The 72,089-nt window shown below is 37.8% G+C and overlaps 1 protein-coding gene across 7 annotated transcripts; it reads right to left on the bottom strand.

Annotated features, from left to right (window-relative positions):
- Positions 1–943: 943 nt before the first annotated feature.
- Positions 944–44,476, bottom strand: LOC132908637 (probable Na(+)/H(+) antiporter nhx-9). Of its 7 annotated transcripts, XM_060962807.1 has the most exons (19): positions 43,886–44,473; positions 43,612–43,707; positions 42,135–43,522; positions 38,809–39,072; positions 35,119–35,315; positions 31,674–31,930; positions 28,847–29,064; positions 26,001–26,203; positions 17,866–17,955; positions 16,131–16,201; positions 15,071–15,286; positions 13,857–13,992; positions 11,639–11,800; positions 11,458–11,527; positions 11,267–11,371; positions 10,885–10,986; positions 10,202–10,363; positions 7,633–7,809; positions 944–6,155 (listed from the first exon to the last, which is right to left on the bottom strand). In XM_060962807.1, the coding sequence occupies exons 3-19, from the start codon at positions 42,589–42,591 to the stop codon at positions 5,914–5,916; spliced, it is 3,129 nt and encodes a 1,042-aa protein (XP_060818790.1). In that variant the 5' UTR covers positions 42,592–43,522; positions 43,612–43,707; positions 43,886–44,473; the 3' UTR covers positions 944–5,913. The 7 variants fall into 7 exon arrangements, with proteins under 7 accessions (XP_060818790.1, XP_060818791.1, XP_060818792.1 ...); XM_060962808.1 differs by having other exon boundaries at positions 42,135–43,695; positions 44,109–44,473; XM_060962809.1 differs by having other exon boundaries at positions 11,639–11,779; positions 42,135–44,473.
- Between the last annotated feature and the right edge of the window lie 27,613 nt (positions 44,477–72,089).

Raw genomic sequence — 72,089 nt, forward strand, 5'->3', positions numbered from 1 at the left:
ATTTTCAGAATCCCAGCAGAAAATCAATATCTTTCTATTTCATCGTAGCGCTGTCACGTGTCATTCAAACGTCGCGCTGACCGGAAATGCCACGTCCTCGACTTCGAAGATGTCCTCGCTTTCGTTTGCCTGAGTCGTACATCTACTTTTGATCCAACTAGCAATTTTTCTGGTTTTCCGATCTTCGTTCGTTTCAAAGGCGGAAGATCGACTCATGCTCGGAACTGAACGTAGGTATGCAAACTAAAAATACAACACCGCCAGGCATTCACGCGACAGAGGACAGAATCGTCCAGTTTATGTCGACGTTTTCGCGAAGTTCGGATCTTTCTGATCTAACAGTTCGACCTCGAAGCGATCGTTGAAGCATCAGTTTCATTAACGAGTCGCTAATCGTTTTATTGCTTCGGTTTTAATTAGCGAGAAGTTGGTGACGAGTTAGTTGGAGGCTTCGTTGTTTGTCCTTGATGGTTTATTTTAGTTTCGTTTATTATTACGCTTTTTAATTTCTATCTATTCTTTCCTCTTTTCATTTCAATTTCAAACGAGTGGAAAATTGTGAATTTATCCTAAAATACTTTGTCCATAATGTTTCAAAAATTTCGCATTGGTTTTTATGATAATTTTTGGCAAGCTTTTAGTTCAGAAGCTATAAATAGATCTTAGAAAGAAGACAAGCAATTCGTCGAATAACAAACTGTCAAAGTATGAAAAATTTTGCACAGTTGCGAGACTAGTGACCATTCTGCTTATACGTTGAAATGTATTTTATTCTAAATTTTTCGCTGATGTTCAAAAACGTATCAGCTTAGTTTTATGTTTTAATTAGAAAGGAAGAACGTAGGATAAATGTAAGGCAAGGAATGGCAACAGAGATATGGAAGATGTCCAAGAAGTGAAGGAAATGTTCAAGTGCCAAGATAATTGCAAGACAAGCACGTTGTTTTTTTTTTACGAAATAAACATTTATTTTAACAAATCAACAGCGTAAAGACTAGCGTCTAGAGACTAGTCCGACATTTGTCTGACCTAGGTAACTAGAGGCCGCCAGGAATATATCGCGCGAAGGGAAATTTCGAACTCTGCCGCGATTTTTACGAAAATTGAGAATCGTTCTTTATCTCCACCAAAGAAACCCCTCGCTTTTGAAGCAAATATTATTCAAGCGAGATGTGCGTGAAAAATGTCCTTCCTAAACAACGAGTCTGAAGAAAACTCTACTGCCATAATTGACAAGAACTCTGTGACATCGCGTTAATCGCAGTCTTGGTCGAAGATACAATTCGTCGGATGCTTTTGTTTCCAAGTAGAAATATTTCTCGTTCGATCGTGCAACGATGGAACGTTATCGTAATAAGGAAGCAGCTTATAGAGACATTTTTACGCGAACGATCGAAGCGTTTGTAGATTGAAAAGGAAAAGTTACGAGGAATGAAATTTTATTCAGATCAATCGTGCTGTTAAATATTACCAAAAGTACTTCGACGTGACTTTTAATACTTTTAAAATTCTTTTTAAATTCATTTGCCAGAAAAGCTTACTTCCGAGATAATTAGATAGAAAAGTTGTGGAATGAGAAATATTTCGAAACTTGGCAGCTCCCCGCTATAGTTTCGCGCTTCGTCTTGTCACAATGTTTGTTTCATACGTTTCGCGTCGCGATAAACCAACGTAACAAATTAGTCATCGCGACTAACTTGCTACCTTATCTTGTTAAGAAAAATTTCTTGTTTTTTTTTTTTGGCTTCTTCCCTCGATCTAAAACTCCTATCGTGGAAAGTATCTTTCTCTTTCATACGTAAATACGTATATCTCTATGATTAATTGTAGAGAAAACGTACGTACACGTGCGTTCATAGAAGTCGTAGAACTTTATAAGAACAACTTTTGAAACACAGTTAAGACACAGGATTAACGATGATTATGTCCACGTTGCGATTATTTTCTACTGTCTTCCAACGTATTTTGCTTTGTGAACATTTCTAAAGTTGTTCTTAAAGTCGACTATTAAGGTAATTTGACGTTTTAATTTCATTTCATAATTAACTTCGTTCGATTCAACCATTAATTGAATTTAATCTAATTTATTATCCGTTAAAATAATTAACTACCTATCGTATTTAACATCTTATATTAAATATTAAAGTAACTCGGTATACATATTTAAACCACTATTACATTTCCACGAAAGTTCTCTTCAGTTTCTTCCATCTTTCTCGACAATCGTATTTTCGACCAATTCAAACGCCATCGTTGATAACATTAAATCTCTAAACGATCGAAAGCTAACAAATCGATTTCGTTCAATTCCGTAAGCATCTAATCGATCGCGAGTGCCTGTGTAGAATTATTAATTAACCAATGAATATCTTCAATTCTCATAAAAACCGGAATTCTAGAGTTTCCCTTGGCAGCTCCCCGCCATAGTTTCACACTTCGTCTTGTCACGATGTTTTTGTTTCCTTCGTTTCGCGTCGCGATAAACCATCGTAACAAATTAGTCATCGCGATTAACTTGCTACCTTATCTTGCTAACAAAAATTTCTTGGTTTTTTCCTTTTTTTTTTGGCTTTTCCCTCGATCTTCTTACGATCTTTCCCATCTTTTGTATCTTTTCTTTCTTTGTCTCGTTATGTACATACGGTGGTTTTATTAAATGCGTTAAGTACAGACCTACGACACTTCCGCGGCTGTTTTTCTACACGAGACTGTTAGTTATTTATTTACTTAGTTAGTTATTTTTTATTTTCTGTTTTCTGCTTCTTTTAAGGCCATACTTAAGGAGAGGAGGAGCGTTTCGTTTAAACAACTTTCATGTGTGTGTGTGTGTGTGTGTGTGTTTGCGTTTGACAGCGTGAAAAAGATTTCGACGATTGTAGTATGATGAGTTCTATTAGAGATGCTCGATATTCTTATTTTCCAGCATCTTTTCGACAGTTTGCTTTGTTGTTTTCTTGTTATAGTTTCGATCGTAGAGATTCTTCGTCTGTATGATTCAAGAGATCGCTGTGTTTGAACTAGTTTGATGCAGTGATCCTGGTGAATTTGTCTGAAACGGATAAAGATAGGCAAAAAGTTTTCTCTAAAATTTACGCGTACTTTTAGTATAACATCGTGTCGAATATACATGTGGAGGCTTAACGTTTTGGATGCCGAGTGTGGTATCTTTTTTTCGTAGTTGAAAATTCGCAAGAATCGCTGCAAAAAATCTAGCGTGAGAGTAAAATGAGTAATCTAAAGGGGGACATCGTTGTTTTTGAAAATGCGGAAGTCTCGTTCGGAAGAAAAACGAGAAATTCGATAGAGCGAATATAAATAAATAAATGGCGATTTTTTCTATTTGAAGATCGATTTGGATTTCATCTGTCGGTCGTGTATTATTTTATTCTATTTTCTATTTTACAAAGAGAAGAGTATTTCATAAAACGAGACAAACGAATAGATATACCCGAAATGGAGATAATTTGGAACTTGTCGATCAATGGTATTTTCAACTCTCACTGTGTAACAATAAAAATATTAATGTTAAATAAATTGAATAATAAATACATTATTCTTTGGAACGAAGATAAATTTAGATCTATCGATCAATCGCATTCTTAATTTTTGTTATACGAACCAATAGCGTTAGAAAAAGCGAATAGCAAATAATGGTATGAATAATAGATAAATCTTAAAAAATACTCTCTTATAAAATATCGAAACAAAAGAACAGCCTGAGATATCTCATTCTCTTCTGCGCGACATTTCCATATTTTCGAAATACAACAGGAGTAATTAATCGTCCCCATTTTTACTTTACATCAGTATATACGCCACATGGCGTGTCTAAATCTAGACTCGCGTCTATAAACTCGAAAGCGAATCGCACGACAATTTCAGCGTTGCGTATCGAGTATAATACCAAACTTGTACATATTATACATATATATTTATATATATATATATACTTCATTTTCGAAAGACTATTTAGCGTTAGTGTTACCAAAGAAACCGAAAAAAAAAAGAAAAAAAAAAGAAAGAGATCATCACGTTCACATGTCATGATTTAATCGTCATTTAAACGCAACACGTATCAAGGTCCCTCGAGTTTTTCCCACAAAAACAAGTCATCCTTTCTATACCTTCAATCTCATTCTCCTTGTTTTTCCTCTTCTTCCTTTCTACAATATACCGGAAGGTTCAGAGTTGCTGCTAGGATATTTTTAGGAATCTTAAGGCCACGATACCAAGTTAATGAGCGATCGTTAAAACGAGTCGTCGCTACAAGGGATACACGCTATTATGGCGTCTAAGAGAAAGAAATCGCGTGCTTTTTCTGGTTCACAATCTTTCTCAGCACGCAGAAAGCGGCACATCGACGAAGAATCGTCGATGGTTCAAAAATCTTTTGTTCCTGTCGATCGAAAGCATCTGCCTTCCAATGGACGAATCGTTCTTCTCAGGAAGCATTTGAAAAATCAACTACCAAAAAACGTTCCTCCAAGTCTATTCGTTAATACTTTTCATCCATCAGTCGTGCTACGGAGGAAACGAGGCGTATCATCGGTTTAAAAAAATAGCTCTTTCTCTCTCTCTATCTTTCTTTCTTACTTTCGCTCTTTCTCTCGCTCTTGCACTCTTTATTTCACTTGTATCACTCTCATGGTCGAATATTCAAAATGGATTCACACGATCACCGAGTATCAAAAGAGAACGCAACCTCGACTGAATCATTCTCGTCGAAAAATGGTAACATCGCTATATCGAAAATCACGCTACTACAACGTCAACTGTATTATATATCATTGTGTCAACGATTCTTTTGAAACCAACCGAGAAAATACTTGTTTGTCTCCTCTGAGATCGAAGAATTCTACCTAAGTAACGTATTAGGTCGCCTAATAAGTTCGTTCGCATGTTTTTAACTTCGGTCCAGTCTCATCCTTTTTTAGATATCGATGGATAGTTAATTCCGGAATATTCAAAACGTCAGACACCTGGCCTGCCTTGTACTAGAATTTCATTCTCAGTTACGATTCTCAAATATGCAGGAATCGTTCTTTACAAGTGCTTTTTCTGGGTTGGCCTTGATCATATTGAAGGTTGGTCATTGGTCATCTTGGTCGCTTATCGTTCTGTATTCGTAAAACAACGTCGTAGAGACGACGAACTTATTGGACGATCTAATTTGGGGTGTCCCGAGAGATAGTCCCATACATTTATTACTTTTATAAGTTACGGTCGTGAATTTATGTCAAGTAATCCTATTATTCTCCAAATTATCAAACGTCTTGAAAATTCCCTCACTGTGGCTGACAGACCAAAGAGAGAGAAACGCAATTCCAATGATTCAATAAATTATTGTTAAAAAATATCTACCTTATTCCATTAAGAAATTATACAAATACAAAAAGGGAAAGCTTCTCTTATTATACCTTGCACAGAGAACCAACCAATCTTTTATTTCCCTCGGAAATTAAAAAAGAAAAGGACAAACAAGAGACTAATTTTTGGGACACCCCGTACAACTCCAAAGCATTCGTTTCTGCGTGCGAATGAAAGCATCGGTAGTCAAAACGAGGGGTACTTTCCGTCGTGTAATCTGGTCCTGTGGAAGAGAACAAGAGCTGTCAAAACAGCTCGTCGTCTCCAGTGTGAGTTCTATTAAAGTGTCCATCCCCGAAGGGAGCGAGATCGGCGATCGTCAAAGGGGGAACAAATACTATTTTCGTTTTCGGTTGAAAGATTGATCGTATCTCCCTAGAATGGGGCGAAAGATATTAGAAGTACGTCCTCTGTTCAGACCGGAGCGCTAGGTCGTCGTAAGAAAGACGAGAACAACGAACGCCGAGGTGGCCGCCGCCATGGCCGACGACGACGACGCTCGTCGACCGCGAACGATGACGTCTGTTCCTCGACGATCTCCAAAGGTCAAGCTTTCTCTTCCTCCTCGTCCATCTCCTCCGACGATTCGGAGGAGGAGGAGGTGATAAGGGCGGTGGAGAGACTGGGAACCTGGGCCGAGTATGCGAACGAGCTCATTCGGATCCGTTGAGGATTCCAACACTCTGGCAGGGAATGGGATCCGTCCTCCGTGCACTTGTCCGATTGCGACATATCTATGGAGCACAGCTCCATCATGGATACTCGCCTAGTGGGTCCCTTCTTGCTGTCTGTAACAGGGAAACTGTTTTGAGGGTTTTAAGTTTTTATGACGAAGAATTGTATGTTTATTACAATTTCACCTTTTACGTGTAAACTCGTACATACGGTGAATTCAGAATAGGATAATCAGACGTTTCGCGGTTAATTTCTCCAAGGATAACGTCCGATAACGTTAGTATAGGATTTTATTTATTAATTATTTGTAACGGATTAACACGTTGACGTCGATACTCAGGGTTTTCTTTGTGAGGCAGCGCCGAATACACGACGCTTCACGGGACAGACACGCGTGGTCCACCGGTGGTACACGCCGGCCTCAACGTGTTAAACATGAAACGATGGTTATTTAACGCGAACTAAATGCAGTAACGCGCTATAACTAAGATAACTAAATAGTTTATTTACAACTCTCGTTCCAACGCTCTCTTTCACACGGACTACACTCTCTCGACAACGCGATTCACATTCTCTGACTTCTCGACTCACACTGACTGTTAATTCCTCTTTCTCCCTTAACATCCCTCTGTTTTTTCTCATAGCCCCATCACGCACGTGTTACGCAACCGTTTATAAACATTGTTTATGGTTCACCCGATATCTCTTAGGCTTTCGTCCACGATACTACATCAGTTATTATCAATTGGCTGCAATGCTATCGCGACATAGCGATATAATTCATATGTAAATTAAGTTGTATTAATTTCACAATCGGAATACGATTCTCCAGGTATAAATTCGCGTACGAATAAGGAAGAGCGAGGAGGAAGAACGGAAGAGACGAAAGGAATAAGGGGAGGAACGAGAAACGGATGGCAATTACGCCAACTATGTTATGTTACAGAAATAAAACACGCGTGTCTGCTAATTTAAAGTACCGTGTGTTTTAAAGATAAAAAAGGTGTATTATCTTAATTTGTCCCCGAAGGTAAGCAGATATAGTATACTGCAAGAAATCTCGGTAATTTTTATCTTGCGTAAGTGGTTTTCGAATATAACTGGAAGAGAGTTGAATCGTAAATTCTATGCGACGTTTATGTCACGTAATAAACTTGCATATTTAGTGGCAATGAAATCACGACTGATAATGTTACATTTCATGGTCCATAACGAGATGTAACTGTTTTATTCTTAATATCTCCCTTTTATATTTCCATCCTTACTCAATGTCGAGTATATTTAATACTTGGCTGAATTTACGACGTCTTTAACGTGGTTTATATATCTCGCTACACTTCATCTTTATTAATTATATCTTCTCGAGAAACTCCAAATCTTTGTCGTTCATTTCATAAACAGAACATTGAATTTTTTCTAAAACTGCATACATAGATCTTATACGTTGCATCGTTTAAGCTTTAAAATTTTCTTTTAAAATCATAGTTAGCATTGAAATCTAAAACTTTACATTATTGTACTGTATTATAATACATTACTATATATATATATATATATATATATATAGTTCGATGGTTTTTACCGTCTTACCTTTCTCGTATTCACTGAAGGTCTTCGTGGGCGAATCCTCCGTCTGTTCTGTCCCTGTCAACGTGTACTCGTCACGCTCGTCCACAGTTTCCTGGCAATCGATACCATCCGGGGTGCACACACTCTCACCACGGAATAGACCAATTACTGACTGGACCTTTGGCTGCTCGATTCCACCTTTAATTAGAAGCAAGTGTTACTAACGAGGTTAATGAAGATTCATCGAGTGTTTCGGTTCGACCACCTCTAATATCTCTCTCTCTCTCTCTCTCTCTCTCTCTCTCTCTTGGAATATCTGTGTTAAGAGAAAGTGCACAGAGTCGATCGTTTTTCTAGATTATGCACGTAATAAAGACCACAGGCGAGAAAGCTACGATAAGTCCATTTTGATTTTTCAAGTTTTATCTACTTGCACGCTTTATTCGAAAATCTAATAAGAAGATGTAGCTTTAATAAAACGAAGAATGTTACTCGTATCGTAGTGCTCGTATTATCGTCTTTATTCTGCTTCTCTACTTTCGTTCATTGGACGAGGACACGAACATAATTTAAAAATCATTACATCGTATCTATTATACGAAACGAGGAAAATTGCATTTGTTTGAATAAAGTTTGAATATATGGCTCAGGATATTAGCCCATTTCTCATCGAATACACGTTAAGCGAATAAAAATCTATGGACCACCGCATTTAATGAATTACAGCCGTTATTAACCATTTGTGCTCGTTGCTGCAAGGCAACTTGATAACCGAACATCAACACCATCCGGTTAAATAAAGATTAATAACGCTAGGACATTTAAAAATGGTTTGCATTCGATTGAAAAAAACAGTTATCGTAAATTTTGAGAACCCAATGTTCCGACGTGCACTACTACCAATCACAAGTATCCGCACCATTATTTCCTTCGCGAGATACAATTTCACCTTTTATATCACAAAATCACCAAATTTTCAATGTAACAAATAGGTGTCAAAAATTTGCATTTGCATTTTTGATTTTATTCCCTGTACCAAACGTATAAACTGAATGAAAAGAACGTTCTGTTATTCGCAATTTTTAGCTACAGCGTGTGTATCATAATTCGACAAATATATTTACAAGCTCCAACAATTCTTAAATTTTCACATCGACACAGCAAGCCGATAGCAACGAACATCGATGTTTCAGCTGGCCAAAGTAACCGAAACACCCTGTACATCGTAGAAAAATGTGAAACACAGAGAAGTGCTCGTGGAAGAACTTGGCAACACAAAAGTGTTCTGAATTAATAGTTCGAGGCTGAGAGTATGCACGAAAGATTCGATAAGGTCGATCATGTGTGATGCACGATCAATCGTGTATTATGGTGACAAGGTGCTTTGTGTATGTAAATGTGTAGTGTACGTGTGAGTGTATTTAAAGAGTTCGAAAGGGGATTGGGTAACCCAAAGATCGAAAGAAAAAACGCATTCGCTTTGTAGATCGAGAGAAAAGAAAAGAACGACACAGAAATTTTGAGACGACTTGAAGATAACATTTACATGTTGTTCGGCCGGAAGTCCGAGGCTAGTATCCTCCGAGCTCGTTAAGCTGGCCCGCTCTCGCAAATACGGCTCTCCTGTAAAGCAGCGTTTTTTCAACATTTTACGTACCTTTTTGTCTATTAGCCGAATCGACAGTCAAAAATATTTTCTTTTCATATACGAACCTACAATTAAATATTTTAGATATATAGATAGAAATTTTAAGATATAATTGGATATTGGAAAAATTGTTGATTTGGTCCAAGATTATTATTATTTTTAACTAATATTAGCTATAATAGATTAGCTAATATTTAGCTGGTGTATTAACGCTAGAACCACCACACCAGTCGAATAACTGGTTTGACAACTTTATTTTAAAATTCCTATTTCGTGTTATATTTCTTCTCCGCAATGATGTAATGACTTTTACAGGGATAGCGATAATATAACAAACTTTAATTTTGTTTTATTCATTTAGAACGAAAGTAATTTTGTATCACGGTTACTTATACCAGTACCGAGTACCAGTACCAGTACCAATATCGAATCAACCTTGGATGGAAAAATGGACGTGGGAATACGTGAAACAACGCGTAAAAGTTTCAAAATATATCTCGAATAACTTGATGGAAATACATAGAGTAGATTTTTCTCTCTAACGCGAGAGGGGTTACCCGAGCCCCATAGAAAAGTAGCTGTATGTTAAGGTTTCCAGTAGGTGTCGGAGAGTATAATTTGGGTATTATTTTCAAAGACTGTTAAAAAAAGGATAATTCGATAATTCTTTCGCTACGAGTAACCCTATTTGATTCTCTAAATAGTTAATACATTTAATAAACATTTAATAATCCGATACGAGTAAATTTCGAAGCAATTTTTAAACACCTTTTATTTCGTTCATTTTACGAATCACCTTTCTTTAACACTTTGTTGATTTAATGAAAGACAGAGTGCATGATGTAACGAAACTACGACCGAGTATTATCAGAAATTTGTATCTAATACGCGTGGCGAGATGACGTATTCGTGGTATCGAGTGGATTATTTAATCGATCGTACCTAAGAATGTGGCTGATGGGGAACTGTAAGCCAGGTACTCCTTGTTTGAACACCAAGCGGGGAATTCATTCTGTTTAATCGGGTGCCCGGAATCGTAATCGTCTTCTCGCTTCCATGGCAACATGGTCTCCGTGGCTGTTGGTGTCGTTACTCTGTAGGTTTCTACAATTCGAGAAATAATAGTCTTATCACTACTTTGATATTACTAATACGAATCACGGGAAAAACTTGAAACTTTCAAACAACTCTGTCAGGTATGACGAAGATTTTAAGAGAGAAATGATTACCCTTTTTGTTATCAAAGAATTTGGCAAAAATTTCAAAATAATTTAAGGAAGAGACGAAATTTCGAATAAGGTTTTTACGCTTCAAAGGTTGATATTCTACGAAATTAGAATTTCCTTTGATACTAAAAGATTCGCGAATTCGTAAGATATTTCAAAATAGGAAGGAAATGTTTCGTAGGTTAAAGAAACTTTAGGAGATTTGGCAGAAATTTTGGCAGCCGAACCATCTTAATCTTTTTCGCTATCAGAGTATTCGACAATTTTTCTTACGCTGTCGAAGGGAATTTCGAAGACGATTAAATCGTGCAAAGTACTCGACGCTTGCACAAGAAACGGGATTTCCATCGAAAGATGAACGATCTCCGGTGATACCATCGACAACGAGGAAGAACTCACCGTCGCGTCCTAATTTCATATCGGGATCGTCGATATTTATGGTGTCCATTGAGGTAGTGGTGGTGGCGCCGTGGTGGTTGTCCACGTTCACGTTCAACGAGTCTACGGAAATCGAGCGACGGGAAAATTATAAGTATGAATCGGGACAGGAATTAGCTGCTACACCTTTTCTTCTCCTGTTTTATATTCAAAAGACACGCTTCGGCAAGAAGTCTCGTTGAATTATCTTCCGCGGAACTAATTTCTCAAAAGAATGGGCGCGAGGATGAGAGGATAATTCCAGAACTTTGTCGTTTTCTATCGACGACGCGACGTAGCCGAAAGCTTCGCTGAAATGAACGAAAAAGGTAGAAAACAAGAAGAAGAGAAAGGCTGTTCTTACCGGAAGTACGAGCTGTGAAAGTAATCGCCGAGTCCCAGTCCTCTTTGCTCGAAGGCTTTGAGGTGTCTCCGTTCTCCAATTCGTACAGGACGCCATTGATGTAATCTACGTTCAATGAAAATTCACGTATTCAAACGAGATCCTTTTTTTCCACCGAAAAAAGACGTCGATGTCTCTTTCGCCAATTTTACCTTGTGTGAACAACTTCGTCGAGCCATTTTGCTGGAACTCCGGGAAACTCACGTGATTCTGCTTACCGTCCTACGGTTCGGTTGAGAGAAGGAACGACATTTTAATTGCAAATCGAATAGGACATATAATGGAAACTCGTATAAACTCGAAGAACTCGCGTCAACGCGAGAACATTCTTACTTTGAGTAATTTTTTACTGCGCTTGTGACGATGCTTGTGCTCTCCCATCATCCGACGTATGTTCATGTGCATTTTGTAATTGACTTGGGTCGAGAGGTCGCGATCGTTCACCGCGTGTCGGCTGTAGCTTAGACGTCGATGCTGCAACAGTTTTGTTCCATGCTGTAGAGAAACGTTTTTGCTCATTCGCCTTCGTTTTTTTCGTTTGCGCAGCATTTTTCTAACATATACATATATACGAATACATACATGCGACACAGTTCGACTAATCGTGGTGGCAAAGAAGCACACGCAGATTCGATTGTTCGAGGCGGTTCGAAAGTCTCTTGGAGTATTTCTTATTCCTCTTTCGATCGCCACGCGTGCGAGTAACTTAAACGAGTCTTACGTATTGCAAATGAAACTAAGCGTTATAGGTGGAATTTCAGCTGTCGATGTCGATTTTCATTTCATCAAGAGAGAAGAAGAGTACAAAATAGAAATTAATATATGGAATTTTAACAAGTTGATCTCAAATACTAAGACTACACAAAAGATATAACCTAGCAAACACGGAGATGGCACCCCGCTGGGGGTAGCCACCCACATGCTATATTTTTATTTTTATTTTTTTTTCTCCAATAAATAAGATATAATACTTTACCAAATGTCCTTCAGGACAAATTGTAAAAACCAAAATAAACTAAAAAAAAAGAAAAAAAATATTAAGACTCTGTGTCACGAAAACTATGAATAACTGCGAAATTTTTATTTCTAAATACGAGAAGAACAAAATTAAATTCAGACTATCTAAATTCTGACGTGGCTAACGTTGAAAAATAACAATAGAAATTTCCAATACAATTTATTCTATTCATTTTGTCTTACGCGCGCCTCTCTCGAAAAGCTTCGCAATTGACGAAGAAGACTAAGTCTTCTGGAATCTGAAACTTTCAAAGCTGCGATTTTCTCAAATTGCAGATCTCACCACTCGTACCACTTGTCTTCCAAGTCTTGCATGATACCATTACGTAATATAGTTAAAGGATAAAATCGACAGCTGAAATTCCAAGCAACGATACGATTATCCTTCGAGAAAAAGCCAGTCTCGTCGGCAAGGTTTTCAGGGACATGCATACACCATATGTATATATATGTCGGATTATCTTTAGAAAACGGGGTGTGCGATGAGTTTTGCTGCGAGTTGTCCATAGTTGTCTTGTACCAGATGATGTTTGTTTACGGGAATGTATTACAGAAGTTAACAAGTGATATCGATGATCGAGTGCTCGAGATGCCTACGACGATGAATTTAGGTTCGATAACGAATACACGGTCAACGGGATGACGATCGCGATTAGGAACTCGATGTACGTGTTCACTGGGCTGGTCGAACTTGTCGGATTGCATCTCAGTCCAAGTGGAACTGCCCTTATATACTCCTCTCCGTATTCCTCGGGTCAATCCCTGTTTTTAAGGAGAGTTATTTAATTACTTTACACCTCTGTTAGGTACACGTCTCTCCCGTGACCGTGGCCACGTTCACTGTGTCACGGATCGAGTTCTGCTTGCCATGTGTTGCGCCAAATGCGCTGGTCCTTGCGAGGTTCCTCTTACCAATTACGGAGAAAGCGGGTGTCTATCGAAATAGCAGGCTTTTCCCATGAACAAGGATGCCCATGAGCCACATCTGCTTCTCTTTGTCTTCATAGTTTTATTTATTAACCAATGGGCATCGCGGATCGTTACCCTCGCTTTTCTACCGAAAAGTGTGAACGACGAATCCGCACACCCACACCGAGCTTTCCTCCTTGATGGTACGAGACGAGTCTGCGACAGTTCTTGTAATCTTTTTGTAGAAAAAACTTAACTGTGTTACCAATAAAGGCAGTCATTTTACTGAATTAATTGGTTATCGTTTAAAATTACACAAGTGACCCGTTATGTGACTTCGAGCCCAAGCCCACTGTCATAAATCTCGGACAATGATAATTGACTTGACTCATAAACAGCTATTTCTCAGTTTTATTAAGTACGATTATAATAAAAAGTCTGGACTAAAGTATCGGGGACCTTCCCAAACATTCCGAAAAAAATGCTCCGGCGTCTTCATCTCCGACATATATATATATACACACATATATATATATATATATATATATATATATATATATATATATATATATATATATACATACACATAAAAATTTGAATACTCAGCAAAAAGTGAGTTTCTTACCCTCTTGTATGGCTTGCCAAGTTCTTCGGCCAATAGGTGGTGGATCCTGGCGTCAGTCAAGTCCTTCTTGGAAGGGTTGTACTCCAGTTCTTGGAGATCAATATTCCAGCCCGCTTCAAGCTGGCTGCAACTCGGACTGGAAGGAGAAAGAATGAGACTACATTTTTATGACGGGCTGCCACTTGAAGATCGATACTGTGTTTCGAGGAGGGTCCACCGTTCAATCGAGATACAATGCAGACTTATCTTCGGTTATGCTCCTTGGCCAGGGTGTATACGGGGTGAGTCATGGAGGGAGTCATCGACACCCTACGGCGTTTTCTAACGCTGCAGCATATAACAGGACATTGCACCGGATGGAAAGTTACTTCGTGTCGTGTCCTTTCGATCTCACCGATGTGACGGGACTTTTACAATAATAGAAATTGCTTCTTCTGTTTCTTTTTCGTTAACATACTTTGTCGTCGACGATAAAAGTATGAAAGTGTATAAAGCTTCTAACAAACGGATTAAAACGAAAGGTATAAGAAAATGTACGTAATGCGAGGGAGAAAAGAAACCTTCATCTATGTTTTACAAGATACCCAAAAATACTACATTGTAAAGGTACGAAGCTTGTACGACTAATTGGTCATGATTTAAACGAAACAGTCGACACGCAAGCGATATTTTTATGATTATTCGACATGTACATCTCTATATTTGTTACTTTTCCGTTAATACGATGAGTAGGATTTTTACTGTAATAGAATTACTTGTTTAATTTGTTTCCAGGTTGACGAGTAAGAAAATCCTCGAATCAAATTTTCGCATGCCTTAATTGATAAAAAAAGTTAAAGGTAAAAAGGATTATACGCGAAATAATTTTAACAAACGATTCAGTCAGGATATTTTAACTCCATTGTCAATTTTTTGTGACACCGAATTAACGGAAACAAAGCATTGGACTGGGAGGCGGATCGAGCTGAAAGAAATTTCGTTCGCAACGATTTCTTCCGTTTCACCGGGAAAACTTTCCTCGATAATTAATACATTTTTACCAGGGCGACAAAGGGATGGCGTACACATCTGTTACGATCAAAGAAGCATTCATCGTGCTCCTTATTGTGGAAGTAAACAGGTCAGGTACGAAGGAAGATAACTCAGCGTGCCAACGATCGGAAAGGATGGAACGAGAAGCGAAGAGTCGAGGGAAGAAAAGAATGGAGCCCTACCTTCCATTGAACTGTCCTGTGTTGCTATAGTTGCGGAATATCGCGGACATGCTTTCAGTTCCGCTGATATTGCCAATGGTGGACGCGTTCCTTCTAATGTAATCCAAAGCGTCTTTCATCGCCAGCTTCGAGTACGTTTCCAATATTTTCGGTTCCGCGCCACAGTGATCCCTCACTAGGTACGGACGAATGAATTTATTATCGAACCTCTTGAATCTGTGAAACGAAAGAATGAAACAAGATAATGAACCGAGGAACGAATATTTAAAGACGAAATATCAGATTACGCGATCAAAGAATTAATAGATTTAAAAAATCGTTTTAAAAGTACGTCGTTAACATAGATATGTTGGAGTTTGATTTTTATGATATTTCTCAAAATAGCGTCGTTTCGCTTCTACTTGGAATTTAAAATGGATATGTTACGATAATTAGATTAAATTAATAAAAAGATTAGGAAAATTGTCCATCGTGAAACCATAGCAAATAACTTATGACGGTGAATGTACTCTGGTGATCAGGATCATCTGCATCCCGCATCACCATCTTCAACGACTCGTGAGTCATCCTACTAGGGGAGAGAAAAGTCAATAAACTTAGCTCGTGTTTTTCAACGTACGAGAAGAATCAGAGGCCGAAAGAACGCAAACGCCAGAGAAAATGTTATCTTCGATGTTAACAAACGTTAAACGCTAGTTTGTTGCATGATAAGTGTCACTTTTCAACAACATCTTACATTACGGTCGTTTTATGATGAAAAAATATTCCACGATTATTTTCATTCGTAACTTGTATGTTTGTAAAAGGTCTATCATTTCGTTCAACGACTTTACGATATTTTTTAAACAGTTTATTACAAAGATGTTCGACTTTACGAGCGTAGATTTGGTTAAATCGTTTCAAAAGACAGAAAAAGAACGCTATATTTTACTCCGAAATTGAAATCAATTCAGGCGGTGGTTACTTTGAATTACGGCAATAAAAAGCGTAATTTCGTGTTATTCTTTAGCCTGCAACGATATTCGTTATACAACGTAATATATTCAGAAATTATGCATACTTGTCTCGAACATGGTAATTGCCGTGTTTGCCCAAAATGTCCTCGACCCCAGCCATCATGTGGTCCATTATCTGTAAAACGGAGATGCCATTTTCCTTTACTCCGCCGGATTTATCACGCGCTTGTTATTTCCCTTATCCAGCAAGATATTTCAACACCGGTTTACGAAAACATCCCCACATTTGCCCACATTTTCTATGAACGTATTACGCGTGTTATACGAAACATTCTGAAACTTCATCAACGCTGTAACAACATCCAACTATCGTTGTTATATTGGCAAAATTTTAAACGACTCTGAAAATGTATACATTTAGTTACAACACAATTAGTACGACGCGTGCGTTTTCCAGAGATAAGAAGAATTATTAAACAAGTAATTATCTACGATATTTCCTAGTTTCCGTATTCAGTTAAAGTAAAAAAGAATGACCTTGGAAGGGACCAAATCATTAATCACGATATTCGCCGTTCTGGACCAAAGAACTTTCTCCTCGTACATCTTCCTGTATCTACAAAAGTAACGGAGATATTATAGCGGACAAGATTTGTTTTTTTATTTGGAAGAATTTTACAATCAATTCTCATTGAGAATTATAAGTCAATTATTCTGGCGTGGTACTATGACATGATTAACAAGTGTTTATAGTATGTTTGATTCTACTTGAATCTAGTGCTTAGGTCAAAGGCGTAATGTCTTTTTGGCCTACGGATCCGATCCGTCGTGTCAAGTAATTGAGTAACTAACGAGTTTGGTGGTTGTTAACTCTTATGTTGTATCTGTTACTGAATTTGGATATTTCTTCTTTAACCGTGGGTATCTCGAGGTCGCGACGTATCGTTTCGTCGGTGACGTATCAAAGAGCGTCTATTAAGGATCTTGGAGTTTTCGATTGGAATCGTTGAAGAATCAAGAAGAGAGATAGTTGGATCCCATAGGTCCAAACAGGTTTTAATACGACCTTATATAGCATTATTTTACTCTGCGCGCTCAAGTTGGAACGTCTGTCAATGAGCAAGTAGAGTTTTTAAAATTTTGATTCAAGTCGTTTGGATTTATCTACGATGTGTCGTTTCCATGTCATTCTTTCGTCCTGTGTCACGTCCAGATATCTGACTGAATCTTTGTTTGGAATATTATTTATAGTCACCTGTGGACAGGATTGTTTTCGCGGCGGTAGCGGACAAGATAAACGAAACATCCCGTATGCTATCGGTCTAGCTTCAAATTTTGCCAATACGTATGATCATTACAGAGCCAATGAAGTTTCAAAATACTTCGCATTAACGCGCATAGTATACGCATAAAAATTTATTACGAATGCTACGCATGGCAAAGGTAAAACGAAGCGTAGGAAATTGCTCCTTTCGTCCAGCAGCGTTCGTTTACGAAAATATAGCTACCAGTGAAAATCAGTGCAATCTTCTCGTACACATCGGCCAACGTACGATTATTGATTTTCCCGTGTATCGTGGCTCGCTGCTCTTTTTTTAATATTTGCACGAACGATAAGGGCGTATAACCACGCGTCCTCTATAATTTATACAACGCGCCGCTGTTCTCCGCTCTTCGTTCGCTACTCTTTTTCCCCGACGCAACCTACTCACTCGCTACTTTTTTATTAAGCGATCGATCGCAAAGCGTGGCACTTCGCTCGTTATGGCTGATCGCCGGTCTCAGACGTTTCTTTTTTTCCAGGCAAATACAAATAGTAGAAGACAATGAACAACTTACCCGTTCGTGGATCCTCTCGTTCATGGTAGGTTTCTTCTTTTCTGCCCGTTTCACGTTCAGGATTTTTACGAGCGGCTTGATCGTGATTCCCTGGAAATAGAGTTTCCGACAGTGAATCTTTTTTTAATAGAACCATTGCAAATGAATGCGTTCGACGGACGAAGGGTGATATTAAATTGTCGGTTGGCAAATACAGATTAGATTAGATCGAGCTAGGATTCAGACTGATGCTGTTTGTTAGCGAGACATCAAGTCGACGATTAGGCGATTGGTATATTTTATGTAGAATTATAAAATGATAAAGAGATAGTTTGAAGGCAAAATCCCTTTTTCGCAAATATTCATTACTCTAACGTGATGGAGTTCGATAGTTTGAAGATAGAGTGGACTGAAAAATGATATTTTAAGCATCGAATATAAAATATTTAGGTGGCTGGATACTTTTGTAACTGATTGTAAATGTATACGAGTATTAGGTAGACGATCTATACGTAGAAACAGAAAAAGGACGCCAGAAAGAAGATTTAAATTTAGGGGTATTGCAGAAGAACATTAGATTTAAATGTGGGACTTTAAACGAGGAAATTTAAATGTAGAAAGAGAACAGGAATGTTAAATTGAAGATTCAAATGTAGAAATAGAAGAAGAACGACGAGTTTTGCAATTGTACTTATTTTTGTGATATCCTTTTGTGGTTGCAATTTCAAATTTAAATTGCCAAATATTTTATCGCGCGATTATACGTATTACTTTAGACACGTTTTCAGAGAATTTGAATACACCGCCAGATGTGATATTACACCGATGGCTGATTAACCCTTTGCACTGCTATGTCGAGTCTGACTCGACATGAGTTTTTATCTCGGGAGCTCCTTTGTCGAGTCCCACTCGACATTCTTTCAGTTTCACCTTTTTGTGGAACGTGCGAAAGAAAAGCAGTATTGCGTCCTGGAAATTATTTCAAGATATATCATACACTTAAAAATTACAAAATACAACGATAGTGAGAATAAAACTGGTATTCGAGCGAATTTCTTTCTTCCTTTATTTATTTAAATTGTCTTATTTTTTAGTTCAAGTAAATTTCAAATAAAACACCTAAAAGCGTTGGGAGCTGCTGCTAACGAAATTGAAATAAAATTCCCAGTGCAAAGGGTTAAAGGGTCGTCGTTTAACTGGCAGGGTGGGGCCGAAATAAACCTCGCAATTTTTTTTAGTATTATAGTATTTTAGTATATATCTAACGTATTATAGTTATCTGCTCACGATATGTCATTTATATTTAAAGGAAGCTAAAGTTAGAAATTATGATTTATTATATAACAAGTTTTCATATCCACGAATCTATTCACATAATTAGTAAGGAAACGAATAGTTTCAAGTCTAACTCTAAATTAATCGTTCAATCCGTCTATTTAATATTTAGATTCCGATATTTGCATATTATCAATATTTATACATCGAGCATGGTAATATTTATGCCCCACAGTCAAGAGTTGATATTACTTTCGATTGATTTACAGTGGCGAAGGAAAGAAAGTTTACCGTGTAAACGTCACTGAATTACAAAATGGAATAATGTTTAAAAAAGTAATGAATAAATATAATATATTTAAGCCGTTCCATGTAAAAATAATCACCTAAATATTATCATTATGTTACGATGATACAATCAAGATATCAAAGGAAAACACGCTGCAAAGATTATTATTACCCAAGGGTCATTTCTTTCAGAAGCTTTCAAAATCCCTGAAGACTTTTCGCACATATTTGAGTGCATCTCTTTTTCTTGCAAATTGTACGTCACGTTAAAGCGCATGCAGAGACGCACAGTGACATGAATTATCGAACAAATATTCTTGAAATAACATATGTACCTTTTACAAACGTTAATAAACTTTCTAATCCTAATCAATCACTATACTAATACTTTCTTGTAGCAAATTCACTATTTTTAACGAGTGAACTTTCGCCATTGTTTATGGAATACTCTTCTATCGATTGTTCCTTGCTGTCCTTAGAATCTTGCGAGTTACATCAAGTTCACGTTTTTTTTTTTATTTTATTTTGGTTATTTTACAATTTGTCCTTATGGAAATTTGGTAAAGTGTTATATCTTATTGGTGAGGAAAAAAAAATAAAATAAAAATAAATATAGCATGTGGGTGGCTACCCCCAGTGGAGTGCCAGCTTCGTTTTTTCTAAGTTATGTCTTTTATGATAGTTCACGTGTATTCGACAAACTTGCAAATTCGATTTTCTCGGAAATAAAGCTTCCTACGACGAAATTTTTCTCTAGATCTTTCACTTAATTCTATACGAGCAACTATCCTTGTATCACAATTTTTCATACACCTTGTATATACAATTTACAGGACGTGGCACGCTTTTTGCACGTGTGCAGCGTGACTTTTTGTTAGCTGCGTTATAAATACGCAATCGACGATGACCTTTCTTTATGTCGATACTCATCGATTGCCTGGCTCTATTATAAATGTGTACTACTAAAGCATAGTGATTGCGCGTATTATATTCGAACGTATTATAGGTCGGTACGAATTGACAGGTGGTTCTTCACTCCAGTGGATCGCAGGAAGGAAGGTTTAAAAATTTTAAAAGGTGAAAGGTGCAGGAAGATTATTAGAGGGAAGATATTGAAGATTAACAAAAGACATGTAATTCAGGGAAATTAATTTCATTCGATATTCCATCGTTAATTTTATTCTTGTCGAAGTGATCGCCACTTCTAAGAAAACTCTACATCTGGTCTTCAATCATAAAAGATATAATCTAGCAAACACGAAGATGGCACCTCGCTGGGGGTAGCCACCCACATGCTATATTTTATTTTTATTTTTTTTTCCCAATAAATAAGATATAATACTTTACCAAATGTCCTTCAGGACAAATTATAAAAAAAAAACAAAATAAAATATTAAAAAAAAAAAAAAATCTGGTCTTCAGTTTACTCAAGCATTGAAGCCATAGACAGCGCGTAGACAAAAGAATGCGTGGAGGACAGACCATAAGTGGTACATGTGCGATGTTGGCTTCGGGGTTCTTTTAGTCTCAGGGTAACGTTGCTAGCGTGCGGATCTGGACCAGCTTACATTGTATTCCACACTTTGTACTTTAATATTCACAATAAATATATACTTACAATACCTTACAATTTATCCACGCGTTTCTTTGTATCCACCTACATCAAATAAGCTTAACAATTCTATACAAAGTTATTGGAAATGTTCGTATGTAGAGTTTTCAAGATCAGGGGACGGCTATGTATTAAAAATTTCTGTGAATGAAGTAGATGACGTATTTAGATAAATGTTTCTATTTATCAGATATTGGACACTAAATGGAATAATTGACGAGGAAAGGAATTGACCATATTCGTATATATGGAAAAGAGGTGACAATTAATCGAGGTGTCCATATTTATCTGCCATAAATACTACTTCTTTATTAAATACGTTATTTATTCTGATTTTTACGTAAATTCCTTTAATGGAAAGAAACACAGTGCATATTAGAAGATAGGAAAAAATTCTGGAAGCTATTTGTATTTGATTAAATTAATTTAAACGAAGAGATAACTTGATACGAATAATTGTAATATAGAGATCGTATCTTTGCGTGTTTCTTGGGACAAAAATATCACGAGACCGGGTGGAAAAGTCCAATGCAATTTATTAACATTTCCTAGATAGTTATTCGTTTTAATTTCGTCAAATTTCTTCGCTGATGAATTAAATTGAGTTTAAAAGAAGCGTGACCAAATAGAATAGCAATGTAATTAAACTGCAACGGTTAAAGCGCCTCGAGCAAAAAACGACTGGATAGAAAAACATGCTCCTTTCATCCTGAAGGCGCGTCCTGTTTGCGACCTCCGCGGAACTACCGCTCTGGGCCTCCATTAAGTCTAGAAACACCATCGACTTTGTCGTGCAGTCGATCGGAAATTCGATATCGACGGCACGTTCCGCGATATCCGGCACGATCCTTTTGCATAGAGCGATAACTTACAAGAGAAATGCCGGAGACATTGTAAAATTTCTAAGGCTACGCTGGAGAAGACATCGTCAAATTTCTTGCACATAAAACGGCGGACAAAAGAACGTCTCGCTTACAGTAGGCGTAGAAAGTATTCGTCTAATGATCAGTTACGTCTAAAATTTTGTCATTAGGTTTATGATGCGATATTTCTGAAAAACGTATGTTACACTATATGGCAAGATAAATAAAAAGATACGGAATGTAATTGTTTCGTTTGAAGCTTCGTACAGACGGAGGAAAGTTTATAAGATAAAAAGTACAGGAAGACACCATAATTTAAATTTTGACAAATTTCCAAGATTCGAGCAATCACCTCCCTTTGGTTTGTACCGTGATTTTCGATGCATCCTATGTATATATGCACGCACACATGCAGTATAAAAGAAAAAAAAAAGGAATTTTATGCACGTGGTATGTTCATACATATACCGATATTACGATCGGAAATATTATAACGCAGTATGTTTGCGTTTACTAGACGGTGTGCGGTGACCGTTGTAAAGTCGCGCGAGTCGAGCAAAACTCGACAGTTCGATAGTAGTTGGCTGTAATGACAAAATGACCGAGACAAGTAGCGAATGTCCGCGTATTTCCCGGTTAACGCGTATCCACGATACTTAGTAGTACAAACTGTGATAACAGGTTCCGGCATATGAATTCCCGTACGTTGCATCGCTGCTAGCCTTTTATGGAACGTTATTAGGTAGTTTCCACGAGCAACGAGCAAATCGAATATAAATGTTTCAGCTACGTTTGTATATTTCCTTTCGTTCTTTCCATATATCTTAACACGCAAAGTAAAATTACATTATACAAGGTCATATTAAAACCTGTTTGGACCTATGGAATCCAACTATGGGGAACAGCAAGTAATTCCAACATAGAAATTCTTCAACGATTCCAATCGAAAATCCTAAGATCCCTAATAGATGCACCTTGGTACGTCACCAATGAAACGATACATCACGACCTCAAGATACCCACAGTCAAAGAAGAATTATCCAAATTCAGCAATAGACACAGCACAGGATTTAACAACCACCAAAACCCTCTAATTACTCAACTACTCGACACGTCGGAACAGATCCGCAGGCTGAAAAGACATTACACCTTAGACCTAAGCACTAGATTCAAGTAGAATCAAACATACTATAAACACTTATTAATCATGTCATAGTACCACGCCAGAATAATTTACTTATAATTCTCAACGAGAATTGATTGTAAAATTCTTCCAAATAAAAAGAAATTTTTTGTTCTTCGTCCGACTCGAGATATTCTTTTGCGTTTGCACGCTTCTTCTTGTTGATCGAGCCGCTTGATTTTTATATTATTCTATAGGATCTTTACTACAATTGGTTTATTTACAATAAATGGATCGAACAGATGTTGGTTAAACAGGAAACGATGGTTGCTTAACGTGAACTAATCAGAGGGAGATATTCTTTTGCGTTTGCACGCTTCATCTTGTTGGTCGAGCCGCTTGATTTTTATATTATTCTACAGGATCTTTACTACAATTAGTTTATTTACAATAAATGGATTGAACAGATGTACCACGCCAGATAAATTTACTTAAAATTCTCTAACGAGAATTGATTGTAAAATAAACGCAAAAAAAAAAAATCGTCGCCTGTCTACCATTTATGGTTTGCCTTCGTCCCAGTCTTTTGTCTATACGCTGTCGATGGCCTTGGTGCTTGAGAAAACTAAAAAGACCAGATGTAGAGTTTTCTTAGAAACGGCGACCACTTCAACAGTACTAATATTAAAAATTAGTACGATTAATGCTCAAAGACGAAGAAATTGCATTTCCTCTTACGTAACTTCATTTCCTGAACATTTTTTTTTTTTTTATCTAAACCGCTTTTTAATTTTACAAACGAGAAGAGACCTTAAAAGCTGTCATCTTAAATACTTAGAGGTAAAAGCCATTTAAGTTTCTTCTTTCTTGGAACCTTTTAACCTGCGTGCTCCAATAATTATTAATACCGGGACCTTTCAGAGTTTCGAAAAATCATTCATTTCCGAGAAACTTTGGTCCACCTATCGATGTACCCGGTATATTAGAATCAGAGAGAATCGAGAAAATTTGTAAGAATGGCTTCGGCCCAGCCGAGCCAATGAATGGTTCTCGAGTCTGAATCAACATTTCTCAAAGTTTACTTCTCACGAACAACGGGCTCTCGGGGTGAAATGTTGATTTAGAGGTAGGGGGTGTTGCTACTATCGCGTCGTTCTCTCCTGAATCGAGCAACCTTTCTTTATTGTTATCTCTTCGTATGGCATAGATAGGGTGGGTCATTCGTGTCAGCCAAGCTACAACATCTTAAAAATCAATCTTGAACTTTGCACGGAATAACAAAGCTCGCGATATTATGAAATACTACTAGCTTTCAATATATTAACGAGAGAACGACAAAATTTGAGTCAGTGAAGAGTCTATTGTATAAGAATGAATAAAATCATAAAGTAATATACACAGGCTACTGGATTATGATAATTACAAGTGAGAATATTAAAATTAATTAAGCAGATTTCTCTTCTTCTGACAGGCAGAAATTATGTCTCGTAGAAAATTATGGCTGTCGAGCTGCCAACGTACGAGATATATTTCACTGTTTATTACGTCATTAACGATTAAGTCTGTTTTCAAATATAAATCGCTTATAAATTCTTCGTAACTGAAATTTTACGAGGCAAACTATTTTTTAGTCAAATTTAACGCGACTCAAATATCCAGCCGAGTCAAATAACTCAACGGAATAACTTCATATTTAAACGTAACATAACGAAAACACATTGGAGCGTAGCGTGCGTTAGATTACGGTGAAGTTTAATTTAAAGTTTTACGGAAATGGAACGAAACCACGCGGGAAAGTAACGTTGAACCTCATTGGTTTAAACAACTGTTGTCTACGAAACAATTCTGCGATGTATTGGGACAATCGAGACGAAAGACGCAAAAAGGAGAGGCAACATGAAGTTATAATGGCAAACGTAAAAGCAAGCATAACCGAGGCCATAGTACTCGATGGAAACTGCACGTAACAATGCTCGCAACGGAGATGAAAAGAACGTAATGCACAAATCTCAACTATTTGCTTAAATGTCTTCTTTTAAGGCAAATATCCATGAAAAGTTCGCCGAGTTATTCCACCACTCTAAACACAAGAAAACGTTCTGACTCGAACTCGAAGACTCGTTTGCTTCCATCCTTTCTATTTAATTTCGCAACTATAATAATATCTAAGGGTTTAGAATGACGTTAACAGCGTCATTTCGTGACGTGTAATATAGTTAATTATAAAGACTACCTCCGAATTAAGAGATTTATGATATTTAATATTACAAAGTGGTTGGGAGATTTTAATATTGTAATCGTTAATGGTTAGAGGGAAACCTGAAGAGTATGGAAATATTAGTATTATCGGTAATACTTGGTCGTATTACTAGTTATTTTAATAACGTTAATATCTGTAGTAATAAAAGCAAATACGATAACGATTGCGATTTATCTTCTTCGTGAATGTTGGATTGATTGTTCCCTCTATTGGGGAAATTTTGTTCGTGACCTGACACGAACAGATATTAAATATTTAATTCCAGATATTTCTATATTATTTGTATCGAATGGTAACTTTGTTTCGAGCTATAGACGAGGGACGAATTTTTACTAAATACACGTTTTAATTAAAAACTGATAGCTGGTATAATAAAAGAGGCTTTTAAACTAATTTCTTTATCGAGAATTACAAAAAAGCATCGATATAAATTTTTATAATTTCACTGATTTATTTTTACTAAAAAAATGATTAATCGATCTTCTGCTAATAAAATTCCTTCTACGAATCCATATTAAGTTACTCTATATTTTATTCTAAAGTAGTTTATAATTTGTAAAAATTAATTATTCCCTTTTATTTTTCTAACAGGCCAGATCAACGATAGTTTCTAATATTATGGCAGTCGAGATACGAATTGTTTCCTGAGACATAAACCGTAATATTTGATTTTCCTCGGTCTATTCGTTATCGTACTGCGAGGTTACTTGATTGATCGTGTTATCGTTGTCTTACCTGTATGAACACCGTGAAGTAGATGACTGCTATTGTAGTGGTGACGAACATTGGCTGCAAGGACACGTGAAGTGGGTCGATCAGCAGGACCAGAGCAAACGCTACAGCACCTCGTAAGCCACCGTAAGACATCACGAACTTCTCCACCTTGTTCAGCTTGTGCAGTCGAAATTGATTAGCCAAGGCTGTCAGTAAGATCACGCCTGAAATTCGATTTCGGTCTGACTCAATGCGTTTGCCCATTTCGTCGCTGATAATCCTCTACAGATCCGACTCAAAAGCTAATCACGTGTCTATTTATACGTTCTATGAGTTCTATGTCTGTTTCCAATAATTATGAACTCGTATCTTTGACGTAACACTGGAAAAGTATGTTTAACCGTAGGAAAAAGAAAATTTCTATTTGCGATAATTATCTTTGGCGTGTAAAGAATTTTGTGTTCATTTCGTTGTACACGTTAATGAAAAAATTTGCATCTAAAAAATTTCTCTTCGTATCTCGCGCATCAAGAAGGAACGCGGTTAATTGCAATTTTTTGACAATGAAAAAAATTTCGGTTCAAAGAAATCATTAATTTCCAATTTGTACGTAACGTCGCAACTACGAGCAATTGCAAGCCCTTTCTGTAAATGGAAAATATATTCACGATAAATAGAAGTTTCCATTTTCCACCCGACAACGAAGGCCTGTGATTAATCGTAATGGAAAGGAGAAAAGGAAATTTCTATTTACAACAATCAGTAGTTGACATTTTTTTAGTCGACGTATACATTGCGATTGAATATATTCCTATTCGAAATAGATGTTAATTTCCATTTCTTATGTGACAAGGAAAATCTGTATTTAATTGCAAGATTTTTGAAAGAACGAGTAGTAGCTTGCATACTTTATCCGGGAATAAAAAGCTGTGGTTAATCGCATCTTTTATTTCGCAAAATAAAAAAGAAAGAGACAAGAGGGAAAAAAGGAAATACCGGGCTGTAGGTGGTGGAAAGCAGAATATTCCCAAGGTATATCTATAGAGACAGCGATGAATTTTTTAAGTGTCGCCGCTGGCTGACGATTTGGCGATAAACCGCCGATGGAACAGGAAGCCGTAAGTCCGTGACAGTAATCCGTGATGTAAACTGCCGGTTGTGGAAGGAGCTAGACGAATCTTGTTAAGTGTCTTTCGATATATTTCGCGTCTTAAGGGATAGATCAGAAAAATTCGTGCTTCTTCAAGATTATTCTCTCCGTTTGTCTAATGGCCAATATCAATTTTCGGGATTAGCTATTTGGATAATCGAGATTGCGGGGAAGGGAAATAAACTACTTAGGGGTTGTAACATACAATTCCATGTTTCCTAATTTTTTAACTTTTTTTATCTTGCAATTACTCTTTTCGCTTCATTTTTTAATCTATTAACCTCCTGCGAGATATTGGTATATTTAACGCTCTTGAATTTTCTGTCTGATCTAATAACCAAAATGTGGATTAATGATGGTTAATTAAATGACGTGGATTATTTCTCTCGAGCTTTTTGAACTATTTCTTAACATTATTCGTCTCCTATATCATCTTCACGTATCTAATTTCCTTTACGATAAGTACGGGAACAAAATTCTTTCCAGAAAGTAATTTTTGACACCATATTTTATAAACATAATAAAATAATACGATCACAAGAGATGTTGTAGTATGATCCTGAACTTTGTGATCTCTTAAGAGGTTGATATAGCAGATGAGCGATCATCCACCTAAAACAGGGCTCTATCCGAAGCACATATTCCACCCTAATCTTCGCTCCTTCTGCCAAATTACACCAAAAGACAAGAAATAATGCTTTCCACCGTACATGCCAAGTTTTCCGGATCGATATTTCGCAAAAAGACAAATAGCAAAACACGAGAAACGCCTTATTCTTGGCACGGCCGCGTAACCATTCTCTAAGTAAGTGACACTCGATAAGCCATGATCGGTTTAGCTTAAGACTCCTTTATCTCTTGATAGCATTAACAACTCTCTTTCTCTTTCTTTCTGTCTGTGTCAAATTCGAATTGTGCAGCTCGATAGCTGAAGTCACGTGACAAGATTACTGTCGCGAGAGTTAGTTACATACACGACTAACGAGGGCTAAAAAAGATTCGACCAGACAATTAATTTTTTACCACGAATAACCTGACGAATATTTTCTCGAAAAATCTCTCGTCCTTCTCGGCAATGAATTGCTTCAACCAACTTTCATGGGCTTTGAAAGTATTAGAACACGTTGACTGCCACGAGAATTCGATATATTTTGCTCTGTGAGCCTCAAAAACATTGAAATATATTATTTTCCGAGAAGTTTCTTTCGTTTTATAAGGAAATAACAGACGTACAATGTCTTTTGTTTCATATTGATTTATTGAATTATGCACGGACATAACAATACCTAATTCAATAAAATAATATAAAACAGAAGTTGTTGTTCATCTATTATCACCTTATGAAACGGACAACCTAATACATCGTGCGTTTAATTGTTGCAAAATATGATATATCGTATTTGCGTAACCTCTCTCTAACAATATTATCCGTAAGTCATTCACATCGTAGAAAATACTTTGGTCCGTGAAATGTATCTTACATTAATCGTTTTAAAAAGTTCAGTAAAAGGTCACCGATGACCAGCGTCGCAGTCAACTTTCTTGCCTGTGTCTTCCGAGTAAGTTTCGTAAAGACCGCCATAAATAATAACAAGGTTCTATCGGTATATTTGGCGAACAGAGATAGATAGAAATGAAAAATATATAAATATAAAGGGTATGTACAACTTAGGCTCTGCCCTTGTGTGGATACAGCATTGACCTTGACATTACTCACCAACGATTCGATAAACCGAGCAGAATACGATGGTCATGACGACGAACCACGTGTTCCAATCGTGATGATTGTTCACCGTAGAGACTCCAAGGAACATAAATATGATGGTTTCCGAGCTGCTCGACAACATCTTCATCGTGTATTTGACGGTTGTGTGCGATTTGTGCGAGATATTCGCCTCCACGTAATTCTTCATTGTGATGCCGCAGAAGGTGATCCTGCGACAAAGAGAGGTCACGGTTAATCGACGAGGGTGGACGACGCGTAGAGGGGTGGCTCGAGAGATGTTAGGATACCCGTGTATCGATCGCCATTCGGCCAGTTTCCCAAACGTCGTCGAAATTAATTTGAACGTATACGATCCGAGGGGTTTACGAAATAGACGGGCTACGGGCCAATGACGTCGATTCGATTTACGATAGGGACGTGACCGCTTCACAACCCCTGCAAATTCGTGCCTACGTCTGTCTACGTACATTTAGATGGCTCGCAGACTGGATCTGCGATTCGTTCGTTAAATTAGGCTAAGGGAATTTCGCAGCTTGATTTTCCAATTTGCAAGTTTAAAGCGTTCTGTTACAGTTGTCATCTTACGTTTCTGATCTATTGGCGAGGATACAGAATTAACGTCATAGAGAAGTTTAGTTTGCTCCATTTCTTCCTTTCTTTAGAGTACAGAGTACGTTGTTTCGTATTGAGTTCGATCGAAATACATTAAGGTCGTTGGATTATTGGTTACAAAAATACAAAGATATAATTCAATCGTGAATAATGATAGGTTCTTCGAACTCGAATACTCGTCGAATATAAATTATTTGGAATGAAACGTCGAAAGTAATTTAGAGGGCGAAGCTTTCGTTCTTTTCGCGGTATGATAAATATACGTACGATCGACGTTGATCATATCCGATCGATTCTCGCTTGATCTAAAATGGTCCGAAGGACTAGTAGCTATTAAGGACTATTAAAATTCTAGTCAAGAATTTGTCATCAAATTTTCCCCAAAGCAAAATCGAAACAAAGAAGAAAAGAATACAAAGTCGTGAAAGCGGTTAAAGTTCTCTTCTCTTCGTCAAACGATTCTCATCGATTTCGCTTCGCTGTCCAAATATTCGCACATCTTAAACGTCTTTAAATAAACGGACCGTCAGTTTGTACTAATCATGTCACGACCACCGGTCGTATATTCAAAAGCAATCTGTTTGTCGATCAAACGCAAAAGGAGGCTCTGTTTAATCCTACGAACAAAACTCACGGTAAGCAGAACAAGAACCGAGAGATTACGGGTTAAGCGTATTTGAATAGTTATTCTTTATATCGCGATCGATCATCGATTTCGCTAGAGAAACGTGTAAATAATAGACTTAACTAGAATCGCGTCGTTGTCGTAAAGTTTTCCACTATTTATTACGACCGTTTCTTAGCCTTTCGTTTTTTAAGATAAAGACTAGCCTTGAGCGAATTATCGAACAAATCGACGATCACGAGAACGTGCCATGCTTTCGTTCGATCCTTTTTCTTTCTCTCGTGACACCTTTCGCACTTTCCACAATAAAACGCTGGGAAAAATGTGCTATTTTCACTTCGTCGTTTAACGAACAGGTTCTGCGAGGTTGCTTGAAAGCGCGTCAAAATCGTTGCGTTTGTATATGACGCGAAATGTGCACGCTTCGTTCGATATACAGGGTGTTTTGTAATTGGCAACACATAAAACCATGTATAGCGTGATCCTACGTGAAAAATAAGCCGAGACTATACAAGAACATTTCCTCGTGCGGGGCACAGCTTTTGAGAAAATTGCGTTTGGAAATTTTGTCGGATACGCATACGCGAACTTGGTCGGCTTCCAACCAAGCAAAGAAGAAGGATAATCGACAGGAGAGTACTTTATTCTTTATTTAGTAAGATAAAACAAGCAAAACGTATGAAACATAAAATTCGTTCTTTTGAATCGCTGTTTTTAAGAAAACAGAGTTTGATCGTATTAGACCCTGCACACGCGTATTAGACAGATTTTCAAAAATTTCCTTTCATACTTTCGATTTATCTTTCTACGTAGAATCATTGTGTGTCAAATCGTACCGGCAGTTTGTAACGAGGCACCTTGTAGAGGTAACGATTCGCGTGAGAACTGGAAGGTTCTTTTTGGAATTTACTGCAGGCCGAGAGCGTGTCGAGGAATGAGCTATGCTCGTGCTAGAAATTTCTAGGTCGCGGTGGCCACGTGCGGCCTATTTCGTTTTATCGATGTAAACAAGGGAAACACAGTGGAGAAATTTGCATATGTTCTTCTGTTTTCATGGTAAACTGACCTTTCAGAAAATTTTATGCTCATTTATTACGATATAAAAGATATAACTTAGAAAAAACGAAGCTGGCACCCCGCTGGGGGTAGCCACCCACATGCTATATTTATTTTTATTTTATTTTTTTTTTTACCAATAAGATATAACACTTTACCAAATGTCCTTCAGGACAAATTGTAAAAAAAAACCAGAATAAAAATAAAAAAAAAATTTATTATGAGTCTGCTAATAATTTCATTTGCATAAAAAGTATAGCAATCTAGACAATAATAATCATCCATAGTTTTCTTAATAGAGAAACATAAACGTTCAAGTGTACACAGAGACAACTAAGAAGCTTCTTCGGTAGATGTTAAAAACAAAGGACAATTCGTTTTCAATTTTGTCGAATCTTCGATCGATATCATCGAACGATGACGATAAAGTACGTACAAGGAATTTACGCGTTGCCTTTGAATATTCTCTCCGTTTGCGTTCTGACAACTGGCTAAAGAGCTTGCAGAAGGATTCGGTTAACTTACGCCAGAATGCTGGACATGTGAAAAATCTCAGCGCTTAGGTAGGCCAGGTAAGCCATGACGAATATGAAGATGGGCTCGATCACGCGAACCTGATGAGTGAACCTCGTAACGAATCCAGTTGCGATACCCCATATCACTCCTATTATCGTGCCGCCGATCGCCACCACGAAGAACGAAGCAAATCCTGACAACACGTCCGTGTAGAGAATTTCCGTTGGTCCTATCTCGTTGTACGCCTCGAACATGTGGTACAGTACCTGCGTGTCATTAAACAACCACAATTTATTCAGCTGTTCGTCCGATTAAGTGACTGCACGAGATGCCATCGAGTAGATAAGAATTCTTCGGGTATACGAAGGGGAGTCTATGAAACGGAGGACACGTGAGGTCGAGTAATGTTTAAATGATGTAAGTACTGTTCCAAGATAAGGTTATAAGTTTGATTGAGCTAAGATTACGTTCGAACTTTTATTTACCGACTTTCTGTAAAGAAATGTCGTTACATCGTGTTTTTCGACTATTTGTTGGGAGATTTTATTAGCGTTTAAAGATGTGTGCAATCTTATTAGCGCCCATGTGTAATTTTGTATTTTAATTAGAGCTACCGATAGTTAACACGAAGCTATTTCTATCAAAACCAGTGAAAATGATTGGTCTTTAAAAAATATATAATAATAGAATGTTTTTATATTTATTGATTTATTACTTTCTCATAGGAGGAATCCCATGTTATGTAGTAGATTTTTGGTATTATTAATCCATCTGGCACCCCTAAACGAGAGTTGACACGTTTATAAAATTGTAGAGCCAGTTAATTTGACTGCTGTGGTATTTTTAGCGTTAGCATCTAGCGATCCGGAATTTTCCTGATAACTCATATCATCATATTCAATGATACGCAATAAAAATTTTGCAAATGTGTGGCAAATTGTGCAAAACGAGGAAACTGGTTAATTGGGGTTCGATAAACAGATCGCAGGACCCTTTTACATTTTGACTGGTATTGGTATAAGTAGCCTTGATACAAAATTATTTTCAGTCTGAATACATAGGAAACAAAATAAAGTTCATTATATTATTCTTTCAGTTATCGTTGCGAAAGTCGTTACATCAGTGTGGACAAAAATATAACGTGAAGTAGAAATTTTAAAATAAAATTATAAAACTAGTCAATTTTGCTGGTGTGGTATTTCTAGCGTTAGCATCTAGCGATCTAGCGATCGATCCGGAATTTTCCTGATGTCTGATATCATCATATCGAATGATACGCAGTACAAATTTTGAAAACGTGTGGCAAGTTGTACAAAACGAGGAAACTGGTTAATCGGGGTTCGATAAACAGATTGCAGGATCCTTTTACACCTTGACAAGTACTAGTCATTTTCACTGGTATTGGTATAAGTAGCCTTGATACAAAATTATTTTCAGTCTGAATACATAGGAAACAAAATAAAGTTCATTATATTATTCTTTTAGTTATCGTTGCGAAAGTCATTACATCAGTGTGGACAAAAATATAACGTGAAGTGGGAATTTTAAAATAACATTATAAAACTAGTCAATTTTGCTGGTGTGGTATTTCTAGCGTTAGCATCTAGCGATCTAGCGATCGATCCGGAATTTTCCTGATGTCTGATATCATCATGTCGAATGATACGCAGTACAAATTTTGAAAACGTGTGGCAAGTTGTACAAAATGGAAAAACTGGTTAATCGAGGTTCGATGAACAGATTGCAGGACCCTTTTACACCTTGACAAGTACCAGTCGTTTTGACACAAAATTATTTTCAGTTTGAATACATAGAAAACAAAATAAAATTCATTATATTATTCTTTCAATTATTGTTGCGAAAGTCATTACATCATTGCGGAAAAAATATAACGTGAAGTAGGAATTTTTAAATAAAATTGTAAAACCAGTGACTGGTGTGGTAGTTCTAGTGTAAGGTGGAAAGGCGAATGAAGGTACAGTACGAGTTATAGTAAGCTTTCATTTGATCGATCCATGCGGTAATAGGATGTTAGTTTGATCAACGAACGATCGATTAATGAAAGTTTATAAGCTAGTATACTTATAGTCTGGGATTAAACAATATATATGTAATATGTCGTGTACGAGTATCTTAACCCTTTGCACTCCCATGTCGAGTGTGACTCGACATGAGTTTTTATCTCGGGAGCTCCTTTGTCGAGTCCCACTCGACATTCTTTCAGTCCCACCTTTTTTGTGAAACGTGCGAAAGAAAAGCAGGATTGCGTCCTAGAAATTGTTTCAAGTTATATCATACACTTGAAAATTACAAAATACAACGATTGTGTGAATAAAACTGGTATTTAAGTGAATTTGTTTCTTTATTTATTTATTTAAATTCTCTTATTTTCTAGTTAAAGTAAATTTCAAATAAAACGTTGGTAAAAGCGTTGGGAGCTGCTGCTAACGAAATTGAAATAAAATTCCAAATGCAAAAGGTTAAAGTGTGTTTTACTTGTAATATTTTATACGTTTATTCTTATCTTTCTAAACTCTGTATGTTTATACCCGTTGCTTGATTACAAATGTTTATGCAATTTCATATTATAACTAGAAAATAATGTTTATATAACATTAGTCGAGAATATAACTAGAAATATTCATCTTAGACAGGAATTCGTTTCTTTTGTTAGATATCACTTCCTTGAATATTTCATATATTTTTACGTGTCGTTGTGTACAATTCCTCACCCCTAAGTTTCTCAAAATTCCGAGTGCAAAGGGTTAAAGTGTGTTTTACTTGTAATATTTTATACGTTTATTCTTATCTTTCTAAACTGTGTATGTTTATACCCCTTGCTTGATTACAGATGTTTATGCAATTTCATATTATAACTAGATAATAATGTTTATGTAACATTAGTCGTGAATATAACTAGAAATATTCATCTTAGACAGGAATTCGTTTCTTTTGTTAGATATCACTTCCTTGAATATTTTATATATTTTTACATGTCGTTGTGTACAATTTCTCACCCCTAAGTTTCTCAAAATTCCGAGTGCAAAGGGTTAAAGTGTGATTTACTCGTAATATTTTATACGTTTATTCTTATCTTTCTAAACTGTGTATGTTTATACCCCTTGCTTGATTACAGATGTTTATGCAATTTCATATTATAACTAGAAAATAATGTTTATATAACATTAGTCCTGAATATAACTAGAAATATTCATCTTAGACAGGAATTCGTTTCTTCTGTTAGATATCACTGCATATATTTTTACGTGTCGCTGTGTACAATTTCTCACCGCTAAGTTTGTCAAAAATGCACGAGCATCCGCATTGTACTCGTCAGAAATGCACATACACGCGCAGCGTAATTAGGATGAAAGAGGTATGCATAAAGATCCGTGGAACTGGCACAACATTAAAGGTAGTTAAGCTCTTTAAGATGAACATAAACGGTACTTACGACGGTGACAGCGTCGTTCAACAAGCTCTCCCCGAATACGACGATGTACAAGAGTTCGTTCACGTGAATTTCTTCGAAGACCGCTAGCACGGCGACAGGGTCGACGGCGCTGATCAACGCGGAGAACAGGTACATTTGCAACAGCGGAGTTTCGAAACCGAAGAGGCCGCTCTTACCTAACACCCACAACGAAGTTCCTATAAACAATTTACAAAAAAAAAAAAAAAAAAAAAAAGAAATATTAAAAATCAACCATTTTAATGAAATTTTAGTTTAATCCAACCTTAATTAAGATTGCAGTTTAAACGCCATTGAAATTCAAGTGATTGAAATTTTCAGCAGTAGTTTATTAAAAGGTCAAAACTCGAGTTTCTGGATTTTCAATAATTGGTAAAACGATTCGTTTTGAAGCTCGTTCAACTGTTTCGCATTATGAAGTATTCTACAAATGTAATTAGTTTTTAATGAAATTCAATCGGAATCAATGGTGAATGTAAACTTCATTTCTTTGTGCTCGCAATGAACGTAGGTGTTTAGGGGGAAATCTACCACATTCCTTTTTATTAATTTAATTACAAATTTAATCGAAAGTTAAAATGTCGTAACCATTCGTTATATTTAATCGTCTGCCCCTATCTTCTGTATATTCGGTTGATCGTCGTTCAGTAACGATTATATATTATGTAATACTGCTCGGTTTAAGCTTCAAATATAGAAAATGCATTTTTGTAAAATTGCAACACATATATCGATATACAAATGGTAAAATATAAAAATGTTACATGTCCACAGATAAATTCATTCAATCAGCATAGTAGCAACCAGGTAACAAAGTTCTTTCGCTTTATAACAAAATATAAAACCAGAATCTCCATCGCTTTATTAAATTTTCACGTAAACTTTTATCCAGTATTTTTTAATACTTCGTGTATAAAATAACATTTCCAACTTTTTATATATCCCACTATTTTCAACACATCGATGTCCTAACTGTTTCAATTATATCTTCATAAAAGGTATAACTTAGAAAAAACGAAGCTGGCACCCCGCTGGGGGTAGCCACCCACATGCTATATTTATTTTTATTTTATTTTTTTTTTCACCAATAAGATATAACACTTTATCAAATGTCCATAAGGACAAATTGTAAAAAACCAAAATAAAATAAAAAAAAAATTATATCTCGTCCTGTACAAATTCTAAGTTCTAAGCGACACGTTTCGAAACCAATCGGTAACTCGGTCGACGAAAGGATCAAACGTAAAAATCGTTGGTATGAAAATTTTTGGCAAGGAAAATTTTGTGCTCGTGCGTTAGCGGCGTTTAATTCATCGATATTAATAACGAACGCGGATCACCGGTTCCACGAATGTCGCATTCTCGCGGAGTCTTTAATTATCGTCGACATGGAGGAAGTTGTGGACGTTTCGTAACGAAGAAACGTCGCACGTTCACCAGCACGTTGCGTCGTAAACAGAATTCGCGTGGGCGCGTTCGACATCCGCGCGTTTCCTCACTCGATACACCTAGGCGTTCGCGTGCACGAGTTTCTATGTTTGTATAGGTGGTTGCGAAGCGCGTGGCTGAACTTTGCGAAAGGGTGAACGCGCGAAACGGACAGCTGGCATGAAAATACGAAATGGGTTAATATTTAAAAAGAATACACGCTACGAATGTTGGTAACTGGCGACCGTGAATGAGAGTGTGAGTTTTCGATATTAATAGATTTTAAAGCATCTTCTAGGATGGGCTTCGATGTTCTTTTAACGAGAGAAGAATTTTCCTCTTAAAATTTTCTCTGGTTGTTATAGACAAGGTGGAACGTCGATTTTTGATTATTATGATATTTATAAACGTAGGGTGAAGTCGGTGCACGGTTGAGAGTATACGTGGAAATTTTCGAAATTAATTCCGCGAAAAACTAAACTGCGAACGAAAGAGCTTTTATTTCGTATATTTTCCACGTGTTTTAATAGGCTTTACTAGGAATTATTAAAAAAATATTTTCAGATTAATTAAAAAATTTATTTACATTTTCATTCACCGTCACGTATAGAATTAATTGACAACTAGAATTTCTAGATTCGTATTAAAAGGTATATCGTATTTTTCTTCGAAAAGCTTTCCGCCCTATCTAAAAATAGTTGGAAAAATAAAATCCCTAGAGTAATATGAAAAACTATGTTTCATTTCAGAAATAAACAGAGTGAGATTTAAACTGATCTCTTTGAGATCCATCAAAAGATGAATTGCGCTAACTTTTAAATGCGTTCAGCTATTTTCGTAGTACGGAATATTTTAAGAAAAATTTACATATACGCGCGATATAAAGTAAAGAATAATATTAATTCGACGAATTCGAAAATGCGTTCAAATCATCGAAGCGACATAAAAGTACTTGTATGTTGCCGTCAGTGAATATCGCTCGAGTTTATCGTTTAATCGACAACGAATCTTTTATTCCACTACGAGGTCTAATTAACTCTGTAAAGTGCCCTTGCGCGATTCTATCGCATCGAACGCTGCCTATGTTTGAGAAAGAAGTATTTCTGGACCAGCATCGATAATCTCACAAGTAGTTTGAACACCTGCTGCACAATTACTCTGGTGCACTCAACACACTCGATAATACGTTTCTTACAAACGTGATTGATAAAAGATAAACAGAGATAGAAACGTAGAAGCCGCTAACATGTTCAACGAAAACACATAACTAGCGTAAAAACAATACAATAACATAGGAGGAAATAAATATTTACGTCCTCAACGCGAATTCTTAAAAAAAAAAAAGAAAAAGAAACTTCTCTACTGTTTTTAAAAAATGCCATCTATCTCAGTTTACATCGAAAAACGTCCGCATCAGCGATCTCTTTAAATCATCGCAGCCCACATAGAAGAGGCTAAACGAAAATAAAAAAATATCGCGGAGATCGTAGATCGATGTAAAGCTACATTAGCGAGAGAGGAAACCTAAAAAAATATATAGAGAAGAGCGTATCTTGTTTGCGTGATCTTGAAGGTGGATCTTAAATTTTAGCCGTTTCACTGTGACTTGTATTGGAATGGAAATATAATGCTAGAATGATAAAATAAAAAAAAACGTATTAGAACGATAGATCCCTTCTGGAAGCGTGTCTTATAAATCAGAGACACAAGACAAATCTTTCCATGGTTTACAAATATTTCTAGCGTCATAATCCGCTAGAAATATTTCATTTCTTCCAAGTATCATAAAATTTACGATCCAACATTTATCGATATTTATCAATTTTATTATTTAATGAAATAATTTATAATAGTACCTATGTAGAGGGACAAATATATTAAGAAAATTGCTGGAACTCTCGTTTCATCCATACTCATAATTTGAGAAGAAAGAAAATTCCCCGATATAAATTGACTAATTGATCCTGTAAACTAATTCGTTGTGGCAAAGAAATTCCTCGCGATAGACTCAAAGTCCAAGGTACAACTAAAAGACATTGCGATATCAAGAGTATCACAAACGAAATGATCGCTATCGCAGGCTAAGAGCAAGCAGTGCAATTGATTACGCGAAACATCGCGCTTGTTAAACGTTTAATACGTCGATATCGGAAAATCGAATGGATCGCTCAGCGAACAACGTTGAAATGAAATTTTACGGCTCTACTTTCCGCTGCCTCGTAATAGTTTTGAATTTTTACTAACCTATCGACAAGGTGTTAAATATAGTCCCAATGACGGCGAACAGGAGTATCGTTCCCAGATGGTCGAAGAACAGTCGGTTCGGCATGAAATAGCCAGCATCCAGGATGATGGGCGGTAGCATGTAGAGGAAGAACGTGTCGGGAGTTAAGGGTGACACGTGGACCAAGCTCGCCTGGAACAGTAAGACACCAACGACGACGCCGACAACGATCAGCAAACAGGACTCCGGAAAGATCTTGCTCAGCTTTGACGTCATGTGGAAGCCTGCACGTACGCGATCATAATTTAACACGGCCTCGCTTTACGTACATTATCACCCGTGATAACTGAACGACGCGAAAATCACAGTAGTGTAAGTCGAGATATCGGCGACTTGAACTTCATCGCGTATTTTAACTTTCGCAAGTATCGCCCCTTTAGCTTCGTAATTAGTCGATAAGTTGTAACTTTATTCTCGACCTTGATGCATTTTTCAGGGCTTGACAAGGTACAATGAATTTTCTAGAACGATAAACAGCGAATACTATTTCATCGAAAGTAGCTGAGATCGCTATGATTCACGGCGTTGCAATTATTCCAACGATATCAATAGTCGGTGGATGTTGTTGGAATAATTTGAATTCACGGCATATAACAAGACACATGAAAATAGTACTCGTTGTTCCAATAGAGAATTATTTACCTTAACAATCTTTTATATCGTAATTTGTATAACGCGAAAGACGCGTGCTTTTCGTGTTCGAACAGTTATGAATAATATTGCACGTAGGTGTATCAGTGGAACGGGCAATGTGGCTGAAGCGTAGAATCGCGAAAAATCGTTTCGTTGGTAGATCGTAGCACGCGAACGTTTTATTATTAACGCTCGTTCGGCGAACGCTGTACTTGGACCGGTTTTTAAACCGCCTGTTGCAGCTTATCACGGAACTAGTCCTCTTGTCTTCGGTTTTGGTATCGACCAGGTCGTTGTGAGATAACGAGAATTTTGTGAATATCCTTTAACGATCGAATTGTACTAAAATTATCGATACGACGGAAATGTTTGTTTCGCGATAATGTAATCTCCTATACTCTTTGACATAGTATCGAATTCTGAAATTGCTCTCCGCTATAAGAGATAGACACGTGACGATATTTTGCAAATTCTGTCGTCGAACAGAAGAAAGGGAGATGCGATATTGGCTGTTATTTTTGTAAGATGTGTTGAATCTATAAAAAGCCTCATTGTATACGGACTACGATAGTTGACGAGCATGTTGCAAACGGGATCGATATTACCGAGAAACAAGTAGAACCCTCGTTATTCGAACCTTTGGTTCGTAGTTGTTACATCGAGTCGTCTGACCACTGTATCATCGACATGGTTATATTATATCGTCCCCCTTCGAAATGGAAACGTTTTACATTAACTCGAACGCGATAGAATGCGGCACAATGCAGCCTTATTTATAGAGTTTAATGCGAGTCTAATATTCAATAATCATTTATATAACAGAGTAGGAGGTAATATTCAGAGATTAATGTTTACTGGGTGGAAATAAACTATGAGACAATCGACTAGTTTCATAATGGTTACAATTATAATTCGAATAATTGAGGCTATTAATTACTAGACTGCAGATGTTTATGCAATTCCGACTTTTTCTAAATATCATTCTAGAAATTAAACGGAGATTTATTTCATCAAAATAATACCGAATATTATCAAATTATTAAAATAACATTAAGATCAATAATAAATAATACTAAATTATTCGAGCAATGAAATTATTATTAAATAACGTTTAAATTATTAGAGTAAGTAAATTAATAATAAATAATGCTAAATATTATAACGAAACATTTTTGGATATTTAATACACGATAAAGAAATTTCTTCAAATATTTACTATAAATTCTAACAATTACGTTACTCGAATTACTTCTCAGACAAGAAAGAAGAAATATTGAAACGGTACTGTAGCAAAAAATATAAACCGAGAACGTAAAATGCATTATGAAGATTATTTTCTCTAGCTTGAATTTTCCAAGCGATTGAAAGCAAAATGCGATTGCAAGCGTTTAACAAATACAAAAACGGACACACACAGAAGCATATAATCAAATAAATCGGATTAAGAATCGGTCGAATGTTTCTACCTCGATAATTTTCAATATTTCCGATAATTCTGTTCGAAATTTACAAGTAAAATATTATCTCTTATCTTCTCAACCAACCAAACGTAACGCGAATTTAACAACGAATCCCAATATTATCGTAAAAAGTAAGAAGGACGATTTCTTAGGCGAACAATAATAAAATGTCAATCGTGGAATTCGAACGATAAACGATGTAAATGTCAAAAAAGTAACTGTCTTTAGTAGAATTTAAACGCTATACCGAATACAATGTTAAAGATTGTAAGTGCTAGAATAATTCATCGAAGAATTCATTAGGTTTTAGAACTATTAAAGTAGAGCGTCGACTTTAAACCAGTATATCTCATTCCTACTGAAAATCTCCACTTTCCGCACTTGGAGTGATTCACCCAAGTATTTGAATACTTATCACAAGAACCTCTTACGTATAATACTGCGTGCATCATGGAAAGCGTATCAAAGTTTCATTAATATTGTAACGACACGATTACTATCGTAGTATTGAAACGAATTGGAAAACTACAAGCTATGATATATTTATCGAAAATTTGCAAAGCAACATCTCCACACTGTATACTAATTTTTTACTTCTACGTTCCATACAATCGTTCTATAAGCGACTACGATTAATGTTTCTACTTTTTATTTCAAATCCGTATGTAATACGATATCGATCTATTTAATTGTACGTTTGATCAAATTATTATCGATATTGGAAGAAACTTTACAGCTAAACGTTCGTGTTTTTATCTCGTGTACAAAACTATAAATTCGAAGATAGCGTGAAATTCGAATACGAGTGTATATGCATATAAGTTCGGATCGATCGTCAAACTTTATCGATATAATCGTGCTTCGTGAGAGCAGAAACGAAACTTTAAAAGCTTGCATAACACGCGTAATATATTCGATAACTCTGCTACGATAATTACGCGTAATATATTCGATAACCCTGCTACGATAATTAAGCCAAAGTACTATGGCGAATCGCTACAAATAATTAAACGTCTCAATTCCTGCGTTACGTCTCAAAATTCCTGCGTCGAATTCGCCGAACGAGGGTCAGAAGCCATCGGTTTACCGAAATTACCACGCGGCAGCGACAAGAGTCGACCGCACAGCGGCTACCAACGAAACTAACAAACAATCAATGCCTGAGCCAAGTTCAAGCTCCACGCATTCCGTACCTATTTTCGCGAGACTCGCGAAGAAGATCCAGATTCCGATGACAAACGGTGTCTCAACTCGATGAAACTCCACAGATATGATCTTATACTTCGGTCTCGTAAACTTAAATTCGTGTTCGTGCCCTTCCATCGACAAATGTTCCATGGAATTCGCCGCTTCGTCTTGTTCGGAGGCCAAACTTCGAAAGGACACGTCGTCGGGCAACGAACCATCGATGGGACCCATGGGACCGAAACTCTTGCCTGGATAAGGCTCCGTGAGATCTCGAGGGAACTCATGATCGTCTACGATCGGTCCATGAATCGCGTAGTCGTTGTTAGGAATTCGTCTGTTCGGTTTTATCGTATCAGGCATGGACTCGTAGAACTTCGCTAAATCCGCGTGACCTCGAGCAGACCAACAAGCAAGGATCAACGCAAACGCGATCATCGTCGAGACGACGGTACGTGGAGCCATGACGATGTTACTCGACGACTACGACGCCGATCTTGGGTACGGGGACCGCGCTGATTTTTCGCGCTCGTCCACCGGTGCTGAGTCACCCTCTGTACCATCAGAGACCTCCGACCTCGAGAAACCTTAGTTTCAATGGCTCCCGCTGTTCGAAGGGAGTGCACCCTCGTGTATCTACCTCACTGCACCCTTCTCGTGTTCTTTCTACCACGAGTTTTCCTCTCACGGTATAATCTTCCGAGTCTTTACGAATTATTTATTCAGCGTCGAACATCTCATTTACTTTTTCGTTTGCGTACTCAACGGCGCAGATTTATTTCGCAATTATTCTACTATTCCGTTTCCTGAACGATGATCGTTTAAGAATCGTTCAAGGCGATTGGATCGTATTGTATTGTATCACACGTGGAAGACGATCGTTTCACACCATCAGCAGTACGTCTGATCTCTACGGTAGTCCTATTTGTCGAAGTTGCAGATTAAACGAGTCAGGCTCGCTTATTGCTTCTATGGCAGGCATTTACTCTCGGATTCTGTTTTCTATCACTCGTTGTACACACGGTTCGCGATAGGAACAACAACTTCTTCAAACTGTTTTCCTAAACACACGTGAGATTCTCAAGATTCTTGCGTACATCCGGATGATTCGTTAGAGATTCTGTTTAGTAGAGGAGAAAAATTCCTATCGATTGGCAAACGAGACACGGCAGGGATCCTTAAACAGCCGTGCTTCCGTTCTCCTCTTCGATACCGCTCCACTGTCGGCCTCGTTCCACGACGTTTCTATATTTGTATCGTCGGTGACCTTTTTCGGTGGCCCCAAACGAGTTCCCAAGCCGATTTCCTAGCCACGGTGTCAACGAACCCTTTGGAGTGCAGCGAAGAACAGAGAGACAGAGAGAGAGGGAGAGAGAGAGAGACGTGGTAGAGCGACCTAGACGTCGGACAAAATCGAGATCCATTTTCGTTGCAGCGGAAAAAAGGAGTGGAGGTCGACGGCGGCATATTTGTTTTGGTACTTACCGCGGGTCCGACGCTGCTTCTGCCTCGCGAGCGTGCTCTCCCCGCCGTTTATTGGCTGGTTATTGACGAAGAAGAGAGAGTGTTCTCGGTACGCAGCTGCAACAGAACCATACCAGGGGGTGATCAGGCACTCGAGCAGCCCTTATCGAGCCTCCACTACTTAACCATGGTGTTTATGTTCCTTGCACAAGCAACGGCCTTGCGATTACGATCGATCGAGCGCACAGATTCGCCTGATCACTTTATTAACAATATAATCAGAAAAATACTTCACTGGAAACAGGCTTCTTTATTCGACTCTGTCCCTCTTGCGATAGAACGTTCCTTCTACCTTCCTTTCGTCGTTCGTCAACGAGACTCGAAATATCCTAATTCGACGAGAAGAATTTCCAAAAGGTAGATACGGTACTGTTCGCGAACAAGTGAGAAAACCACAGGGTGGATATACCGCTGGTTCGGGCGAGTTTCTGGGCGGCAGCTAGCGTAGGAGGGTTCACGCTGGTACTTGTCGATACACGAGCCTCCTGTAACTCAGATAACCATCCGGAGACTCGAACGGAGGGCACGGGACGACGACGTGGCAGCCGGGCAGATGCATCGTGGAGTCGTTAAAATGGAAGGTTGCGTGGCATTCCCAGGTTTCAGCGGTGTGCTTCGATCGACCGTCACGGCAGCACTGCGCGAACAGGAGTCGTCGAGTCGCGCGCCGGCTCTCGGCAGCTACGTCGACGTCGTGCACACGATCAACACCATTGCCACGATCGGAGTTAAGGGCATCGACGAACGTTGCCAAAAACGTGCGTAGCTGTCGACGAGGCCACCCTCGACGTCGCTACTGACACTAGACTCCACGCATTTCAATCCTTCTTTCTCTAACTTTCGCCCATTTAATATCTTCTGTCTCCCTCCTGTATAGCGCTGTCTCGCTTCGACTCACCGGTATCTGATCGTTCTGCCTCCTTCTAGTTGGGTCTCCTTGCCCCTCGTCGGCGAGGTTCCAGCCAGCTGATCGTTGCGAGAACCCGCGCAGGCGTCGCGACGCCCCGATATAGTATCACGCGGCGGTGGCGGCGGCGACGACGACGACGACGATGACGACGATAACTGGGTGTGCGATGCGCGCAGCCAAAGCTTCGACGAGGTTTGTTGTTGAACGTGGCCGTCTCCCTCTTTCTCGTTCGCTCTCTCTCTCTCTCTCTCTCTCTCTGGAGGCCCGGACATCACATTGCGAATATTGCGTTTGAAAGGGATTACTGGAATTCTATGCGGCTAGAATGATCGATAATCAGACTGGATAAAGGATAGTCGGAATGGGATATTGAATTGCGGGCCGCGGGTGCAGCTTTGTTTGCAAATGGCGGGAATCGGAGACGCGTAGCGGGATGTTGCGTTTTGTTTGATTTCCATCGATCGTTTCTTGATTGATGATCTCACACGATAATGAGGAAATTGTGATTAACGAGCTGCATACGTATTTTTACGAACAAGACTGTAACACGAAAGAGAGAGTCGTATTTTGGATATTTGATATACTTCTCTCTATTTTTATACATTTCAATGTCGTTTCAATGCATAAATATTCTCATCTCGAGCGATCGTTTCGTTTAATTTTTGGAGCCTGTATCCTGCGAGTGCGGCTTGAGACCAAGTTCGAACATGAGTTATATTTTGGTCGATCGTTTGATGAATTTTACTCGACTATCAACTATTTCAAGTAACTGTTTTATTTATCTTCCGATGGTCACACGTCGTTCGTAGCTTCGTTTGCAAATGTCAGGAATGGAAGACGAGCACGCTGAACTTTGTCGTGGCCTGATCAGTTGTCCCTTGACCGATCATTTCAAATGAAAATTAACAATAAATTTTAGACGATCGTTCGCTTTAATTTCCAATGGATATCGAGTGTTCTTGTACGTTGCATAGGTAAGTTAGATTGACCGAGTATACCGTATGTCGACGTCACGAGGTACGATCGAAACCCGACCTTTGGATTTAAAGGAGAGAACACACGTAGGCTTCCACTGCCTTGTTTCTGCTTCTTCGGGGATTTTACCAACAGTTTCGAGGAAAACGCTCGTGAGAACGTTTAATGAAACGCATCGCTAGTAGCTGTTTATTTGTCGCAACGAGAATCGGACGCAAAATGTTTGGTCGATAGGAAATATCAGGATCCGCAGTGTCGCTTTAACGTTTCTTTCGATTACGTTAAATATCTTATAGAGTACAATAAGTCCGAAAAATACTAGTTATACAGAGAAATTACGTCTATACAGAGTCATGGAATTCAAGATTCCAGGTTTAAGATCGAGAGCGACCTTAAACCAGCCGCGTCACGTCGTTGGATCTTCGAGACATCTTTAACCTTGACCTCGTCACTGTTGCGCTAGCAAAATGCTGGGCTGTCTCGACATTCAGCTCGCTACTTGCCAACCTTTTCCATCATACGGTGTGCTGCGACATTGCGACCCAGTGCTCGCCATTTCCTAGCCTATCGCACGTGTCGGTTCGAGAGAGACGGTCTGATCAGTTCGGGATTGTTCTACTCGATAAACCGCGCTAGTAACGGATCAGTATCGGGGCTTTTTCTCTCGTTACAAATGGAAAATCGTACACTATACGCCGTCTCTTCGTTCTCCACTGACCGATAACAACACGATAATTAAACGTACGTGGCTATTCGCAAACGCAGTCTGTTCGATTTGAAACGAAAATGGAATTGCTTCTGATGCTACCAGCGAATCTACTTTCGTTGAGAAATGCTAGAATAATCAACGATCGCAATTACCGTATGTAAGCTACCGTTTTCGATTATTTCTTTACGTATCGATAAATCTGTCACTTTTTTTTTTCATTTTCACTGCCCTTTGATTCGTTAAGAATTACGTTCCCTTAGGACACATTTGGGGAATGTAATAACCAAACGGTAGATCATTAGGCAAAGAGTTTTACGCGCACAAGTAAGGAATTAGAAATTAGAGAAATTATAATCGGTATTCTACTTTTGTATATTTTTATGTACCATTTGTATCCAGTGCAATTTTACATCTTTAAATTTCTATCTGCTCTTTTGTCTCTATCGATTTTCCGACTTTTACGACACTCTGTGGTTAGAAAATACATTGAAAAACGAAATCTCATCTTATATATCGCGATCGTGAGTTTCTGTTCTCGTAATTCCTGTCTCTCGATCTGCGAAGTATAATTTAATGCTGCACGGTTTTCGTAATAAATTTGATTTGAAATTTTTGGTGTTCGAATAATTCCTGCGTCTATAAATCCTCATTTCCCTCGGTGTTCGAAGTTCTGAAAATGATGAAAATGGAACACGAACGTGTCGTAAACGTTAAAACGTACGTCAACGTTTGATTAATTACCTTGTTTTATGGAAATCTTAAAAATACTACTCGCTTTGAAGCTCGTTCGAATTTATCCTACTTTTCTTTTTCTCCAATCTTTTCCACTTGAAATATCCAAATTAATTTTATTATCGTGGTAAAGCTATCGCTACGCGTTCGTAAATATCGTATCTCTAAACTGTGTTACTGTATCTCTCGGCTATATTAACGATTGCAGCCTGCAATATCGAAATTAATTTTATCATCGTGCTATGCCTATCACAATGCATTCGTAAATATCGTATCTCTAAACTAGAGGTGTATTAACGATTATAGCGTGCGATCCAGCTGGAATTAAATTCGCGTAATTTCGTTCGTCCAATCTATAAGACGACTCGATAAATCACACGTTACTACACTCTGACAAACTTCGATATACCCTTGACTCATTTTCCTCCGTTTCGTCAGGGTCGTTAGGTTGTCAACGTTTTCCTCGATATCCTATTAATCGTATTAATCGCATTCATTTGGAATTTTTAGCATAAACTTTCCTCGAGGCCCCTCGTTCCATTCGAGATGTAATTTATCAACGATTCTTTGCTTCCAAAACGCAAGACAGGATATAACAAATGATTCTTCGGCTCGCAAACAATCAACGCTTCAAACTCTACCGTCGTTAAGCAATTAGCGACCAAACAGCGATAAAATCTGAAAATTCAAACGACACAAAGTTCGAACGTCGGGACGACTAAAAATCGAGAAATTGGAAAATTCGAGAATTCCAAGATTTGCAAACTTTACGGATCGAAAGTTTGAAAACTTGACAAAATGAAATACGAGTCGACGCGACGTTTTCGTCTAACGTTAGGACACCGTACAGTGTCTGATTTAATCCAAGAAAAATCGCAGAAAAGTCAGAAACAAAATATACGCAAATCGATTCGAAAGAACATCAATAGCTGCGATATCATCTTCCGAACGATCTGTCGTTGACACGTTGTGTTTTTATTTTTTTTTTTTTTTCTTTTTTATCAACGTGCGACATCGAGCCAGTCAGTTTTCAGGCAGATAATAAGCCGATTGATAAACGGCCTAGCATGAAATCTAATACGATCCGGTCGAATCGAACGGTGTCATCGGTTATTCGTTGATAACGCGTTACGTAGCGTTTCCGATATGAATTTCGCGATGATTCGCAGCTGGATATATTCGACAGACGTTTAAATCGTTTTCAAAGCGAAGAGGCTCGGATAACAGCTTATTCCAACCACTGGAATCGCGAATCTATTATGAACCGGTTCGCGAGCCAGTTACGATCGACACGTTTTATTTACACGAAAGGTATAAGGAGTGGGCGGGATTTCTTTTTGGAGCTTTGGCGAACGTGTGCCGATCGACTATCGATGGCGGTAATGTAAACGACGCACATGCAGCGAACGAGATCGTTTCGATATCGAAAACGATCCTCCCGCTCGTAAATAATTCTGCCTTTACCAGAAGCGTTTGCCTTTCTTGAGCAACGAAACGCTCTCTCATAAGGCTGTTTCTTTCGTGTACTCGCGAGTAGAGAGAAGTCGAGAAGGCTGAGCTATGGCGCCGTTTTAACCTTGTCCTGTCTATCAGTCGCTATTCAAAGTTGAATTTGTAGGGAATTGCCGGATTCTCTTTTTAAGCAGAATAGGGAAAATAAATGGACCGTGGCAGATGGATCCAGATAAAACTTATTTATTTCGCCAGAAAGAAATACACTGTGGCGATATTATCTTCAAATTTATATAATGAATCAGGAAGAGTTAAAAATACAAGAGCACAGGTGACTGTTGACGAGTTTGATAATAATATTTTTACAACCGAAACTTGGATTTCGGGCAAAAGTCCTAAGAATAATATCGATATAAATCCGTACAAAAAAATATTTGAAGATCATACAAACGCGATTGTATGGAAGAGCTTCGTAGAGGGGAATTATGGGATCTCGAAGATGGTAAAGTCGTACAGCCTCGAAGACGTTCTTTTCAGAAAAGGTTCGAATAATTTATCCCCGGTTTGAAAACGTAAAAACGCAATATCAATTAAATCTATTGACCTTGCCGATTGTATCGTCTCTCTTGTAGTACGCTGCATACATATTTCTCAATCAGTTGATGTGATTAATAGTTCCGAGTGTCGTTTGGTATTACGACACTGAACGAACGGAACGAGGTCTGCTTGAAATTGGATTTTAGATTAAAAGAATAAGATTACAGATCGGATTACAGGATGAGACTGTCTTCGATGATGCTGAAAAGATTATTACTCGCTGGTAATAATTTTACAGCAATTGCGGGATTAATCTTTGCAGATTATTTCAACGAGTTATTAATCAACGACAAATGTATAAACATAGATTTGGTAAAACCGGTCTTCAATTTTATCGCGACGTGTCTCCTTTACGAAAGGATTCCACTATTAATCATAAACGAAAGCAAATATTATCGTTCGTCGATTATCTTCCTTGTAAACGAACAAATTTTCTGTTTATAATTAAAAATAGTTTGATCGTGTAAGGATGAAGTTATTTATAGTTACTTCGATACAGTCGCAAACCGAAATTAATAAATTTCAATGACAGGAAATTTAAGTGAAATGGAAATGAAAGAGGTTTGAATCTCGTTTCTCTAACTAGAAAATATTAGTCTTCAAATGAGCGAAAAATCGATGTTCTCGGTGTACGCCGGAGACAATAGTTGCCACGATAATAGAAGTTGATTTTCACTTTATTTGAAATTCATTCGAACAGCCTGATACATAATTGTATTTGCATATTCTTTGCGCTCTGTTTCTCTGCTACGCTTTTCCTCACCTTTGTCTTCCCTCACTTTGTTAACGCACCTTTCATCCGTCTGTCTATACCGTCGTCACAATTCTCACCATTATAAACGAAGGATCGCTATCTCGTTCGTAAATAATAAATAGAAAAGGCATTATTATCGATTTTATCATTCCATGTTTAGTTAACGACGCGATAAATAACACCAATGGAAAGGAAATTCGAGCAAACGCCAAATGGACATCGGCTCGTTATTAAATGGAAAATTACATTTTGAAGATGAAAGAAACCCGGAAATAACATCATCGCGCGTCATTCGTACATTATCGTCGATTACCACGGTTCTCGAGGTGCATCGATTAAATTTATAAATCTTACTTTGTTCTCGTGGAATTTCAGGGTTCGGGAATACCGGTTCTGCAATATCAATCAAAACCATGTCTAAACAAAGCCTTAATGCGAGGCTTATCCGTCCATTTATCGCGAATAACCCACCGATACATTATCGTTTCATCGAAACGATCAAATAGCCGTTATTTTAATATTAATGAAACATTTCACGAGAAACCTCTCGAAATTATACATGTAACAATTACGATGATTTACGCTGATGTTTATTTAATCTGTCCGATATACACAAACGCGTACACCCTCGTTCACAAGTAGTCGATTATTAGGAGAAACGTAAGAAAACTTGAAAGATGGTTAACAATGATTATAATAAGATAATGTATAGTTTAATAATTACGATAAAATATTATATCAAAACGTTTGGAAATTATTAATTTCATATAATGAAATTTCCTTTTCTCTTTTATATGTCCGTCGTGTTTCTTGATCGATTTTGACGTTGACGTTATTATCGTTCATTTTTCCACGATCCAAGAATTGCCACGTTTCCTAGAAAACAAGCTGCAGATCTCTACTACGATGTTTCGTAAAATAAGGAAATCAGGTAACTCGTAACTTGTAACGTTCGCTTGTAAAATTTCATTCGCTTCGTTATCAAACTTGTTCCATTAAACTATCCCGAAAGGATGTATATAATTGCTGGTAATTGGAAAGTTGTGAAATTTCGGTAACAGGCCCGATACTTGTGAACGAGAATGTACGCAATTGTAAGAAACGATTTTCAACGTAGTAAAGTAGCAGCGGTTCAACGTGATGTATGATTCATGCCGAAACTGATAAGGCTTATTTTGGAAGCAAGAAGTACACGGGGACCGCGTTTATCAAAAGCTTTTTGCTTCGAGCTCTACCCACCGTTACCTGTGAAACTTTCAGCCAACTTCGATTCGTCTTTGTACGATAATAACAATAACAAACGACGATATTCTTTCACGGTACAGGCACGGGACAAATCGTGGTCGTTTCGCGAGTGCATAATCGATTTAAAAAAGAAGAAAAAAAAAAAAAAAAGAAAAGAATACACGATAAATGGATCCGCACCTTGCCGAATAACGATAAATCTTAAGTCAGGCGCTATTTAATTCTACTACTATTCGAGACAATTCGCTCGATCGACGCCGCGGATTGCATGAAATACTGCAGTCAGCGCAGCAAATCCCATCCCCGTGAAAAACCATTATGGATCAATCGCGATTACACAACAATGCCTTTTAATTTTATCGAATTGGAAAAACGCCAATCGCCGGATAAAGTTTTCGTTGACAAGTGCTAATTGCTGCAGAACGGAAAAAAAAAGGTATCATTTGTTGGCTAGCGTCGGTGAACCGAGGAACGTAGCAGTGTAAATCTGGCCGATGTCATTTTTTCGTGAAACGGCCCTTCGTGTTTATTATTTATTTTTATTTATTTATCCTCCTGCTGTGCTATCTATTTACTTTTTCACATTTATCACCTAAAAAAAAAAAAAAGAACAAAAATGCTAAAGATAAAAGAAGAAAGGATTTACTTACGATTTATGTAACTGATTATATTCGGATAACTTTTATCAAGCGATACGCAAGTATAAATTAATTGGATTAATTCTTTATGCCTGTACCGACATCTCGATGCGAAATTCAAATATCGTACATCGTTATAGTTACACGAGTTTATCAATTATTACCTAAGCACGAAGACGAATAAATAATGAAATTGAATAGAATTATCGAGCGATCTGTGATTTCAAATCTGTCGATGATCACGCGAATAAGTAAAACGAAGTATAATTACCGCGTAATGATCGATTTAGAAATTAGCATTAAGATGTTTCGATTTTTCTAGCTGGTAAGTAGAAGGTAAGTAAAACAAGCTGTGCCATTTCTCTGCGGGACAAAACGCGCAGTATGGTAATGCAGAAGAGTTCTTGTATTACGCGACAGGTGATTCTCGCTGTCGCTGATAAAATTTGAGAAATGGAGGGTCTGATGGCGTCGAGTGTCTTTGCGCCACCGAATTATGTAAGTTTCTTCGTGTAGATCCTCCGTTTTAAATATTTCAAGACCATGATTATTTCCTTCCTGAAAATATATTTCGTTTCGTTCTTAACAATGTCCGTAATAATAAACAATTGCAGGATACAAGATCCCACGTTTCACATTTTCTCCGTTCGTCCAATTTATATAGAGAGTTCATTGTACAGGAGAAGTTGGAAAGATAATTCGTCGTGTACCTTGCAGACACGTTGCGCCAATTGTAAACCAATCGATATTGCGACACAGCCTTAATTTCGCTCGGGAAATGTTACAGCGTTCGCTGGTAACAGGGGCAGAACGTTCGAAATCGAAATAGGTGTATATCGATTCCATTGTATTGCGATTCGCGTTACACAGGCACAGATTTACCAAAAATATAGTACAAGACGGTTGGAACACGGTGGCGTTAATGTCCAATTTATTTCTGTTGTTTTGGCGGACGATAGAAAAATCAGAAAGGCAGGGATTTTTTTATTTTTTCACATCGCTAACATTTTTCCAAGATATTCTTCAAAATTGCCGGCTAAAATTGTTTGCGACGCTCGATATCGACCCGTGGATATTTTATTTGTCGCGTTTCGAATCACCGCAACGTCGAAATTACTCGATTTCGCTTATAAAGATCACAATGGAGAAACTTTCTTGTAAGATTTCTTTTATATTCAAGTTGTTGAATTATTACGACCTTTTTATTTATCCTTTAAGTAATAAAAAGAACGTAGTTCCTTAAGCGCCATTATAATTATCAATTCAAATATTGAAAAACTGCAAGTCCATCTTTCGACGTAATTTACTCGATTTACCATTCTGTTTTACGGGCTCTCTTACCAGAAAGTTTCTCTGTTATTCTTGAGACTTGCCATTTCTTCATCGCGTCGCGACTTTTTCTAGTTTCCAATCTGCTTCGCCCTCGAATTGTATCTTTCCAATATTTTCACGCTTAATCCTCTCCTTTTTAAACTTCCTTCACTTTCAGGTTTCACTAAAATTCCTCCAATTTTCGTTTATTTCATTTTCCAAATTTCCTCCTCGACTCAGACTCGAACCGAACATTTTCATTTCGCGATGCCTCCAACTCTTAACTCTTGCTACCTTCGGATTTTATCAAACGTTCCACGACTTACTCAAATTCAGTTTTCTCGTTCCACGATACCTTCACCCTTTAATTCGAGTCTTTTAATCTTCAGATTTTACCAAACCCTTCTCGACCCTTCCTCGATCCTTCCTCGACCTTTCAAACATTAATCCAAATTTACCTACCAGATTTCCTACGTTCTGTCCACGATTAACAAGGCAAGCTTAATCCTTCCATTTTGCCAACATTTACCATCAGATTTTTTGAAAAAAGCTTCGAGCTTTTAAAATCGAACCTCCGTTCTTCCCACTCCATATATTTCTGCACTTATAATTCTTTCGCAAACCAAAATCAGAGAATCTGGTACGTACACCGCCATAAATATCGGGAAACTTGGCCAGATTTCGCTTTAATTTAACATTTTACATCGTAAGACGTACAAACACGACGCGCGTAAAGCAAATTTATAACGAAACAACCAGGAAACACGGCCAACGAAGAGCATTCGATTCTACCGAATGTCAGAATTCTCCACCAACATTAAATTAATATTATTAAGAAAATTTTACAAATTCCAACGTTTGCAAAGTTAAGAAATTCCCTCGTATACAGCGACGAGCCATCGAAACCGGCAATCTAATTATGTAATTACGTAATAAATTATCGTGCAAGCTGGCTCAGGTGTCCTAATACTCACGGCCGACAGTGGATGTGCAACGTCTCACGATCATCGGGAAAATCCGCTCGTAAGGTACGCTGGACACGAAGGAAAAAGCGAAGATGAACGACGAACGATCTTCTTCGGTCGACGAGATTTTTCACCGTCGAATGACGAAACGTTCAGACATGTCAGTCTCTCTCCGCTTACATCCTCGTTATCGCTCCGTCCGACAAATCGTGCTAACGTACGATAAAGGCGTCCGAGCGGCCGAGACGGGCCCAGGAAAACTGTCCACGTTTCCACCGCGAGTCGATATCGATTTCTCGTTAGGCCACGTGCAGCCTTCGCTGTAGTAGGCTGTGCGCTTATTTTTCAAGATGGCAAATCCGTTTCCGCGAGTGCCGACAAGTTTCACCGTGAAATTCTCAACGACAACGACGACGGCGACGACGGCGACGACGACGTGGAATTCGCAACAAGCGTTACTTCGAACCGGATACCTGCTTGGGAATGTCTCCTATGGCAAATTCGACTCGAAGAATGGGAAAATGTTATGTATCGTATGATAGGTATGACGAGGATGCGGTGACTGTTTCGCGACTGTATCTGCGCAAGTTGTATCACGGCGTCTGTAGGTGAATTTACCAGGAGAATTGTGATTCCACAACGAGTACGTGTTATACGAGCAACGGTGTTTCGTGTTTTGCGACCGATGTTCTTCTCGTTTTTCAGCTGTACCAGGTGTTGAAGAGGTTTTGCAACGCCGAGCGGTTGAATCGCTGGCTTTCGGCCGGCTGAAGTGGCTCTGATACCAAATTCGCGGCTGCCTGTATATTCTACTTGATACGCGCAATTGGTCAACGATTTGCGTTGAATATCGTTATCCGGATTTTCTAACGACTATTATTTTGTAATAGTTTCGTTGGAAAGTTGACGAACGCGCGATAACACACGCGATATATAAAAATATGTAAAATATCTGAAAGTATATTGCTCGAGATATTTAATGAAACGTATAAATCTTCGCGTGGGTTTCGTTTTTTAAATGTATTCACAGATATATCAATTTCTAGAGACATTCGTAGAACTTGCTGTCATATTTTGAAACAGCGTGCATAAACGTTTAACAAATATTTCTCATTTTTATCCACCGAAGGAAAAAGCTATTCGTCTATCCGTCAGAAATGGAAATAGACTGGAACTCTGCAAGCCGTGTCTCAATTACGGACACTCGGAAACGCGGCAAGAAACTTCCTGTGTTCTTCGATGAAACTGGAAACAGAGATGACCTAACGCGATATCAAAATGACAGAAACAGCGGGTGTAACCGAAAGGACGAGGGAAAAAGAGTTGGCTGGTCTGGCATGGTTTCTAAAGTGCTGGATTTATAACATTAATTTCCGTGATGGACAAGTTAGCCCGGCTAATGGCACTTTAATGACCGAGAACTATATCGAACCGTTGCTCGTTGGCCATGCGTACCGTGACGCATCTAAAATCAAGATTTACCCTCGTGACGCTGATCAATGACCGACTCTCCGGCCGATACACGAAACCGCGTATTCGATGCTTGCGGATCCTTGGAATTCCTTCGCGTCATGCAGATCCGGCTTGAGTTTCGGTTAACATCTCACGCTGAAGTGGCTTTCTCGCTTCCCTTCTCAAACTGCTGATCCTGTTCCACGGAATTGTTACGAGAGGATATTGCCAGAGATGGAAATTGCTTGACAAAGTGTTCTTTACTGTTTGACGATAATAAATGGCCGGAGAAACACGAAGAAATATTTGCGTGTACATTTGATCAGATTAATCAATTACCTGGATTTCCATGACTCGAATTTGACGAGTTTGGAATTTGTTATTCGTTCTATTTTGACTTATTTTTCCTTCTTTTTATTAGCATCCCACTCAGACTCCATAATTGCCTCTTCTACTCTCCAGCGAGGTCTCCACTCTATTGAAAAGTGGTTCCACAAATGGCGCTTCGAAATAAATGAAAATAAATCTAGTCGTATAACCTTGGCGTTGCGAAAACAAACCTGCCCACGGGTGACCATAAATAATATTCCAATTCCAAAAAGTCAGTCAGATATTTGTACATGGTTCCGGACGAAAGAATGACATGCAAGAGATACATCGTAGACAAATCCAATCAACTTGAATCAAAATTTTAAAAATTCTACTGGCTCATTGGCAGACGTTCCAACTTGAGCCTGTCCAACATAGAAATTCTTCAACGATTCCAATCGAAAACTCCAAGATCCTTAATAGACGCACCTTGGTACGTCACTAACGAAATAATACATCGCGACTTTAAGATACCCACGGTTAAAAAAGAAATATCCAAATTCAGTAACAGATACAACATAAGAGTTAACAACCACCAAACTCATTAGTTACTCAATTACTTGACACGTCGGAACAGATCCGTAGGCCAAAAAGACATTACACCTTAGACCTAAGCACTAGATTCAAGTAGAATCAAACATACTATAAACACTTATTAATCATGTCATAGTACCACGCCAGAATAATTTACTTATAATTCTCAACGAGAATTGATTGTAAAATTCTTCCAAATAAAAAGAAATTTTTTGTTCTTCGTTCGACTCGAGATATTCTTTTGCGTTTGTACGCTTCTTCTTGTTGGTCGAGATTTGGTTTTTATATTATTCTATAGAATCTTTACTACAATTAGTTTATTTACAATAAATGGATTGAACAGATGTTGGTTAAACAGGAAACGATGGGTGTTTGATGCGAACTAATTACAATGACGTACTATAATTAGGACAACTAAATAGTTGATTTGCAACTATCGTCACTACGTGTCCAACGTTCTCTCTCACGCGGACCACACTCTGTCGACAACGTAATTCACATTCTCTGACTTCTCAACTCATACTAATTGTTAATTCGTCTTTGTCCCTTAGCATCCCTTTGTCTTTTGTCTTTTGTCTTAGCCCCACCACGCACGTGTTCCGCAACCGCTCTTGGCCAGGTTCACGCAGGCCTTTTCCGCGTATCTATTCGATCGAAGGCCGGACGATTCGTTGTTGCACTTCGGCTTTCTCGCGACATTGTTTATGGTCCACCCGATATCTCTTAGGCCTTTCATCCACGATACTACAATTCATTATCTTTTTCTACAGTTAACACGTTTTAACAAAGCGTCGAATGCATCAAGATGACTCCATTTGGCAATCTATTTCTCTATCTGAACTAACCAGTTTTTAAAAATATTATTTCTTTTATACCGTCATTCTTTTTTCTTAATTTTTAACCACTGTGAGACTCGTTTCAAAATCCTTAACGATACATCTGAACAACAATACGTTTTAATATCTAGAAGCATACGTATGTTTCTACTAGATTTCGAATTAAAAATATCGTCTCGTGGGAAGAAATCTTCCTTCAATTTCATCCCACACATCCGCCCTCCAATAAAATTATCCACTTATATAAAATCATATTCACGAATCCGAACGATTTCGATTCGAATAATCCGGCTTGCGTAACCCGCCTAACATAATAATTTAGAAGCTTAAGACACAAATTGTCAGTTATCCTGGGATCTTCGCGAGGAGTCGAAAAGTACCCTCGAACGTAATTATCCTGATTGTTCGTAGCTGGTAAATCGATACGGTGTCTCGTTGGCGAAAAGATTCTCTCAGAGTGCTATAATAGCCGAAAGAAAGAGAAAGAGAGAGAGAAAGAAAAAGGAGAGAAGTTGTGTTGTGTCGGGGCTAATGAAAGAACATTGTAGAACATCGGAGTTTCTTCATTTTGGTGTTCTTCTCGATGCTTTTACCAACAGCATTGCGTGTTACGGTAATCTACCCTTATTTATCTTACCATTGTTTTTCATTGTAGCAGGCGATGTAAATCGATAACGGGTGAGCGTTTTAATAAAGCAACAAAAATCCCCACCCGTACGTCGAGATTGCCTTTTTATTAAAGAAATCCGGTGAATTGCTGGCGCTTGGATAGGTACACGAGTTATAAAATGAAGGGCGCGAGCGAGTAAAAGAGTCGAAATAAATTTCGTCTGGGCGGAGCCATCCTCGTACGGTTTTTGTAGCTTTGAAATCTCATCGGTTAGGCTCTCCGGGTCATTTTTTTTAGGGGAACGTGAAGTAGAAGCACCGAGAGAGCCATGAGAGGGTGACGCTTCTACATTGCCACTTACAGTCACTAAATCTAAGGGTCGGCGGAACTCGATGAGCACAGCGTTCCTCTAGCTCTATGTATCGTGCAAGCACGATTTTGCTGTTATCGCCAGCTTTTCAAGGCAAATTCCGCTCCACGATATCGATCGATGCTTTCCTTGAAAATGATTATCGCTAACTTTTTGATAATATCGTGTATTGTAAAAGACTTTGTGTAACGTATATAGCGTTTCTACGCATTGCGACAGACGTACAGGATGGTCCATCTTAATCGATCTCCTTGCGCATTTCTTTACCGTTATCTTCATTTACTAACGCTTGTTTGTTCGGTTTAATCCATTAAAGCTTAATTTAAAATTAGGTCAACATCGCACTCGCAAGTTTTTCTTCCGGCAATTTACGTTATTGCTTTGGTTTTTAATATCGCGGCCGTTTCATCGCTGTCGATGTCTACGTATTTTTATATCTTCGATAATGTGCACTTTCGAGTGAAAAAATTGCCGTACTACTTACTTATTTATTGTCAAGTGAGAACTTGTATAAAAAATTACGAGTTGATAGCAATGACCACTCTACTAGCTCGAGTGTCAGCGGACAGTAACTGCGACTACGCAACGTTTCATCCGAAATTTCGTTTCGATAATCAACGCGATATTGAATTCCGTCGCTTAACATTCAGATTTTTTTTTATTTATTTTTTTTTATTTTGGTTATTTTACAATTTGTCCTTATGGACATTTGGTAAAGTGTTATATCTTGTTGGTGAAGAAAAAAAAATAAAAATAAAAAATAAATATAGCATGTGGGCGGCTACCCCCAGCGGGGTGCCAGCTTCATTTTTTCTAAGTTATATCTTTTATGATAACATTCCGATTGCAAAGAAAATTCGTACGGATTTTATAATGTCACGAAGCTAACAAATGGATAAATTTTTTTACTGTTAATAAAAATTTGAATAGAGAGACGGAGAAAAGGTTCTAATAAAAATTGCAATAAAAATCGTTCAAAAGACTCTAAATAAACAAGTTTCTCCGAGCTGGAGCATTCTTGCCAATTGAAAAAGCACGACGAAGCGAAAGAACTCGTGCCATACAAAATTCATAACTGATTTAAAACTTCCAAAAGTGTATAACGTTTATCTGTAAAAAACACAGCATCTTTTCCTCTCTGAAAATCGTATCACGTCCACTACTTGTACAAACGCAACAACTTTCTATTGCTCTAGTTTCGGTTCCAGCATGACCGATATTTTTTCTAAAACCAACATATTTTCCGAACACCCGTAGCATCGGGTCAAGACTTGGCAAAAAATTACCAACGCTCGAGCAATGGAGCGAACGCTGCAAGCTACTCCGTCAAAACCCGCCCCAAAATTCGTTCCTTCGCTGTGTAGTGCTGTTGGTCGGTGTCGGTTTGCCTGCTTCTATGAGAAAATCACGAGTACGCTCCATCGCTCGTTTCCCTCTTCGGACCGCGATGACTCGACTATTATACACGGTGAGCCTAAATTCATGCTTCCAACGAAATCAGAGAGATTCTATGGTTTGGAATAGAAAGAGGAAAAATAGCAAAAATCCAGGATAACGAAATTACGTCGGAGGCGCGATCTTCGGACACTCGATTATACCGACAGCTACTCGCTATATTCGTATTGGGAGGATGTGGCAAATTTTACTTCGTCTAGCGTTATACGTGTATTTTTAGCGCGTGACGCAAATTAAATAAAATATTTATGACAGAAATAAATAAAAGCAACGTAACGCGTATAATTTGCGCTAAATATTAATAGCTGTTTTAATACTTACGACCGCCGGTCTACGTATATTTGAATAATCCCTGAGTAGACAGACAACTGTGAAGAGATGAAATTTTAACCCTGCAATTTTTACAGACGCGTTTCATACGTTCCATGTCCGAGTTGATAATTTATAGATCGTAACGCGTCCTAGCAAGCTCGGTTTAGTATCTATTATATCTCGGACACGCTTGGAAATTTTCCAAAATTTCGATTTTCTCCAAAATTCGGCTCGCAACGCAATTTCGTTATCCTCCGGTCATGGAAACTCTGCTAACGTCGCGTTAAAAGACATAGCGCCACGACGTACGTACCGAACTCTCGATAGAAACAGTAAAGTCGCGTCGCGTCGCTTGGCCGTTTTTCTTTTCGATTCCCTTCTCGTCTTTCTCTCGGCTTGATCACGCTTTGATCACAGGTTGGCCGGCGTTAATCAAGGCGTAAACTGCGCCTCGTTTCTTTCTTCCACGCTTCAACATGGCCGAGAAGGCTGTGCTCTCATTTCCAAGTTCAAAGAATCCGAGTTTTTACGACGGCTTGTTTTCCCTTAATACTCGATGTAACACGACCTCTCGCGTTCTACGCCTTCCGCGCTTCTTTGATCACAGCCAAGACTCGCAACGATCCTTCTCTTTCCCTCTTGAACCATTGATAACGATAACGAGAGGGTGGATGTAACCGGAGGGCTTTACAAAGGAGGAGAAAAAAGAAAAAAAGAAGAAAGAAAGAAAAGGAACGAAAATGAAATATGTTTCGGCGGTTGGTCTGTTCCGCGAAAATGGCTTGTTCGCGTGTCGAATTTATCGAGCACGATTGAAACGTAAAATCGACGTTACACGGCTGAAGGATCGCGTAGCTTAAAGCGTTTTCGCGAGCAACATCCAGATAACGAGTCTCCTTCCTCTCCTTTTTGTTTCCTCTCTGTTTTTACCGACTCCTCCTCTCGACTTCTCTCGCTTCTTAACGGCAGGGTCTATAACGATATTACGGTTCTTCGACTTCCGGTTCGAGTTGCTACAGCCCGGTAGATTGATCCCTGTGAATTGGAATCGTTGCACCTTCGAAAGTCGAGAGAGTCGAAAAGTCATTCCACAGAATTCGAGCAAGTTTTAAGTATCGAATAATGTTTCCGTTTCCTCGCTGATCGTCCATCTTACGCTCCAATTTTTCCACCAGAAATAATGATACTTGCACGGTAAGTAAGTGTTTCGACACTCTGATCCATTTGTAGTAAGAATGTGCGAGCTTTGCTAAATCGTAGAAATTAATGGCGAGTTATAACGACTGCAAGCTACTATTTTATGATACTTTGTTATAGAGTTAGTGGAAGCTGTAAATTTCGGTTACTTTAAATTGTCTAATTATCTGGTGTAAACGAACAATAGTATATCATAGCTAATATTAACACTAAAACTACCACACCAGTCATTGGCTTTATAATTTTATTTTAAAATTCCTACTTCATGTTGTATTTTTCCACACTGATGTAATGACCGTCGCAACGATAACTGAAAGAATAATATAATGAATTGTATTTTGTTTTCTATGTATTCAAACCGAAAATAATTTTATGTCAAAACGACTGGTACTTGTCAAAGTGTAAAAGGATCCTGCAATCTGTTTACCCCAATTAATCAGTTTCCTCGTTTTGTACAACTTGCCACACGTTTTCAAAATTTGTACTGCGTATCATTCGATATGATGATATCAGATATCAGGAAAATTCCGAATCGATCGCTAGATCGCTAGATACTAACGCTAAAAATACTACACCAGCAAAATTAACTAGTTTTATAATGTTATTTTAAAATTCCCACTTCACGTTATATTTTTGTCCACACTGATGTAATGACTTTCGCAACGATAACTAAAAGAATAATATAATGGATTTTATTTTGTTTTCTATGTATTCAAACCGAAAATAATTTTATGTCAAAACGACTGGTACTTGTCAAAGTGTAAAAGGATCCTGCAATCTGTTTATCGAACCCCAATTAATCAGTTTCCTCGTTTTGTACAACTTGCCACACGTTTTCAAAATTTGTACTGCGTATCATTCGATATAATGATATCAGATATCAGGAAAATTCCGGATCGATCGCTAGATCGCTAGATGCTAACGCTAAAAATACCACAGTAGTTAGAATGACTGGCTGTACAATTTTATAAATTCGTCAAGCTTCGTTTAGGGATGCCAGATGGATTAATAGTACCAAAAATCTACTACATAACATGGAATTCCTCTTGTGTGAAAGTAATAAATCAATAAATATAAAAATATTCTACTATTACGTATTTTTTACAGACCAGTCATTTTCTCTGGTTTTGTGAAATAGCTTCGTCTTAACTATCGGTAGTTCTAGTGTTAAGTGGTCACATTAGATTCAAACATACGATAATCATTTATTATTCACGTTATAGTACCACGTCAGAATAATTTACTTATAATTCTCAACGAGAATTGATTGTAAATTACTTCCAAATAAAAAAGAACTATTAAGTAGTTCGTCCGTGTATCCCTTAATTCTAAGCATTACTTCTTGAATTAACGACTGTCATATTTTTATCGATTTAGAAACACTTTATTTTCTTTGCCATTAATTTAACAAAGCACAATTAGCAAAAATCAAATTTGTCGCACAAAGTAATCTCGGAAATTGAATTTATTCACCCTTTTAGAATATTACATCTTCTTTCGTCTTGTATGTAATTTTACGAAATCGCTTTCTGCCAAAAGCACGCGTCTATCTGGATACTTGTAAGCAGCGCGATACAGTATTATCACTGCTTTCAATTTTTTATTTAACTATCTATCGATAATGAATTTTCGACAGGAAATTCCGCATGTATCGTAATATCCGGTAATTTATTTCTACGTAACATTGAAAAGGCGAACGGTTGCCAACAATACTCTTACGTTGATCGTGTTTGTGCATCGTTCTGTCGCCTTTAATCTCACAATACCAGCCGCTCTATACTTGGTATGAATTCTCCTTTCTTCGTACCGTTGCCCTGCATACCTGATATAGATTCTCATTTCTTCGCGTGTCACTGGCCTCCATACGCGATATAGATTTTACAGGCAATTACAACCCGTCGTTTTAAGGCTGAAACCTCTGGGTTATAGAGTTAATTACCATCGAGACTCGAAATTCAAACTTTCCATGTACAAGCTCCTGTATAATGCGCTCACGTGTATAATAAAGTCGTAGATTGAAAAAGAAAGAAAAACGAAGAAGGAAAAAAAAAGAGAAAGTAGACAAACGAAAAGTAGGATCGTTATTTTAAGGGCGAACTTTATCCGGTTTGAAACTGGACGGTAATTTCGCGAGCAAACAACAGATGCAAATTATAAGGTGTTTCAATTATAGAATTAAATTAACGGACAGTTTATTTACAAAGTATCCGGGTATTTGGTAATTGCAAGTTCTTTTTTAAATGTCACCGTGCGTCGAAATTAATGGACGCTCTGAAAAATGCAAGCAATCCGAGCCACAAAGCGTGGATAATGAGACAACTGAGCTGAATTATGGACTCGACCATGCGGAATTCTCGAAACGCGCGAATCTCGCGTTACGCCACGAGAACTCGCGTAACCGTGTTTAACGCGCGCCAATTAAATCGAATCGATGTCTCGTTGATCCATCGATCGTCGATACTTTTTCACGCGATCCGTTTACTGCGCGGCTAAGAAATACGTTGAACGAAACTTGTCGTTTATCGCGATCGCGAGTACTGGTATCCGAAATATGCTGATTTAAGTAACCGATATATTACACTCTGTGTAAGTCCAGTTTCAAGCTTTAGTTTTTGACGATTCGTTAAAAAACTTGGACAAGATCCTTCGGTGAGTTTGCGATGGAAGAAGTTGCAGCTATTTTCGTAAGAAACCGATCATTATGAAAGAAACCACTTAAGGGGGTGTTCTGAAGTAGAGTGCTCTAAAACAGCGTGTTTTTGTGATTTTTTTTAGAAGGGAAAGAAAGAAATAAAGTTAGTGAATTTTGAGGTATGGTTTTATATATATTCGACGAATACAAAAAAATTTTTTAAAGCAAAAAAGAAATTAGATTTCTAAGAAGAAAGATTTCTAAGCTTATGGTATTTCATGGGCTGCAGTTTTCAATCGGCGGGAAAGATCCACCTCGTAATTCTTGAGCGAAACGAAAATCCAAAAAAGGATTAAATTATATATTTTTCTTCTCGATGAACCAAAAAAAACAGCAGGAGATAGTACGAAATTAAAAATTTTGGCTGGTTCGAAAAAAAAATGTGTTTTATAAAAAGGAAAAATAAATTTCAAGGTGCTGCAACGATTGTTTAAATAAACTTTTTGACGAACCTTTTTAGTTCATCGAGAAGAAAAATATATAATAATTTGATCATCTTTTGGTTTTTCGTTTCGCTCAAGAATTACAAGATGGATCTTTCCCGCCGATTGAAAACTGCAGCCCATGAAATAGGCTTAGAAATCTGATCCAATTTCTTTTTTTTCTTTAAAAAAATTTTTTTGTATTCGTCGAATATATATAAAAGCATACCTCAAAATTCAATAACTTCGTTTCTTTCTTTCCCTTCTAAAAAAAATCACAAAAAGAAGCTGTTTCAGAACGTTCTAATTCTAACTCTGAAACAGCTTCTTTTTGTGATTTTTTTAAATTCAGGACACCCCCTTAAACTCACTGTCGAAGAACGTTGTTAGTAATAAATTTCTCAATTAAAGATGTTAAGCCTGTACCTTATTTCAGATATTTTCCCTTTTGGAAAGATGCAATTTGAATATCGAATCTCCTCTTTCACACCAAAGGATGAAAAATCACAATTAACGATTACTACTACGTAACGTTAGTATGAATCCATCCAATTAAATTTATCCTAACAAACACGATCGATGGAAATTACGTTGTCCGGAAAGTGTCTTTCTTCTACGGATACGTCTTTTACAACGATGCATCTTTACACAAACGTGAAACCTAATCTGTCGAACGTCGTGATCTTCATTTTGATAGAACAAAATGGATCATACGATAAAATAATATAAAACGGAAAACATTCATTAATTCCTTATAAAACGAAAGAATCTTTTCAGACGACTTAACAGAGATAATATTCTGCCAGCATATAATGAAATACAATTTTGTAGAGTGAATTAATTCTGAAATTTGTGTCGTCTACGGTGTAAAACATCTTTCGTGCACCAAACGAGAAACCATATTTCTCTTTCAAAGACCGAGAGAGTTGGTGCTTTAAACGTTATGATATTTAGTCGACGAAAAACGAAGCGAGAAGGCGAGATCTTCGAACGTTTATCGATTCGGTATGCAACAATAGATCTGCGATCGTGGAAAAATGGTTGACATTTGGACGCGTTGCCAAGGGAAGTGCATAATGGCTGCTCGAAAATTTATAGCGTCCTTCGTGACGGCAAACTTCGCATGCATAAAGCGCGGACACGCGGCTCGGAACGATCGCAGGCGAATTTGAAGAAACACTTCAGGTTCGTCGTAGCCTGGCATCAACTGGAATCCCAGTTTGCTCTTCTATCAACGAGACTAGATTCCTTGGACTCTGTAAACACGAAGCGCACGGTAAATCTTAAACATTGACACAAGATCGTTCGAATAATCCCGGTATGGGGACGGGCAAAAATTCCATGATTTATAGTTAAAAGCGATCCTCTGTTGCAAGGATACAGAGCGTTTCGTTTAATTCTATATCCTCCAATTTCTGTTGAATATATTTATTTATTTATTTATTTACTTTTTCTATTTTCTCTGGTGTCGGCTTCGGACAAACTTCCGGCTTTCCACTGTGTTACAATTTTCAAATTTTCTTAAAATTTATATTTCACTTCGCATACATCGTAAAGTACAACATTCTGAACAATTGTATAGCACTTTCTATAAGAAATAAAGATACGTTGTTTAAAAAGAAAAGCAGAATAAGATGGTGGAATTGAGATTCTGATTTATACGTTGAACATAAATCAACTAATATTATTAGAGAAATTTCACGAGTCGCAAATTTTCAATGTTAATAAATGTTTCTTTTATGTCAGTAACAATAATAAAGTAAGTAGGATTTTACAAATCAATTTCACGAATCTAAATTTCGCCATATTAATCTGAACTGTCGTTGTACAGTTTGTTTTCGATAAACGACACGTTATTTTAGTAAATATTGTCATCCAGTTTTATTACTATAGTTATGTACACGGCCTGTTAAAACGATTGAACGAATCTCGTAAATAAGATAGACGAATTGTATAAAAAGAAAAAAATGTCGGTCAGCGGAGTAGAAAGTTATAGTACGCGCAATTACGTACACTTATTTACGTGACATTTGAAAGAATGACCATAATCACCTGTGGGACATAAGAAGCGCCTAGCGACTATAAATAGTGACTTTTAATGCAACCAAGTGCTCGACATTGAGCGGCTATAGTCATCTTTAGCAACGACTTAACTGGAGCGCTATATTTCATTGGTCAGTACACGATGGTCACTTCGAAGGACAAATTCAAAGACGAGAAACTATTATTTCTTCTGCATTTTCAAGCATCGCGGAAATAAAATCTTCTATTTAATTTTCAGTCTCGTTGAGAGGTAACTTTTCGCTTCGTCTTCGATTTTTGAGAACGCAGTATTTATTTATCAACGCGTTTCTATTTCTCTTCGCCATTTGTTACGAGCCAAGTCGTTAGTTTCAATCGATACGAAGTCGAATTAAAGCGCAAATGCAATTATTGCGATCAAATTGTAGGACGATAATGGAAACAATAGAGATGGGGAATAAAGAGAAGCTTGAAACGATCTCTTAAGGATCGTAGATTAAACTGACAGTGGCAGTTCACGGTGACATCGACGTTTAGTATTATCGTTTTGAGGATTTTCGACGTTTTGCCTCGAGGGAGTACGAGACGTAAAAAAGCACGAGGCATATAAGATGGAATATAAGAAAATTAATTGAAAGAAAGAAAAGGTATTCGATTTAGAGATTCGTGGCGGCACTCGACCACGCAACTTTCCAACTGCTTCGCCACACGAAGCGCTATATCTTCGAAGCGTAAGGCCTAATGTACTGTCGCGTAAAATGAAAAAGAGAAATCGAAGATGAAAAATAAAAGATAAAAATAAAGAAATAAAAAGAGAGAATTTATTTCTTAACGCTTGGTTTACGCTAACTACAATTCACTTCTGAACTCCAGCCGCGACTTTTCAAGACTGAAGTTCTTACAACTTGACTTATCTTATATCTTAGATAAAACCAAACAACTCAGAGCAAAATTTTAAAAATTCTACTGGCTCATCGGCCGACGTCCCAACTTAAAGACGCGAAGTAAAATTACACTATACAAAGCCATATTAAAACCTGTTTGGACCTATGGAATCCAACTATGGGGAACAGCGAGTAATTCCAACATAGAAATTCTCCAACGATTCCAATCGAAAACCTTAAGATTCCTAATAGATGCACCTTGGTACGTCACCAACGAAACGATACATCACGACCTCAAGGCACCCACGGTCAAAGAAGAAATATCCAATTTCAGCAATAGACACAGCACAAGAGTTAACAACCACCAAAACCCTCTAATTACTCAACTACTCGACACATCGGAACAGATCCGCAGGCTAAAAAGACATTACACCTCAGACCTAAGCATTAGATTCACGTAGAATCAAACATACTATAAACACTTATCAATCATGTCATAGTACCACGCCAGAATAATTTACTTATAATTCTCAACGAGAATTGATTGTAAAATTCTTCACGAATTTTTTAATATCTTTAATCGAGAAATTTATTACTAACAACGTTCTTCGACAGTGAGTTTAAGGGGGTGTCCTGAATTAAAAAAAATCACAAGAAGAAGCTGTTTCAGAATTAGAATTAGAATGTTCTGAAACAGCTTCTTTTTGTGATTTTTTTTAGAAGGGAGAAGGCGAAGAAATTTTTTGTTCTTCATTCGACTCGAGATATTCTTTTGCGTTTGCACGCTTCTTCTTGTTGGTCGATCCACTTGATTTTTATATTATTCTATAGGATCTTTGCTACAATTAGTTTATTTACAATAAATGGATTGAACAGATGTTGGTTAAACAGGAAACGATGGTTGTTTAACGTGAACTAATCACAGTGAGATATTCTTTTGCGTTTGCACGCCTCTTCTTGTTGGTCGAGCCTCTTGATTTTTATATTATTCTATAGGATCTTTGCTACAATTAGTTTATTTACAATAAATGGATTGAACAGATGTTGGTTAAACAGGAAACGATGGTTGTTTAACGTGAACTAATCACAGTGAGATATTCTTTTGCGTTTGCACGCCTCTTCTTGTTGGTCAAGCCTCTTGATTTTTATATTATTCTATAGGATCTTTGCTACAATTAGTTTATTTACAATAAATGGATTGAACAGATGTTGGTTAAACAAGAAACGATGGTTGCTTGACGTGAACTAATCACAGTGAGATATTCTTTTGCGTTTGCACGCTTCTTCTTGTTGGTCGAGCTTCTTGATTTTTATATTATTCTGTAGGATCTTTACTACAATTAGTTTATTTACAATAAATGGATTGAACAGATGGTTGTTAAACAGGAAACGATGGTTGCTTAACGTGAACTAATCACAGTGAGATATTCTTTTGCGTTTGCACGCTACTTCTTGTTGGTCGAGCTTCTTGATTTTTATATTATTCTATAGGATCTTTGCTACAATTAGTTTATTTACAATAAATGGATTGAACAAATGTACCACGTTAGATAAATTTACTTAAAATTCTCTAACGAGAATTGATTGTAAAATAAACGCAAACAATAAAAGAGAAAAAAAAGAATTTGACTTTCGGCGGAATCCGATTCTTTTTCTTCGTCATCCCTCGATATCCCCAGTATCCACGCGTTGGTTAGGCGTTCTCGAAGATTCGGCGAAAGGACCTTTGGGATATTGAGGGTTCATCAGACACCTCGCTTCGGCGACATACATTGTCGCCGAGTGCCGCCACATCTTTATTTCCGTCATCAACCCATCGGTTGCGGCCTGCTCTCTGATGTGAATTGAAACGTGGTTGATGTTACAGTACCATCGATATCCCTACGATTCTTTCGCCGAATATTCGGAAGAATGCATACGCAGCAACTGTCGTAGGGGTATCGGGGGGCAACGAAGAAAAGAATCCGTTTGGTTTCGAACAAAGATTCATTTTGCTCCGAGTTGCGAAGTGCGAAAGGTTTACCGTCATAGCGAAGCAAACACAAGCCGAGATACGTGATTATTAACTCTCGATTTTTAATCGTTAATCGTTGATCGTAAATTGTTGACTGTTAATTGTTAATAAACTGTTTAATAAACTTTTTTGTTGAACATCAAGAGTACTTTCGTGGACACCTTCGCCAGCAACCACCTCAGATTTTCCTCGACAAGGTAAAACTCTGCAGATTTTGTAGAAGAAACACTTTCTAACAATCTAAACGGTAATTTCCGAAGAATTAAAAAACCATAATCGCACCAAACGCGTGTTACGCCGCAACATGTTTCAATCAAATTCACCGTATTCGTAAGCAAGTAGTTCCAACCAAACAGCTTCCAGCAATAATTGAAAAAAAGGAAAAGAAGCTTGAATATTCCTCGATCAGTTTCTCGCTACAGGTAAAATTTCCCAAAAGATTCATCAGTCGTCAAACATTCGTCGATATGCAAAAGCCAGTGTTAATTAGAAACGAATTACCAAAGTGTCGGGAACGTTTTCACGGGCAACGCTCGCGACGTCAGACGCAGCCACTAAATCGCTAAGGAAACAAGGCTGAAACGCATTCCAGTAATTACAGGAGTCAGGCTAAAGCTGTTTTTAAATACGTGGATCGGCTGAATCGCTGGTTGGCTCGCGTCGTTTTCCGGAACGCAATTACCGCGAATATTCTTCGTGGCCACGTGGCTCTGCAGGAGTCGCGCTTATTCACGCTACCGTGCTCCCCTTTCATTACAGGCTTCGTTTCATTAAGGGGACATCTCGCTAGTCTCTACAACGATTATGGGAATCGAGAGGAAAGAAAGAAAGAAACAGAGTCCAAAGGATTCGAACCGCTCACTGGTTAACCGTTTTCTTACTCGAGTCCCCTGACTTATCGTCCGATACACGTATATACAGTCAGGTGCAAAAAGAAAAGAACCGGGTGATAGTGGAACTAGGTTTCAATGAAGTTTAATGGAACTAGTGGTTCTCGAGTTTAATTTATCGAGTGATAAGTTTATTCGCGTTTACTTAAAAGAGATTCTATTATTTACTTTCGCAGAAAATCTATTTTAGAAAGCTACGAATAACGCATTAAGGGGGTGTCCTCGATTAAAACGTTCTGAAACAGCGTCTTTTTGTAATTTTTTTAGAAGAGTAAGGAAAAAACGAAGTTATTGAATTTTGAGGTATGGTTTCACATATATTTAACGAATACAAAAAAATTTTTTTTTAAAGTAAAAGGAAAGATTATAACAGATTTCTAAGCCTATTTCATGGACTGCAGTTTTCAATCGGCGGGAAAGATCCACCTCGTAATTCTTGACCGAAACGAAAAATCCAAAAAAGGATCAAATCGTTATATATTTTTCTTCTCGATGAACTTGAGTTGTTCCGAAAGTATCTTTCGTTTTGCAAGGAAACGATAGATGTACGACACGTTTTGTTCTCCTTGTTTCATTGAATTATGTACGATCCGTTTATATATATCATATATTTCAAAGACACTTTTGAAACAGTCTAATATATTTAGGCGGTTTATTTATAAATTCAGATGCATTCACATTCTCTAAACTATTCTTGTAACCAGACTGGGAATTTCTATGCATTTATAAAATTTTGAAGGCACAAAATTGCACTAGAACGCGCGTAATATGATGTACGAAAACGTATAAGATATTCAAATTATAATTTTCTTTTTGTGGTACTTGCTGGGGACTAAAACAATTTCCTACCGAGTTTCTACTTTTTTAATTATATTCCCAAGAACGTGAATTTGCATAAAAATCTGCGTTCTACTTAAAAAATTCCCTTTGAACGTATACATTAATGGAAAACGAGCCGACTTATCGCTCGATCCATTAGATTATTCGGTAAAAAATAATCGAAATTAGTATTTACATTTTTCTTTAAAGAAGCCGCATTTCGTTTCGATTCGTCGATGCCTATTTCCACTATCCGGTCGCTTATTCTTGCGCCCGACTGTATACACCTACACGGAAAGAGAAGCCTGGGAACGTTGGAAATGGAGAAAAGAGAAACGACCGTCCAGCTTAAGCAATCACATTTTCAAGATCTTAATATAGAGACACGTCATCGTGCCGCTTTTCCACTGCACCCCCTCGACCCTCTTACTTTCTCTCTTTCTCTCTCGAATCGACGACTTTCTCCCAGTGGAACTGAGCAGCGGAACCCCGAGAGAAGAGGAGAGGTTGAGAGAACGCAGGGAAGCAAGGGAACACAAGAGCACAAGGGGAAACGGAATGGTACAGCAGGAGGGGAGAAACCGTAGTGAGATAGAGGGTGGCCTGGAGGCGAGGCACCGTAGGAAGGGTGGAAATAACGGTGACTGCAGAAGTTTTCGCATTGCACGTAAATTACAGACGACATCGATGCATCCACCAAGTTTCCTATATTTGCAACGCTCTCCTCCGGGCGAAACAATCGCGGGATCTCGATACTCCTGCCGACAACCTCGCCGGATTCCAACCCTTCTACTCTTCCTCCGTGGATCAGGCCGTTCGTTTGATTTACCAGGGAAACTTTAATCGCGATACACTACGGCTAATTTTATTCCAGCAGCCGGGCTGCAATCAATTCGATAAAAGGAAAACACGACGAGGAAAGAGAAGCGAGGGAACGCTAACTTGGACCATCTCGACGATGGATTTTATTTTCTGATTACATAGGAAGATGAAACGAGCGTCTGGTAAGTTGAGACTCGGGACGACGTCGCAGCACGGCGTGCACTGGACAAAAATCGAAATAATCATTGTTCGATTTTGATCTTATTATCGGGTTCTAAGTAATATAAATGTAAACAATAATTCCTTGTTTGTTAATTCCGATCGAACAGTACCTGTCACGCCTGAAACGTGGAGAATCTGAATAAAGAGACGTATAACTGTAATTTCCAATTTAGATGCGTCGTTCTTTCTTCAAAGAGCGATTTAAAAGAAAGGGTTCGCACCGTCCTGT

This window comes from Bombus pascuorum, chromosome 7 (genome assembly GCF_905332965.1).
Source record: "Bombus pascuorum chromosome 7, iyBomPasc1.1, whole genome shotgun sequence".
Classification (NCBI taxonomy): domain Eukaryota; kingdom Metazoa; phylum Arthropoda; class Insecta; order Hymenoptera; family Apidae; genus Bombus; species Bombus pascuorum.

What these genes read in the sequence shown, in the direction of transcription:
- LOC132908637 (XM_060962808.1), bottom strand. Translation starts at nt 42,591, where the DNA reads ATGGCTCCACGTACCGTCGTCTCGACGATGATCGCGTTTGCGTTGATC. An exon ending in TTGGCAAGCCATACAAGAGG is followed by an intron (nt 11,801 to 13,856) that starts GTAAGAAACTCA and finishes GTTTCTCTACAG; the next exon opens with CATGGAACAAAACTGTTGCA. An exon ending in GCAGTAAAAAATTACTCAAA is followed by an intron (nt 11,528 to 11,638) that starts GTAAGAATGTTC and finishes ACCGAACCGTAG; the next exon opens with GACGGTAAGCAGAATCACGT.